This window comes from Sinohyriopsis cumingii, chromosome 14, assembly GCF_028554795.1.
Source record: "Sinohyriopsis cumingii isolate HCF-2022 chromosome 14, ASM2855479v2, whole genome shotgun sequence".
Taxonomy (NCBI): Eukaryota; Metazoa; Mollusca; class Bivalvia; order Unionida; family Unionidae; genus Sinohyriopsis; species Sinohyriopsis cumingii.
In genome coordinates this window covers 44755492-44827580 of record NC_142974.1, presented here as the reverse complement: position 1 = coordinate 44827580, position 72089 = coordinate 44755492, and the positions used below count along the sequence as shown (strand labels likewise).

At 35.0% G+C, this 72089-nt stretch overlaps 1 pseudogene; it reads left to right on the top strand.

Annotated features, from left to right (window-relative positions):
• The first annotated feature begins 41580 nt into the window (after positions 1 to 41580).
• On the top strand, positions 41581 to 70173 carry LOC149783679 (uncharacterized; annotated as a pseudogene).
• The last annotated feature ends 1916 nt before the right edge of the window (positions 70174 to 72089 follow it).

Sequence of the window (72089 nt, the reverse complement as noted above, 5' to 3'; positions counted from 1 at the left end):
ATGTGTTAACTAACTTTTGTTAACAACCCTAATGCTCTTCTCACGGCCACCAAGACCTCTAGAAAAGAGAGCTACTAATCTTATTTGCCAAACAATTGACCGTTTTATGCATGTTTTATGTATGAATGTGTTTGTATATGTGTACATTGCTGTTAATAAAACTCAAAAATCCTTTTTACCACTTCTCATATGATTATGTGTGTGTGTGTTTGCATGTAAGGGTATTAAATTGTGTCTATAAACACTTCCTTAGGATCCCTCGTGTGTGTGTATGTGTGTGTGTGTGTGTGTGTGTGTAATATTTTTGTATATTTGTGTCGTTGTTTTCTATTTCCTCCACCTTTATGTAATACTACCCCATCTTATATGCTGGTATTTGTGACTGTATGTATGTGAAATCTTTGTATTAACGCTTCCTACACGTTTCATTGATTTGTAAGGGGACTGTTCGGATCGTAATGTAAAGGAGGTTTATGAGTTTGTATATGTGGTGTGTGTCGATAGTATATGTGATGTTTTGTCGTGTTTCCTTGTCTCTATAAGCTGTCGACCCCTTTTCACTTCACCATTTTATCATTACATTCCCATTTTCCCAATAAACACTTTTGTCCAGATAAACACTTTCGTTTCTATAATACCCATTCCAAAGTTTAGCCTATGGGACAATTTAACATAGCATTTCCTCTTGTACCTCGTGTCACCATCGCGTGGTAATCTGCGGGCGCCATAAATAATTATGACATGGGCACCCAAAGTGTCCCATACAACTATTTGTAATAGAGTCGTTCATTTTATACACTTTATTCTTCATAAATTTTAACAGCAAATTTCAAGAATTTGGCTGGAGAACATTGTACCTGCAAAGCTGAGTTTTGTCCTTTACATGATGCTCCTCAAAAAGCATGATAGCCTAACATTTTGAAGACTTTTCTTCAAGAATTGACATATAAAGAGGAATTATATTTTTGTTTCAATAGGCTGAAGACAACGTTGACTCCGTGCCGCTCTCAGTCACACCAAAGTATGTTTCATATCCTAATCCTACCATGTCTGGATCTGCATTACGGCAATGGACGACAGCAGAAGTGGAAAAATGGCTTCTTAAGCACAACCTACCTAAGTAAGGAAACACGGTTTTATCGAAAGCAATTCATCAGATCACTATTTGTATATTAATGTTTCGAGTGTCTGTTAAAAATCAAATTACACACACGCACACGTAGACAAACACAAACACACACAATTATCTAGATTTTCATATCAAATGTGTGTTTGAAATTGGAGAAGAACTAATCGGAGGATCGGTTTCTTACACCTCACAAAGGAAGTTTAATTACATTGTGCAAATATCTTGACATTTTCCATTATTTTCCAAGGCTCATCTCTGTTTCTAGTTCAAGACAAACTTCCAGACGTCTCAAGCATACTCTATAGAAAATTTGATATACACGCTTGAGGCCGCTAGTCTGCTCTCAAAAAAAGTACAAAACGTAACATTCATATGAACTTGCTGTTAATCATATCATAAGGTATTATTATACCTTCTAAAACATATTACTCTATAATATGTCATAAGAAAGACCTACCAGTCCAGCCTAGATTTCATCAAAGATCTTTGTGTTTTCTCACAGGGAAGATTACATCCGGTACACCAGTGTGAGACAGGTCATAATTAAACAAACTTTAACAAAACTAATTCGTCCTCTTTTAATGTGGCTGGAGAAAGTTGCTTTTAGCTTCAACATTATTTTTCTCAAATTTATATAATCGGATAGTTATTTTGCAACATATTTGCATGCTGTATTCCTATAATTAAATATACTAGTTTTCAAATGTCTGCTGTCTCGTATTAATGAATTCTGGTCATACTATATTGTCTTGAAGCAGGTACTATGGACATCCAAAACCGGGTACGGGGCTTAGACCAAGATGTCCCTATTACAATGGTGTTTATCTCATTTCTTCTATACAGTTTCTTTTTGTATTGTATATATTTTCTTCATTTTGGTAAGACATTGAATATGTTACCCACACACACACACACACACACACACACACACAAGAAAATGATTTTCATGTTTATTATTTTTTTTATAGAAACTACCATTGTATACAAAAGCAAATCAACCATACTCAATCAAGGAAATTAATTTTATTGAGCTCCACCCAGTGTCGTCTGCTGTCCTCTCTGTCAACACTGCTGTTTTCAGTCTCTCCCTCTGGCAAAAATCAAATACTGAGCAACTCTGTGGAAAAAAGAAAATAATTGCATCAGATAAGTAGCAAGATGATCAAGCAACATTTAATATACTAAACTGTGAGTTAATTGAAGAGTTTGATAGAGATATGGCTGAAACATTCGAGATGAAAATGATCATTCTGTGTTCCAGTGTGAGATTATTGTTGAAGACAGTGTTGTACAACATGAGTCTTGAATAGCAAAAACTAATGGTGATGGAAACACCTGAAGCCATTGTTAACACATTGTGGTTAAACAACTCTGTGCATTTCGGTTTGAGGGGAGTGACTGAACATTACACTCTGAAATATGTGGGGGGGGATGTTACACTATAGAAAGATGTGAATGACCTCGAGTATCTTGAACTCAATGAAAGGCAGACAAAAATAAGAACAGGAGACAATGTCAAGAACATCAGGTATAATAATCCTAGGATAAAAGCAACAAAGAGAGAGATCCACTTGCTATCTACAAAATGTATGTTAAGCTAAGACCAGAAGACTTTTGTCAACGTGAAGATCCTTTCCATATTGCGCCCAACACTATGCCAGTCTCAGCGACAAACCCAAAATGGTCTAGGAAACAAGTCGTTGGAATTAACAAACTTGGATGTATCATGAACAAAATTAAAAAAAAACAAATATTACAGAAAAAAAAGAAATTAACAAACACTAGTAGCCGAAAGTAACTAATTCAGAAGTTAAGATACAAAAACATTCCCCCAACTGATATCATGCAAATTTCAGGCCACAAAAATGTACAGTCCATAAACAGTTACTCAAACATTAGTGACAAACAACAACAGACGTACTCCAATCACCTGAACAACACCGGCCACCCAAGTAATGATGATGTTAACCCCTCCCCCACCCCCAACAAAGAAATTTCAAACTGCCCAGCAACAGACTATAGTATATCTAGTTCCCAAACGTGTGATATTCAACATAATCCTATTATCAGCAAATCATTCCACGGATCTAACATCACCGTACAAAATATGTTTTTGTTATGAACCTCCCGCAAAACGTGAACGAGGTCCCTAAATTCAAAATCTTTCAACAGGTGACTTCTCAAACAGGGCCCACATAGCTGAAACATAGGATAATTATTGAAAGTGACACTGACAGTCAGTGGGAATAGTGAAATATGGACAGAAATGATATCAATGAAATGTAATTAGGATTAAATTGTTGAATAACCTCTTGTTCAGTTTTCGTGATACTACTTAGCCCCTTCCCAGCATACATAGCTGGTTAGAGCTTAGAAGTGACACCCTGTTTTTCTAAACACGAGTCTCTCGCAAATGTTTTCCTGTCCACCCAAAAGTGTATAGTTCGTCTAGGTGTATAATACAAAAAATAGATATTGTGAATTTTGCAGGGTTGCTCCTTTTTTCGCTCATCAAATGATTTACTTTTTTTTAATCCCATAAGCTTTTGGGAAAGAAACATACTCCCTTCCCTTTGCCTAGGGTGGCCTTGGGCCTGGTTTCTGTATCTCCCTTGGCTTAGAGCTTTCGGTCTGTATTCCCTCCTAGTTTAACTATTTAGCCCAAGAGTCAGTTTCCAGCCCATATTCCCTTGTTTACTGTTGCGCGAAGTGACTTTGCCAAAGTCAGTTTGTCCTGTGTTTATAAATTGTGTGTATGAAAGTTGTTGGTTTTGAGTTTGATTTATGTTAGTACTGGCGCTATCTTGATCAAATCATGTGTTGGTTTGGAATATCTAACTACTCCTATTTCAATTTTGAATATAGAGAATTATGCCAGAAAAACAAAATAAATAAAGTGACTAAATGTTTTGGTCTGTTTTGTGCGTGCTTGTATGCTTAGTGGGATATTGATTTGAGTTTATCTTATATTTAGGACAAGGTTTTCCTTGTTTTATTATTTTGTCTTTTAAAATGAAAATGTTATATAAAACAAATTTTAGGTAGTTAAATTTAAAAGGAATTATTTTATAGAATATGTTGTGATGAATACAGTTGTGGGAGGCTCACATTGCATTTCTCGTGAGATAGCTCATCTAATGACGGCTTTTTACATTTGAGCCCCCCACCACCACCACCATTACGTTTACTCATTTTATACTGTATTAATAGTTATGAATGATTAAAGGTAAATAAACAAGAAGAACATTGTGGTGCGTGTTTAGTGTATAGCAATACTGTTCAGTGAGCCTAGGAGGATATATGCTATACATTGTTGGGATTTGTTATGCCTTCCTATTCAGCTTAATGCAGGACTGATTGCCCCTTAAGTGGCTTAGATGGGCCCGAGGCAAATTCCTCAGCGATATGTACTGAAAACCAGTCTTGAGAAAATACTATACAATTTAACTCATTTAACATATTAAGATCTAGCACAAGTATATAAGATCTACAAACATAAACAAATTGACTCAACCAAAATAGGAATCTAATGAATATGTAATACTCTAAAAAGTATACATTATGATTAGAAGTACAAGAGTACTACGGTACATCAATCAAAACTTAATACAGCTCAACTCCCTGTTTGACAAACGGGGAAGAGAGAATTACCCTGAATTAAGATACATGCACTAAAATGTACCAAAAAATTGAACTATAAGAAAAACCACCACCCTTTAAAGAATCTAATAAAATACAGTATGCTATGACATACTATAAACCCCCCTACACAACACACCAACATACAAACATATATATACACTTATTATTCTGATATACTTACTTAAGAGAAAGACTGGAACCATTTGACATAGATAAGCCAATACAAAAAAAAACATACGTGGAAAAAGAAAAAAAGAAAAGAAAAAAAAAAAAAAATATATATATATATATATATATATATATATATATATATATATATATATATATATATATATATATATATATATATATATTATTTAAAATAATTTATTATAATATATAATAATATGTAAGTTATACATCTCGTGGTTAATAATATTTTTATGCAGTAAAAATATATATATATATATATATATATATATATATATATATATATATATATATATATATATATATGGGGCTAAATGACTCTGGCAAAGTCAACTGAATAAAAACATAATAAAAGGAAAAGAAGGGGGAGGAAATTGCCCCATAACATTAACATGTCACTGGGGCAATAGTACGACCCTAAATCGGAAGTCCAAACTTATGGAACTCGGACCTCTAAAAGTCCTATGGAGGTCGGAAAGTACATAAGCTTTTGGCTTCATGGGATTTAAAAAAAAAACTTACAAATATGATGATAAAAAAGAAATTAACCCTGCAAAATTCATTATCAACATTATTGTTTTTATACAATGAACATATACAGATGTATTAAGGGAGGACAGGGTCAACCCACACCAAGTACACTTTTAGATATAATCAGTGTGTCACTTCTAAGTTCTAACCAGTTCTATGTGCTGGGAAGGAGCTAAGATGTGTCAACAATAAGTGGCTTCGTTTAGTTAAATCAAATGTATCGTGTCGAGAAGTGCGAAGGGGTATATTATCAGGTGCACGGTACTGTGGTGTCTTAGTATAAAGTAATTAGCGGGGTTTGTTTCTGCATTCTTATACAGGAAACTATTAGCATAGTTTTATGCAGTACTGATCGCCGTTTAAGTGCCTGTACTAATTTGATCTGATTTAGTGTATAATGAGGGAGATACAAGGCGGGGGGGCTATATTATCAGTTAAACTGTGCGTCCGTGGTGTGTGGTGGAGAGGTAATCAGCTTCCCGTTGCTTGTGTGTGTCATTTAATCCGATAGGCAGGCGTGGGAGATACTTTTGACTGTAGGCTTTCGCCTGTAAGCTGACTGGAGTGTATTATGTGTATGTGTGTGTGGGGGGGAGGTGGAGTGAAGGATAGAGAGACAGTTAATATCCTTTAAGTTATTGTTGTTTCTGCAAACCATATATTCCGTCTTCTCATATCCATAGTGTTGTATATATATTCAAATATTTCTTTGTTTAGTTTTGGTTCATTAATGTTGTTGGTGTGTCATAGGTGCATCTTATTGTAGTACCCTATTGGGTTTAGATTTTATTTATAATTTCTTTCCCGTGTATTTTTTTTAAATATTTTTTTTTATTTTTTTATTTGCATTGTACAATGAGGTGGGTTTTTTTTTAAATCTTGTCCGTTTTTGCATATTGGGCAGGGGGATGCTCTTTAGAACTTTTCTTTTAAAGGCATTCTCCCCTGTCCACCACTCATCGTGTAAATAAAGTAGGAGTTTTGTTTGACTTTTATCTTTTATTTGTGTCCATTTTTGTTTTTATATTATATCCCATCTAATGCACAGGGGCTCGTATCGTTGCTTACAATTAACCTGTCATACGTGTATTATACAAGGGATGATACTTGTCTGTTTTCATTTTATTTAATATTGCTAAAGGAAACATAAAGCAATTAATATGAATGAAGTGTACACGAAATTATGAATCGCTACAGAACTTCTTGTTTGAGCGTACATATCTGCGAGGGGTTGTGAAGAGTTCACTCCCCTAAGTGCACTGTTGATGTCCGTCAGTTTTATCTCCCATATAAAATGAAAACTTGTATGTGGTATAAATAATATATATATATATATATATATATATATATATATATATATATATATATATATATATATATAGATATATAGTATGTAGGATGTTCAATCATATACCACTCGTAAAAAATTTCATTCAAAGAAAACGCAGCAAACTCGTTTCCTTTCAATGAAAAAGTTATACATCTCGTGGTATATCGTTGATACACCGTACATAATATGTATACGACGCAGTATTCTCTCCTTTCTAGAAGACAGCTGAGCCACTTGACGGGGAAAGACTTGTCAGCTCTGCTCAAGGAGGTAAGCTGTTACTTTTGAATGCATCTTCCACTTCAAAGAAATTCATTGTTCGTACATAATACAATATTGTCTACGCGAGAATTGTTAGCGTTGACAAAGCTGCTCTTCTTGTATTTAGAATATGTTCGTACATGGTGCCAGGAAACTAAAACAAAATCATAATTAAATATTACTAGACCAACAGTACTAAGCAGCAGGAGTTGGCAATAATAGTTTAACATCACTAGACCACTAACTGTTTTGTGCATTACGATTTCGTATCCCTGTTAGAGAACTTGAAAAACTAAAATGTGAACACAACTTTGATATTTATTTTACTAAACGTAAATAAGCTACGTTGCATTGCATCTCAAACATTTGGAACCATAACTGAGTTAACGAGCCATTCGCAGTTTCACCATGTGAAAGTATATACTTGGACATGCATGGCTTAATCTTTGAGACAAGCATATGACTACTGGCAGGATCAACCAGGTAGCTCACCTGACCTTACCGGTGCGAGGTGAGCAAACGTAAACTAAGTTTACGTTTAGCATAAAAACAACAATGTGGGTATCTAGAGATAATTCCTCTTTATTTACAGGTTAGGATTGACTAAAAGTGGTCAAAGCTATTTATTTTCAAGACTCATATTCAAGATAATAATAATAATAATAATAATAATAGCTGCTGGTTCTGATGGATATTTAAGTTGTTTTTGTATAAGGTAGGAAATACATTTCTTTCATATGTCTTGTGACCACATGATTGTCCTTTGGGTCCTCCATTCTTGGAATCTTCTTTACTTAATTCCCATTAAAAACTTGAAATAGCCTCGTTTCTATGGAAACTGAAAGTACCAATATGAATTAAATGTGCATAATGGAAAATATAAACAGATAATGGGTGACAATTTGATTAACATGTCTCAAACATGAATGCAAAAGAAATTAAGAAATCTAGTTTAATCTTATCCAGTGCTAGAGCTGCTACGATGCCAATTCTTTGTCATATGTCGAAATTTATAACAGTGATGGCTAACAAATTTCTTTCAATCGATGCCTTAGATCAATTACAAAAGGAATTTTACGATAATTATTTAACATCAGTGGAGGGGACAGAAACAGCAAACAGCGAAATATGTGTCTAGTACAACGGCGGAGCTATGCCAGGCTGGCTAACGTTATCACTACGGGACTTCTGCACAATAAAAGCCTATGCAAAGCAGAACGGTGAAGCCCGTGCATATGCAACACTGATAAATATACCTGAAGGTGACTTATGGGGGTTTCTTTCTAAACATATTTTTAATTTTCTATACATTAAAATTGAATATTACCCGTTATTATCAGTTTCTGTTGAGTCGTTTACGAGTAATTGCGTTTAAAAGTAAGACCCGCTCACAAAACGTCGCGGGTGTTACCTACCCCTGAAAAGTTTAGAACAATACACTTGATAACATATATATCACGGTGTAGGGAGTTTGCGATAGGTTACGGACTAGTAATCTCGAGGACTCTAACGAGTAATGCTACACCTGTGGATTATACACTTATCAATAGATCAAGAGAAAGAAAACGGAAACCAAATGTTAACAATTACTGGAAAGAATTACGAAATTGTTATGCATGCAAACGCAGAAAGTTTAGCAGAAATGGTTACAGATTTTGTTGTCTTTTGGGTTTCACTGAGTAGGGTTTGTTGCAAGAGTTATCAAGGAAGAGTGCATCTGTAACAAATTTTCAACATAATACTTTATAATGACTTCACCAATTAGTAAGTCAGACAGCATCATATTAAAACAAATGAATAAGAGATAAGTAAATGAACTATAGGGAGATCACATTACTTATCAACGAGTACACCTGCAGAAGATAAAAGTATGCAATTAAAAGAAAGAAAAGGTAAGAAACAGTAAATGTAATTTAGGATGGGGGGAGGCATTAAATAAAGGTTGTCGTATATCATACCAATTTCGAAGTAACATTTATTAAATAAACGATTGTACAAGGAAATTGGTGTGATGAGGCAGTTGGAAATGTGAAAACTTAACACTTGCACATTTGCCTGCGCCTACTAGTAAACAAATTTGTTGTTGTTGTAGGGTTTAACGCCATTTTTCAGCACACGATAGGCTATACATGGCGGCCAGTATTAATGGTGGAGGAAGAACCCGGGAAATCCCCAGAAAGAACCACCGACCCTCGAGAAGCTACTGGCAAGCTTTCTCACATACCCACATTAGCCGAATCCGAGACTCGAACCCACGCAGACAGAGGTGAGATGGCAGTGATCCGTAACGGAGAGCGCTTTAGACCACTCGGCCACTCGGGGCCCCAAACAAATTTGTAAAAATAATTATAACTGAATTGCTTGACAAGCTTGAACACAAGAAAAGGACTGCTAAAGATTAAACTGAAAGTACTAGAGTAGTATGGTGGGACGGTCTAGGGACTAGGGGAGTTCCATGTTAAAAAGGCAATATCCACTCTGGGGACTACGTAAATTTAACATGGGAAGCAATATCCACTCTGGGGACTATATAAATTTAACATGGGAAAAAAAAGGCATCCACTCTGGGGACAAAGGAATTTAACATGGGAGAAAGGAAATATCCATTCTAGGGACAAAGGCAATTGAAACATGGGAGAAAAAAATATCCATTCTAGGGACAAAGGGAATTCAACATGGTGGGATTGTCTAGGGACAATGACGGTAGAGGGTCAAACACAACAGAGACAGAGACATACATACACTAGTACAAGTGTGAGATTTATATATAAAGCATTAGCAAGACCTGAAATCTTGCTGGGGTGTTCAAAAATTTGCATAATTGTAATGATGCTATAAATAGCTATAATCAAGGAAATGCTCAACGACAAAATGGATGTGACTAAAAGTAACGCTAAAATGACGAAATTGTCCCAGAATTTAAAGGAAAATAAACATGTCCCCAAAAATTAAGTTACAATGGTTTAGACTAAAATGGATAAAACTAGTACCTACTTACAATATCAACTTCTGTGACGATCGTGAATAAATACCTATGTATCTATAATCAGCTGAAATTCCTATGAAATCCCACTATCTATTTATAGCTCCAACTTGTGGGTTTTTCCTTTGGAAAATCCCACTATCTTTTTATAGCCTCAGCTTGAGTCACGTTCCTGTTTATGAAATCTAGTATATATGTATAGCTACAACCTATGGAAATCCCCAAGTCCATATTTATAGTCTCGAAATTTCCAGCGTCAGTGACGTCACTGTACTGAACACTAGGGGATAAATGTCAACAGTGTTGCAAGTGGCTGACCTGAATACACGCTACTGCAGGTAGGTAGGTAGAGTGTACCTGATAGGGATAAAGTGAGTTTTATAGGGACAAACAGAGACCAATACACACACACCCACACACACACAACGTACGCGCGCAGACATACGCACACACACACACCTACACACACACACACAGAGGGAAGAGGAAAAAACAAACCCCAAATATACTATCAACACAGAAGGGAGATAATACAAACCCCAAACAAACTATCCACACAAACGTACGCGAACACATACAAACCCCAAATATACTATCCACACAACGTCGCTAACGCATACAAACCCAAAATATACTATCCACACTCGGGAGGAAGAAAAAAAACAACCAAATATACGATCTACACAACGTACGGGAACACACACACATGCACACACACACACACACAGAGGGAAGAGGAAAAAACAAAAGCCAAATATACTATCAACACAGAAGGGAGATAATACAAACCCCAAATAAACTATCCACACAAACGTACGCGAACGCATACAAACCCCAAATATACAATCAACACAGAAGGGAGATAATACAAACCCCAAATAAACTATCCACACAAACGTACGCGAACACATACAAACCCCAAATACACTATCCACACAACGTCGCTAACGCATACAAACCCTAAATATACTATCCACACTCGGGAGGAAGAAGAAAAAAACAACCAAATATACGATCTACATAACGTACGCGAAAACACACACATACACACCCACACACAGAGGGATGAGGAAAAAACAAACCCCAAATATACTTTCAACACAGAAGTGAGATAATACAAACCCCAAATAAACTATCCACACAAACGTACACGAACGCATACAAACCCCAAATATACTATCCACACAAACGTCGCTAACGCATACAAACCCCAAATATACTATCCACGCTCGGGAGGAAGAAGAAATAAACAACCAAATATAAGATCTACACAACGTACGCGAACACACACACATACACATACACACACACACACACACACACACACACACACACAGAGGGAAGAGGAAAAAAACAAACCCCAAATATACTATCAACACAGAAGGGAGATAATACAAACCCCAAATGAACTATCCACACAAACGTACGCGAACGCATACAAACCCCAAATATACTATCCACACAAACGTCGCTAACGCATACAAACCCCAAATATACTATCCACACTCGGGAGGAAGAAGAAAAAAACAACCAAATATAAGATCTACACAACGTACGCGAACACACACACACACACACAGAGAGGGAAGAGGAAAAAACAAACCCCAAATATACCATCAACACAGAAGGGAGATAATACAAACCACAAATAAACTATCCACACAAACGTACGCGAACGCATACAAACCCCAAATATATTATCAACATAGAAGGGAGATAATACAAACCCCAAATATACTATCCACAAAAACTTACGCGAACACATACAAACCCCAAATATACTATCCACACAACGTCGCTAACGCATACAAACCCCAAATATACTATCCACACTCGGGAGGAAGAAAAAAAAAACAACCAAATATACGATCTACACAACGTACGCGAACACACACACACATACACACACACACACACACACACACACACACACACACACACACACATACACACAGAGAGAGAGGGAAGAGGAAAAAACAAACCCCAAATATGCAATCAACACAGAAGGGAGATAATACAAACCCCAAATAAACTATCCACACAAACGTACGCGAACGCATACAAACCCCAAATATCCTATCCACACAAACGTCGCTAACGCATACAAACCCCAAATATACTATCCACACTCGGGAGGAAGAAGAAAAAAACAACCAAATATACGATCTACACAGCGTACGCGAACACACACACACACACACACACACACACACACACACACACACACACACACACACACACACAAACACACATACACACACACACACAGGGAAGAGGAAAAAACAAACTACAAATATACTATCAACACAGAAGGGAGATAATACAAACCCCAAATAAACTATCCACACAAACGTACGCGAACGCATACAAACCCCAAATATAATATCCACACTCGGGAGGAAGAAGAAAAAAACAACCAAATATACGATCTACATAACGTACGCGAACACATACACACATACACACACACACACACACACACACACACACACACAGAGGGAAGAGGAAAAAACAAACCCCAAATATATAATATCAACACGGAAGGGAGATAATACAAACCCCAAATAAACTATCCACACAAACGTACGCGAACGCATACAAACCCCAAATATACTATCAACACAGAAGGGAGATAATACAAACCGCAAGTAAACTATCCACACAAACGTACGCGAACGCGTACAAACCCCAAATATACTATCCATACAACGTCGCTAACGCATACAAACCCCAAATATACTATCCACACTCGGGAGGAAGAAGAAAAAACAACCAAATATACGATCTACACAACGTACGCGAACACACACACACACACACACACACACGCACCACAGAGGGAAGAAGAAGAAAACCATTATACACTATCCACACGCAGTGAAGAAATAACCCTTTATATATACTATCAACAAAATAGCCCAATATATTCCATCAACACAGAGTGAAGAAGAAAAAGTTTTTTGAAAGCACCTAAGCCCTCACCTGCAATGACCAACTCTACCAAACACCTACACCCCAGCCCCCACTCCCAACACTGCAAAACGCATTTAACCCGTTATTTTATGGCATCAGTGTGTGATTTAGGAAACATCAAGACACAAAATGATGGATGAATAGACTGACTATTGTTTACCGACTTGCATGCCTAAAGAGCGTGCGTGAAGGAAAACATCCTTCCATTTCAATTCTAACTAAAACATGATCCAGAGGGATAGAGAGAGGTGAAAGAGCACAATTTCATAAAGTGTGAGTAAAAAACAAAACACGCCATCCTTATTATACAATGTCAAGACCAAGAGACACTTACGTTTTCTTTCTGGTCTATTCTCTTTTAGAAGGTAGTATGAAATTTCACATCAGGGCCAACGCATCGGCTCACATTGTCAATTTTTCCATTTCCATGTCTTTACTGGCACAAGTTCTTCATCGTCTTCAATTTCTTCTTCTTCTGAATCCCTCTTCTCTGTTTTGTCTTGTTTTTTTGTTTCTTCTCTTTTCTCGTAGGGCACTCTGAATTCCAGTGTCTTTTCTCCTGACAAAGATATTCGGTATCTTGACTTTTGTTTCTCTTTCTTAGACGATGAAGGTATTCTGGAGACAAATACCCATTTACCTTTGCAGATATAGCAAACTTCATTAGCACTTACACACTTTCGTATGACTCTTATCAAATCAACGACCAAAAGAGTAAGTTTTGTTGCCACTTTCGTATGTGAATTATGCTTTCGTATGACTTTTAGCAAATATTTGACCAGCAGGTCGATCTGTGCTGACTCTTCCATTTTCTTGATCGTTTGAGAGCGGAATGAATACTCTGACGCTAAGACACTCTCCTTCTATACAGGGACCTGCTGCGTATGAAACCTAGTCAAATGTAATTTTGCAATAAGATGAAACGATTTCATTGAGGAAGTAAAAGGCAATGATGTACCGTATTGCCTCACACAAAACCTGAAGTGTTAGTTCAAATCCGTGTCAGCAATTTCGAAGACGACATAACTGAGCTTTAATCAATGCTCTCCAATTATGCCACAAAACCACGAGTCCTGATTCACGCCAAAAGAAATTTCGTTCGGTCCATAAAAAATAGTATCACATGTGAGAAACGCAAAAACGAACTTCCAGAAAACTGAGAACGACGGCTTACACCTACAACGTAAATGTATGAGTTCAATTAGTGCGTAAAACTTAGTCAAATTAAATTTTTATAGTCAAGACGAAACGATCTCTTTTCGAACAAGAAAGCAGACACCAAGCGACAATGGCGATCCGTGTCACACAACACTTTTAAAAATGTATAATATCAGAGGTTTGTTCTAGCGATCTGCACGGTTAAATTAAATGTTGATGTATTTTGCAATAAGACGGACACAATTTCCATGGGATCGCCCATGGTACGATTGTTCGTGCATTAGTTTGATTTTTAAAAATATTTTTTTATATAAATCGCCTATAGGATAGACCCAGTAAAGCATGACCATTCTAGTCACTGTCTGAATAGCTACTCAAGTCAATTCGAAGCGAACGCGGTAAGAAAATAAGTATAGCCATTGAAATGGCTTACAACGGGTGATGCATTGTTTTGTTCTAGGACTGTGTGGCATAATAATCCCTATGTTCTTGCGTTGTTACCATTACAGTACAGACAGACTGAAATGTGAACTTACAAGCCCTCTTTGTCTGTGTTGTACCATTTCTTCTTACCACATCAAAATACTGAGCGTCACAGTATTGGTTCGCGTTTTCAAGCTGACCATTTTTTTTATATCTCACTTAAACATTTTAACATAAACACTCACACTCACATCGGTAGAGTCAGAACAGACGTGTTACAGTATTGAGGGGCATGTTATCTTTTTTTTTCAAGCTAATAAATTTGGGGTTTGTATGAAGCGAAGAACCGAAAGTACAGTGAAACTCAAGGATGATGACCCAATCTGTCTGTCTATTGATGCGTGTATTTACTTAAGAAGAAATATGACCTCTAAAACACAAAGAGATACGGCAAGCATGATTTGATTAAACACAACGATGTTTTCCTTCACGCCCGTGTAATTTAGAGTTTCAATCGTCTTTGAAGACAAACTTGGTCTCTTTTTGTAGGGCTTGAAATAATAAAAAAACTGAAAAATCTTAAGCACTTTGTTATAGATAATTTCATCAACAGACTAAACAACATAAATACCGTTACAACAATAGAAAGCCTTAAATCTTCTATCAAAAAGAAATGCATGAAAAAAATTAAAGATTAACGATAACTAACCAATGAAACCGAATTTAACAAAGACAATGACATGTGAAGAAATGCCTCTCACTTTGGAAAGGTAGGCGAATGTACTCTGTCATGCACCATCAACTTGAAAAAAATTATAAACAGAGAGAAACCTGAATTCAAAATTCAGTTGTTTTTTTTCTTCAAAATTATTTCGTTTCTTTGTTTCTTTTTTTTGGAACAAATCTAAGCACTAATATAGAGTGGAAACGGGAAAATGCACATACAAGCTTTGATATTTATGAAAAAATGAGATGATATTCCTAACGTTCATAACCACCTATATATGCTTGGACTTGTCTGTGACTTATCCACAAAACAAGATGTACATATTTCTGGTCAAGTTGCAAGTGTGTGCGTGTTTTTGAAAATGGTAAAAATTATAAAGTGAAGAGTCAGTGCAAGTGTCAAAAGCCAAAGTCATATAAGTTTTGTATTTTGTACGGCTTGTAAAGATTTCCACATTAGAAAATGTGAAGTATCACAAGTTATTATCACAAACAGAAGTGGAACATAGGGGCTTGCAAGAAAGAAAATAACCCAGACAGTTGGTGTCATCAAGAGTGCTAGAGACGGTACCCGAACTTGCTTGCTTGCTTACTTGAATTAAAGTGATTTTCGCTCTAATGGAGCATGTATCACTGGTTTAATAACGCACCGCGTGATTTTTAATTACTCCTGGGGAAGGAAAGAGAGCCTCATCCCCCAGGCTTTTATGTACTCACAGACTATTTTTAAATTTAGCCACTCAGGTGTAGGACTAACTAGTCCTTAACAACCTGACTGAAAGGCTTTAAACATGAGTGGGAATTGTCTCACCACACACTCATTTTTCTGTCCGAGCGTGGTAAAGGAGGAAAAAGGTGCTCAGCAAGACAGTCATGGATGTTAAGTACTCACCAAAACGCTAGCCCGTACTTATTTCAAATCAAGTCGTGTCACCAAAAAAGACGACGTGTACGACATCAAAGGCATTGTCAAACGCAGAAACCGTAAAGTGGGCAAACGACGCGTCAAAGAAGTCAAAGTACGTTGGAAAGGATATCCGACCAGTTATCATTCTTGGATCGACGCACCTTTCGAAATTGTTGACACGGATTTGAACTAACACTTCAGGTTTTGTGTGAGGCGATACGGTACATCATTGCCTTTTACTTCCTCAATGAAATCGTTTCATCTTATTGCAAAATTACATTTGACTAGGTTTCATACGCAGCAGGTCCCTGTATATAAGGAGAGTGTCTTAGCGTCAGAGTATTCATTCCGCTCTCAAACGATCAAGAAGATGGAAGAGTCAGCACAGATCGACCTGCTGGTCAAATATTTGCTAAAAGTCATACGAAAGCATAATTCACATACGAAAGTGGCAACAAAACTTACTCTTTTGTTCGTTGATTTGATGAGACTCATACGAAAGTGTGTAAGTGCTAATGAAGTTTGCTATATCTACAAAGGTAAATGGGTATTTGTCTCCAGAATACCTGCTTCGTCTAAGAAAGAGAGACAAAAGTCAAGATACCTAATATCGTTGTCAGGAGAAAGGACACTGGAATTCAGAGTGCCCTACGAGAAAAGAGAAGAAACAAAAAACAAGACGAAACAGAGAAGAGGGATTCAGAAGAAGAAGAAATTGAAGACGATGAAGAACTTGTGCCAGTAAAAACATGGAAATGGAAAAATTGACAATGTGAGCCGATGCGTTGGCCCTGATGTGAAATTTCATACTACCTTCTAAAAGAGAATAGACCAGAAAGAAAACGTAAGTGTCTCTTGGTCTTGACATTGTATAATAAGGATGGCGTGTTTTGTTTTTTACTCACGCTTTATGAAATTGTGCTCTTTCACCTCTCTCTATCCCTCTGGATCATGTTTTAGTTAGAATTGAAATGGAAGGATGTTTTCCTTCACGCACGCTCTTTAGGCATGCAAGTCCGTAAACAATAGTCAGTCTATTCATCCATCATTTTGTGTCTTGATTTTTCCTAAATCACACACTGATGCCATAAAATAACGGGTTAAATGCGTTTTGCAGTGTTGGGAGTGGGGGCTGGGGTGTAGGTGTTTGGTAGAGTTGGTCATTGCAGGTGAGGGCTTAGGTGCTTTCAAAAAACGTTTTCTTCTTCACTCTGTGTTGATGGAATATAATGGGTTATTTTCTTCACTCTCTGTTGATAGTATATATAAAGGGTTATTTCTTCACTGCGTGTGGATAGTGTATACTGGTTTTCTTCTTCTTCCCTCTGTGGTGTGCGTGTGTGTGTGTGTGTGTGTGTGTGTGTGTGTGTGTGTGTGTGTTCGCGTACGTTGTGTAGATCGTATATTTGGTTTTTTTTCTTCTTCCTCCCGAGTGTGGATAGTATATTTGGGGTTTGTATGCGTTAGCGACGTTGTGTGGATAGTATATTTGGGGTTTGTATGCGTTCACGTACGTTTGTGTGGATAGTTTATTTGGGGTTTGTATTATCTCCCTTCTGTGTTGATAGTATATTTGGGGTTTGTTTTTTCCTCTTCCCTCTGTGTGTGTGTGTATGTGTGTGTGTGTGTGTATGTGTGTGTGTTCGCGTACGTTGTGTAGATCGTATATTTGGTTGTTTTTTCTTCTTCCTCCCGAGTGTGAATAGTATATTTGGGGTTTGTATGCGTTAGCGACGTTGTGTGGATAGGATATTTGGGGTTTGTATGCGTTCACGTACGTTTGTGTGGATAGTTTGTTTGGGGTTTGTATTATCTCCCTTCTGTGTTGATAGTATATTTGGGGTTTGTTTTTTCCTTTTCCCTCTGTGTGTGTGTGTATGTGTGTGTGTGTGTGTGCGTATGTCTGCGCGCGTACGTTGTGTGTGTGTGGGTGTGTGTGTATTGGTCTCTGTTTGCCCCTATAAAACTCACTTTATCCCTATCAGATACACTCTACCTATTTACCTGCAGTAGCGTGTATTCAGGTCAGCCACTTGCAACACTGTTGACATTTATCCCCTAGTGTTCAGTACAGTGACGTCACTGACGCTGGAAATTTCGAGACTATAAATATGGACTTGGGGATTTCCATAGGTTGTAGCTATACATATATACTAGATTTCATAAACAGGAACGTCACTCAAGCTGAGGCTATAAAAAGATAGTGGGATTTTCCAAAGGAATAACCCACAAGTTGTAGTATAAATAGATAGTGAGATTTCATAGGAATTTTAGCTGATTATAGCTATAAATAGATACATGGGTGTTTATCCACGATCGTCACACAAGTTGATATTGTAAGTAGTTACTAATTTTATCCATTTTAGTCTAAACCATTGTAACTTAATTTTCGGGGATATGTTTATTTTCCTTTAAATTCTGGGACAATTTCGCATTTTAGCGTTACTTTTAGTCACATCCATTTTGTCGTTGAGCATTTCCTTGATTATAGCTATTTATAGCATCATTACAATTATGCAAATTTTTGAACACCCCAGCAAGATTTCAGGTCTTGGTAATGTTTATATATAAATCTCACGCTTGTACTAGTGTATGTATGTCTCTGTCTCTGTTGTGTTTGACCCTCTGCCACCATTGTCCCATGACAATCCCACCATGTTGAATTCCCTTCGTCCCTAGAATGGATATTTCCTTTCTCCCATGTTAAATTCCCTTGTCCCCAGAGTGGATGCCTTTTTTCTCCCATGTTAAATTTATATAGTCCCCAGAGTGGATATTGCTTCCCATGTTAAATTTACGTAGTCCCCAGAGTGGATATTGCCTTTTTAACATGGGACTCCCCTATTCCCTAGACCGTCCCACCATACTACTTACTAGTAAAGTTTGCATTGTGTCACTAACAAACGTAAAATTTGACACGGTTTGATTACCGAACTTTCTCCATATGCGGTCATTGTTTTAATCAGATGACTTATGGCATCGGCGTTGACCTGACTTTGATAGCAGAGTGCAACTCAGGGAACATGAGAAACAAGGAAGCGGACTACACAGAATCTGTTACCACTAATTCCCTGTCAGAGCTGTAAACATAAATCGATTTAACAGATATAATCTAAAAGAGAGAGACTGATAGAGAGAGGACGATAACAGTAATATAAATGTGTTTGAAAGGATAATAAAGGCCATCAATACAACTTCCGCTTTGCATATTGTAGATTTCATGCATAAGATCAAAACGGAAAGTGATGTTAGAGTTAACTTTTGTTTCCTCATTCTTATACATTCTTTTCTAGTTCTGAGACAAATTTAAGGTAGATGCAAAATTCGTTTTCACGCTTTTGGGGTTATGTAAATGTCAGGCAGCTAAATATTCATCTTTGATATTTTGAACTCAAAATATTCCAAATTAATTTTGCAAATATTTCAAGTTAAATGAATTTTATATAGTAGGACGATTTTCCAATTGTATGTTTTATGTTACTATTTTATATGAATAATAATGTCAGTATTTGATTAGCTCAAGCTTATATGATCTTGAATTTCATCTCACATTTTTGCATGTAATACTATGTCACTATTTGTGATGTGTTATGAGCGACTTTGCACATCTCCAAAACACCAGTTAACTTGACGGCGCTCTAAATAAAGATCATGCACATAATGTTGTCCAATCCTTTTTATAAATATTCGTAGTGAGGAACAAATGTATACCGTCATTAAAAAAATCATACTGGTCTAGTAATATTAATTTTGATTTGTAATTTTCTCCTATTCTATGCCAGTGCGTTAGAGTATAAGTAAGTATATTCGCAATGCATTAGTAAATTTTTATTGTGGTTTTAGTAATCTGCCTTATGCGATGGTGATACACAATACGGATTGTGTCGGACCACACATTCATAGCAAAGAAATATCTAGAGTTTTAAAGAATTACTCCTAATTCTAACGAACTTCATGCGCTAGCTACAAGGATGAATCACTCATACCTAATATTTAGCGAAAGAAATGTTATTTCAGAGAGAAAACATCGACCTCTTGTAATTAATCAAGGCAAATGGCATGACTCTTCTTCTAGCCAAACCAAATTTGCACCAACCAAGTTTATGTCTTAGTTACATCCAGATGACTATACTAAATAAATATAAATAATTTTCGTTCTTCAAAGCATTTAACCTCATTCACAAACCGTCGTTGAGACGGAAGAATCACTCTGCCAGCGGTGTCGCCAAAATTAACTTTATGTACTAAACGTTTTGTAATTTAGATAGGGGGGTGGGGTAGGGGCAATATTATTGCACTAAAAGAAACGAGATACCGTGTTCCGAATAATATTTGACTGATTTTGCTTTTGTTCTAAATCCAATACACATAAAGCATTTGTTGGTTTATTATTTTTTTTAAATAAATAGCATAATAGTCTCATTTTTCCATGTCCCTTATATTGTTAAATTAGAGTAACGAAGTGATTTTTTTATGTCAAAATGCCGATGTTGCGACATTATTCTTGTTCATCAAGTATGATACGATAACGTGTTAATAGTTTCGATTTTCTGTACCTCACTTGTTTGCTTTTTTTTCAGGCTTCAGAGTTTTTCTACAATTATATCTTCAGAGAATTGAAAATGAAAGACTTGTCTGCCATTGACACACTTACGGACGCTCTGGATGATTTGAGAGTGTAATTGGATCACATTAACAACAAACAAAACGACGACAACATGAATACCATTAAATAAGATAATAAAGGAAGAAGTGAATATAAACCATATTGTACATAATTTTATTTTCCGGCCACTTGCAACTGGCAAATTAAATCAGATTGTTATTGTTCGCTGCAATGACAACAACCAAATATCTTAGCTGCAGCTGAAACTGGGAGCGTGTCAATTTAGTCTCCAAAGCAGAAGATAGACCAAAGTTTGAAAAGAAAATTAACCCTCAGATGATGAATATTACCATTGTTTTCCCTCGTTCAGGATGTTGCAGTAATATATACAATGACATATCTCCGAAACTCCAGCATTAAGCTGACCTGAAGTCAACCCATAAATTAAGAATTCCAGTTTCTTACGACTTGCTGGAGAGAGTAAGCCAGCCTCTAAAATGGGTCAGCTTCGACGTATAAGGCATATTATGCACTATAAACAATGTTTCATATAAAAACAAAAAGAGAAGTTCGTAAGAAAATATGAACATCTAATACACAAAACAAAATATAAATAAAACATTTGCCCAGCGTATAGGAATATAGTTAAGGATAAGTCTCCCTTATGTCAGCAATGATGTGAACTATTAGTGATAAATGTTGTTTTTGAATGTTTGAACAGAAAAATCAAACTCTACCTTCCTTTATTACGCGTAAGTACAGTTTTATACAGAGAAAGCATTGCCCAGCGTCTACGGATATTGTTGTTCAAAAATACGTTTCGTTTCAAAAACAAGCCACCCTCGAAAGTCATCCAAAGATTACTAATGATTGAAGGAAGCCAATTAATGATACTATTGATTCGTCCTAGCTACTGCTTATTTTCCAATATTTAGGGTATCTATTAAAAAGAATCAATTCAATATCAGATTTATATTCATCGCAGATATGAATCATAATGTTCCTTTTGTATAGATATTAAACTAAAGCTCTTTGTGGTAATAGGTCAAACAATATCTTGATTACATAAAACTATTTTTGTACAAATTATAAACTTTTCAATTTTACAAACATGCCACCGCTCCTCTGGCCTAAGTGGTTAGAGCCTCCACCTCGGATGCGGTAGGAAAAGTGACTAAATTAAATTGCAAATGCAGCTACTAGATGAACGTGTGAAAAATGACACAAAGATGTCTATAAACTTTTTACGTGTCAGACGCAATTTTGCTCCGGCAAAACTTTGGAAGATGAGTCGTTCCATCATTTTGCAGATGTTTATATCAGTTTTACAACCATTGATATATGACTCTGCTGTTTCTCATTATTTCGAGGGTGAAACTCTAGAAAGTATTAATTTAATTAGTAATAAACAAGCGAAGTTCAGTAAAGAACACAGTACTCTAGATAACATGTTTGTCAGGAATATTCATAATCATAGAAATATATTCGAAAAATGCAATGGCCGATATTATCATATCGTTCGTAGTATTCTGAGAAAATGTTGTGTAGAATAAAGATAAATTTCATAAACAAAGGTTAAGTAATAAATTGGCTTAATATATATATATATATATATATATATATATATATATATATATATATATATATATATATATATATATATATATATCCTTATTTTATGTGATCCTGAAAATTTAGTGACCGATGACAAATAACTGTTTAGACATTAAAGGTATGTTAAGACTGTTTGTTTTTCTAGATGATGATAATCTGGTTATAATTGCTCAAACGCCACTTGAGATGCAGTGTATAATTTAATTGTATTGTGATGACTGGAAATTCGAAAGGGGAGAACAAACTTTATACTTTCTGCAAACGTGGTTTTTCGTGTTTGTTTTCTAGAAAGATGGGGGGGGGGCTTAAATCGTCCGATGAGTCTGTTTAATATGCAAGTGCAATGGCCGTAAAGTATGGAATCATGAAATAAAATATCTGCTAATTTAAAATAGTATTGCAAGATTAATAAAACCGAGATAAATACAGTTAATTTCTGAAACTGTTTAAATTCAGTTGATATTGACATACAAACACGTTAGTCAAAAATAATGAATTGCATGGATTAAGAGTTTAAAATTAATAAAGTCAGACTTTAGTCAAGCACTGTATATATAGTTATTATACAAAACCCCGTGTATCAAACTTATTTTGAAACTTTTGAAGAAGTTCTATAAATGTGTATGTGTGTGTGTGTGTGTGTGATTTGGATTTTTAACGTAGCTTTAACAATGTTTCAGTTATATCACTACGATGTAAGCAGTGTGGCAGTTTATAGTGATGTCTAGCACTGGGGCATCATGCCGCTGACATGTAGCATCATGTCCCATCCAGTCACATCCTCCAGACATTGTCGAAAGCGTTAGTAAAATCAATAAACGCACACAACAATTTCATCTCTCAAGTGTTTTAAATTTTAGTAAGCGGGTGTGGACAAAATATACAAATCTCCCATTCATACCAAAAACCATAGAATAAAGGTTGTTTTATCCCCGCTTGTCTTTTTAGCCATGTACAATCTGCATATCACCATTGCCACTGTACTGAAACTACTCTTCTAAAAGTAGTTAATCACATTCTCTCTGCTTTGGATAGCGGAAAGATTACAGTCCTCAACCTCCTTGATTTGTCTGCAACATTTGACACAATAGACCATGATATATTACTTCACCGCCTCCAGCATGTATTTATCATTCATGATACAGCCTTATTGTGGTTCAAGTGCTACTTGGTCAACAGGACACAAATTTTGTCTGCGAATGGAATACACTCCAGCCCAGTTAATCCATGTTGTGTTGTTCCACAGGGGTCTGTCGTTGGACCTGTTCTCTTGATTCTATACACTCAGCCGCTCTCAAGTGTCATAGATCATCATTCAGATCTCACCAATTGTACGCTGATGACACCCAAATATACAAATCTAGCTACCCAACCGAAGTTGATGCTACCATCCAAGGTGTAGATAGGTGCATTTCTAATGTGAAATCATGCATGACATGTAACAAGCTGCAGATGAATGATGATAAAACTGAGGCCATTCTGATCACAACACACAATATTAAATTCACACAGTCCGTACGAAACCTAGGTGTCACTCTGGACATGACTCTCACGTTGCACCAACATGTCATCAACATATGCAAGGCTGCATATCGTGAGCTCAGACGCATCAGCTCTATTTGCAAATATCTTTCAGTTGATGCCACTAAAACACATGTATGTTCATTAGTACTTTCATAATTGTAACTCAGTTATGTCTGGTTCATCTCAATATCTACTTCAGAAACTTCCAAAAGTTAAAAACACAGCTGCTCGGATCATATTTAGAGTACAACCTCCCCGCTGCTCTGTTCCCTTCTCTGGTTATCCATTCGATCCAGGATCAAACGCAAAATTTGTTCTCTGTGCTACGTTTCACTGACTGACTTCAGTCCAACATACCTATCCGACCTCACCCATATGTATACACCAGCAAGATACTTACGTCCTCTACTGACAGTCGAATACTCATTATCTCCACTACGAAAACGAAGTCATATGGACAGCGTTCTTTTGTATACCAGGGCCCAGCAACGTGCAATGAATTGCCCACTGAACGTAGACACAAAGACAAAGTGTTCCAATTCAACAGTGCTCTTAAAACTCACTTATTTCGACTCCAAGAACAAACTTAAAGTCCCAATAATGTTCCCTATCTTAAATATTTTCAGCATGTTTTTTAATATTTTTTAATTTCATTGTATTTGTTGTTTGTTGAAATAATATCATTATATATGTTTTTTATGTTATAGGTGTTGCCTAATGTTGTAAAGCGCTTAGAACTTCTAAAGATTAGGCGCTATACAAAGTCGTCATTATTGTTATTAATATTATTATTATTATTATATGATCTGTAGTTGAAGCATACTGTATTTCAGTCATAATCATTTTTCTCAAGTGCCCCTTTAGCGAATACGCACGCATCACCATTTAATTAGGTTCTGACTAGACAACTTGTCTCTTCCAAACAAATAAACATTTATCCTGGAAGAAGTGAAAGGTCTTTACAGTTTATGGCGTGCTTTCTACGCATCTGTTACTAAGAATAGTTTTCTGTTTTCAATGACAGACACCTTTCTGTAGTTTGGTTCTTTTCCCCTTTTGGCCATGAAAAAGTTCCTCACGCTATATAAAGGAACATAATTCAAGATCTAATCATGCAGTGAAATAGTTATATTCTGGTTACTTCCCTTGATTAAGTTCGACTGCTATTGTGTAGGACTTGAAACAATACCGGATCACTTTAATAGACACAAATGTCCACACATGAGTAACTACTTAAAATATTTCTGTTTATAATTTTGTCAAATAGTTTTCAAGAAAAGAAAAGACATGAAACATTTATTTAAGATTACATGTATGGACAAACTAGTCAGAAATGGCAACCCATTGGACAACGCCAAACCGGAGTTTTACACAAGTGACTTCGTTGTGCAGGTTCACCTTTAAAACTTGGATTTGAACAAATACCATGTACTCACTACCATTATCATTATCATTGTCATTATTATTATTATTATTATTATTATTATTATTATTATTATTATTATTCCTTAAACATATTTAATTTAGTGCACTATTCAATAAAATCATAAGGTAAGTGCTCATACCTGAAACACATCTTGATTATCCAAATGCTCAATTCCCCAAGATCAAAAGACAGTGAGCTTACATATGATGGACCTACGATGAATAAGGAATGAAAAGAAGCTCAATGTGACTGTTATTAATATACGTCAACTGAAACTTCAGTTGCCTAGTTTGTATACATTGTAAATTTGAATAAGATCATGTGGGAAGTAAATCCATAAACTTCCTTCCAAATAGATCTTGAATTATATAATTAAATGTAATTTTTAACAAAAAGTAAACCGTAGCATGATGAGTGATTATCATTCATGGGGTCCCTTCATGCATTTGTGCCTTTCCATAGGGACTTTTTGTAAGATCTTTGTTATGGTCTTTTCGACACTACACGAGGTTTTCATTTTTGCTGATATTCTTTCTGAATGTGTTTGTGTGAGGTGCACTTCAGTGAGGGTGAGAGCTCTCATCGCGCTACGTTTTATTTTTGACGGTCTCCAAAGAGCATAGACCCACACCCCGCAACGACTCCCTTAACGAAACGAAATTTTAGAGATTCATAGGGTTGTCTAGACTTTTCAGTTTCATCTACACCCCCACCCCCAATATCACACCCCGGGGAAAGTGCATAACGCACTCACCACGTTGTTTTTACGTGATGCGGAGGTGTACGTGAAATTCATTCAGGGTTCTGGAGCCCCACTTATTTAAATATCGCAAAATATCGCCACCGTCGACAGTTTGCCAGTCACGGGATTGGAATGCCAACCCTCGAGATTGAGAATTAGCCACGCTACCACTGCGCTATGTTCCAATCTTACTGATATATGTTTCAGAAATTATTATGAAGTTACCTGTACTGAATTTCCTATAAATAGGTACAGCGTGGATTTATTTTCCATTTTCCAGTACACATTGTATAAAAATAATCATTTATTGTATATATTTCTGCCTTTGACTGAGTCAGGTTTAAAATACACGTATTTCTGTATAACAGAGAGATCTAAAAGTAACCGAACTCCACTGAGTATAAGCTTGCGTGTGACCACTCTTTTCTGTCTTGATTTTATCAATACCTTTGAAAGCATTTATATATCCTTCGACTAATTTGAATTTTTTTAAAATTATGTTACTCCACTGATATTTGTTATCACAAAGATGGTTAATAGTTAGTTACGATGACGAAAAAATTAATCTCTACCGGAGAAAGATATGCTACAAAGTTATCACCCTTCTTGATGTCAATTGCGTAGAAACAAGCAAGGTAACTATTGAATTACTCTGTTGGAGAGAGTTTTTGCTTGATGGAGTTATCTTCCTTCAACAATAATGAAAAATTAACTTTTGCTTATATTTCTTAGAGAAAGCAGATCTGGTAATATTAGTTGCGACCCCATGAACAGAGGGCATGCAAATATCAAAATATTATCCAGCTACATTCATTGATTAAAATATTATTTCTTCACCAGTTTATACATCTGTAGATACAACTGCTCTGGCGATCTTATTACTACGGCCAGTATTTCCAAATTTAAAATTTTGACTGTGTAATGGCTTGTAAATTCTCTAAAGAGTTATTACCTTTGTTGCCATTAGTATGATCGATCACAAGACCGTATTCGATTACCCTCAAAAAAGCATTCGTAAATAAATTTATGAGAGTAATATTTTTTATTCTCATTAATACCAAAAATTAGATAACCAGTATTAGTGACAAAACCGATTGGTTATTTTAGTTGCCAGTTCAGAATTATTGAAGATAGGATGTTTCAAAAATTTTCTTTGCTCCATTTACATAAATAATAATTGTTTAAATGATTATTTGCCTGAACGATTATTTTAAAAATCTGGCTAGATATTCTTCTGAGCTTTCTATGACTGTCATTATTATCAGTGTTGTTTTTTACCATAATATCAGTTCAGTTCTCTCTATTTATTGCCTTCACATTACACATCAACTGCGTGTTTCCTCTAATCCCAACACCACAGTTCAAACACGGTTCAGGTCCAAAACTCGCTCTCCGTATACTTTTTAAGTGAAGTCCACAGAATTCGTTTACGCAAGCTTCGTTACAAGGAGTTAAAGAGCCTATCATAAGCCATTTGCATTTATTCTTTTTTTGAATCATTATATATATCAGATATTATCAGCGATTAAGATTTAACCTTCTGAATATAGATTCGATCTTGATAGAAGAACCCCTGTCCCATGAAGACGATCTATGATTTATCCAACGGAAACACTGATTGAAAGTATTAGTAAAGCTAGAAAAGAATTTCGCGTAGATGGACCAACGCATGTGTGGTCAACGTTCAAAATTATAGGCAATAACACCGAAGTCATCGATGCTAGAATGAACGACAAACGAGCGGCAACGATTAGTAATTATGTCGACAATGAAAGATATTTTTTCAGAGTAAAATGTATAAAGGAAGTAGACTATACTGGAATTATTAGTGACAAACGTGACCCTGTCCTTCATAATTAAAAAATCGCCTTATTTAAGTAAAAATTCCAAAACCAGAAATGTTGACTGGTATTGACAAACCGTATTATGAAAGAGAGTATACTGTGACTGCAGTTATTTATGCATTATATCCGTTGAATGATAAACCTAGCGTTTATAATCTGAAACCGATTAAATGTTCGAAAATAAATTGTGTAGCCGAACAAATAACCGAACACTTTACAATTTCGCCTCGTGGAAATGGTTTAACAGATACAGACGTAACATAATAAATGATTGGTCAGAAATAGTTAAATACACCGGAGCATCTATCAAAGACGTAGCTAGGCTAGGAAATAAAAACGAAAACACGAAATATTTTGTACGAATGGAAGTATAACTCGAAAGGAACATTGATTTAAATTATTGATCATAATACTCATACGTGGACTAATGCAGTAACAATATTTCAACGAAATCGAATTGTTAAAGTTTTACAAACGAAATAAGTAAAAATGATCCTGTATCAGTGTGGCTGTTTCAAAGTTCAGATAATCGAAAATATTATCAGTTTGTACTATCTAATTGAGATATATATCGCTCAGAATCTCTCCACGAAGAAATGAAAGATATTGCATCAAAATACACCTATGACACAAGTAATTTCATTATTTAATGCAGTTATCCCACTTGGTAATCTTGCAACCCATTCGCGAGATCTCATGTCTTTCTGAATTATTTCCTTTGCATATTGATATCCAAATAACCGCTCAGCAAGTGTTCGATTAAATCGTTCAACAATTGTCTGATCACGATGAATTGCAGTATGTCCTCGTCTGATTTTGAGGTTATTTTTTTATCAGAGATGATACTACACCAATACATTCCTTCCCAGGGTCAACTTGTAGTAACCGTGGCCATCGCTAGGGTCCTCGATGGTAAATTCGTTCAAAAGCAGATATACTTGACCTGCTGTTATAGTTGAGAACGGCTCTGCTTCTTTAAATCTACTTGCAACGTCAACGTATCAACGCGCATTTGATAGACGTGTACCAATTTTAATAGTATCGTGTGGTTAAAAAAAACAACATATCTACTTCATGAACTTCATTAGGAGTGCTGACATTAAAATGTGCATGCTGATTTTTTTTAGGTGGTGGTAGATAAAATTTGCAATATTGCCTGTCGTGCTGACCGATTTGCAGCAATAAAAAACGTGTAACATTTGCTGCAACAGAGAGTTTACTAATCGATGATCTACCCCTCCAATATCCCCTTGAACTATAATAAATCGAATCCATTAATTTAATACTACGCTGATAACCGGCTCCTGATACTAGTTTACCTTCATCGCAGATTTTACCAACCAATTAGCTAATGATTCTCTGAAAGATTTACTTTTTTATGGACTTAACGAATGAATCAACTTCACATCTGCAATAAGTCGTTGTTGTAGATCTGGATTTGAAACCTGACATGCTTGATCAATTGCATTTATTGGATACTTCCCAGGTCATGCTTGATCTCGCTTGTCAAGTCGGATATCAAGTTGGGTTCCAGGACCACAATAATTATATCCTGGAAGATGTTTCTCTCCTGGGTATTTAGCACATGGAGTTCCAGGTAATTTTTCTAATGAAGTAACTATATGACCACCTGTCTTCGAGACGAAATAAATTTATATTTATTCTACCTCATTTCACACATTTGCCTGTAAGTACACGCTTTTTATTTTTTGTTATTATTGTTAATAATCCACTTATGGGGGTGGATGCAATGCATCGAACACAATATAAATCCATATTACTTGTTATATTTGTATAACATGGATGTCATTGATTTCTCAGCTACACGAAAGCAAGAACCAATAAAACATCATAAAGATCTTAATGAAAACGCAAGATTGATGGACGATGATGGTAATGATATTATTGATTTTATCACTGATATTGATGAATCCCCATCTGTACATGACCTATATGGATTTAGTAATAACCTCGTTGTATACGATTATGTAATGTTGGACAAACAATGAAATTCAGCTCGGATATTTTCTCGATGCATACATAAAAACACGGATGTGATTTATGTTACTCAGCGATATACACAACTACCAAAAGTGATTAGAGATAACAGCAATATTTTAGTTGTTTAATGGAGTCGATACACAAACTCTACGAAATATTCATCAGACTTGGTGTTCAGGGGTTATAGACATTATTAAGTTCAAAAACCTTTTTTCAAATGCACAATCTACCGTACTCGGATTTGTAACAAATTTACATGATCCTTGATCACGATATCGGATAGGTCATGACAAAATATTTGGTTAAGAGGTTGATATAATAATGATTTAATTACTCACACAATACAGCAGCAGATAGGGTGCGACCACAAATAAGTGTCACGGTGGGTAATCAAAATTTTGAAAAACATAAACGACAAATATACAGAAACAAAATAAACTAACCCTATTAGAGAAATTCTCGGTAAATTAGAGGCTTTGGGTGACGTTATTGACCTTTTATTTTCATTTGTCGTAAGAAGCATTATTTTTCAAAAAATGGACCTTCCAGCAAGTGGTCTGTTCAACATCTCTGTTGCTAAACTAGAGTGCCTATACTGACTCTCAGTCTTAATTCCCTAGGCTCTCATGCATGTTCCAAAAAGCTATATCCTCAACACTTGCCTATATACCCCCTTCGCTCCTCTGACACTGATCCAGTGGTCATAAAGTTCGCCAAACATGTGAAGCGCCCTACCTCTATAATTGCACACACACACACACATATATATATATATATATATATATATATATATATATATATATATATATATATATATATATATATATATATATATATATATATATATATATAAACCTCTACAGACAGTGTGAGGTGATCCACATAGCATTATCTCGAGTAACATCTTCAAATTGACGGTATTTATTTACTCGCGACTAATTTTTGCTTTACATGTCAAAATGATGAAAGAAACAGAATTAAGAAATTAAGAATGAAATGAAAAATAAAAAAATAGACGGTAAAATGTATCACAATATCATACTGCATGTATGTACTATTTTCTTTTTTTCTAACAAAATCTATCCTTTCGAGTAATAAAACTGTAATTCGACCTAACAGAATGATTCATATTCACTTATAGTCTTCATTATTTGAAGTTTTACCTTTCAAACAGAAGTGAAGTTATGAAGGACCTTATCTCCATGACAATGGCAAATATCCACAGCCATCAGGCATTGTTCCGGTCCGATCCGTTTTAGCTTACAAGAATCACCGTTATGGCGGCACGTAATACTTACGAACTACAGAGGACCCCACGTGGGACCTATGCCTGTGCATCTCTGTTATAGTGTGCACTTGTTTATATTGTTTATCCTGTTTGCCACAAATCCAGGTGTATATAAACCAACTTTCTATTAACAAAGTAACAAGTACTCAAATCACGTCTTGGGAGGTGGCTCACTTAAATAGTCCCTTAATATATAAACAAAAGTCAGCATAGGGCTCACGCGATTGATCCCTTGGTATACAGGCACACGTCAGCATGAGGTTTACATAATTGGTCCCTTAATATATATGCGCAGGTCAGTGGCATCAATAGCAATGCAGCCTTTGAAGGAGCTATCTATCAAAAGCCTATCGAGCTCCAAAAGTTCAACATGTCCATGATTGCAGTCACAAAAGGATGGAACCTATGGGAATAGGCGCAGATGATGTTTTCTGTTCAGAAATAACAGCAAAAGTCATAGAGAACATGTGAAGAAGAACAAAATACAGTCAGAATTTCAACATGGTCAGAGCAAGAGCAACACTAGGCTCCTGTTTTGTTTGTCACTTGACTAAAAGAATTACATAACTAACTGAAGAACATTGTTACATTGGTCAAATCTATCATCCATATCACAAACAACACGAAAATGTTTGATGATAATAAGGTTAGAAGACAAGCTGAAAGTGTATCTAAACGACCCATAGACCCACATCTCAGAAGAGAAGAATTTGAAGAGTGGTAAAATGTCTTCTCTGGAATTGCAATGCATCAAAATCTCTTGAAACTGAGCATTTACACTATCAATTCATACACTTGTTTGTTTTCAATAAAAATGTCGAGGGCGAACTCATGACTGATCGTTACCTGTGAAGATATTGAATGCCTGGTAATTTCATCATCTCCTTATTCACGGTTATTACACGGCTTCTTTGAATCGTATGTTTTATACACAACATTACCTTTCTCATCGAAAACCTCACGATGTTCAAGCTAATATTATCACTACAGATGACAGTCATCGCCGAAGAACCCTGCGGTGATGGCTCCATGACCATCCCAACAGCGGAGGAGGACACATCAGACTGAATACTGTGTAATGGAAAAGGAACAGCAACGGACAAGGACGCCCCAGAATGAAGACGACCCGGATATATAGCTTTAACAATAACAGCAAGAACAACAGCGGCAATAACAACAACAACCACAATATGTCCAAACAATCAAAACTATCTTTCTCATCGCCACCCAGTTCTCTAGAAAGAGAGTTACCACTCAGACCATTGCATCTATATGTGCTTGTTTATGTTGATGTCTATGTTTATATTCGCAACCAGCTAAACCTTAAAACCGAGAAACCTCCTTTATTATAGTGGGTATTGTGTATATAAAAACTCCTCTCCGCGGTTGTGTGTGATAGTAGATTTGTGTAATTTCATTCACTTTCTTTCATATCCAACCTCCTATGTGTGATGTTAGGTTTGTGTTTCTTTATGATAGTAAGTGTTGGGGTTCTTAGTCAGTACACAATGCGTGTTGCTATAATATGGTGTGTTTGTTGGATAGTAATCAAACATATTGTGCTGCATAGTCTTCAAAACTTGTACAATATAGCAAGCAAATTGTGTGTCCTGTGTTGTTCTGAAAAGGTGGATGTTGGACAGTAGACACCCATGACCTTTCCCATTTTAAATTCTCTTAGACACCCATTCACGTTCGACCCTTTTCACTATGTATGAGACTCTAAAATGTCAACCCGTTGAGACTATAAACTTATGACCTTTGGAGTCTAAACTCTCGACTACAATTTTCCTCATGTTAAAATCCCGTTCGAGGCTATAAACATTATAAACTCTACCACGTGGAAGTCCCGTTTGAGGGCATGTGATTCTTATTCTTATGTCTGTGTTCATGCAGATTTAAGGTATCAATGAATAAAGACGTGATATTAGGTTATAGATTAAAACAATTGTTGTTGTTCTTTTGTGTTATGTAAGAAATGCACTATAATTTGCCTTCCAAATATATGGTAATTAAAAAAAACATAAAATAGAATATGCGATTGCCTCCTTTTGCCAACTAAACTATTCTTGGAATCGGCTTGGGAGAGATTGTGCTGTTGAACACAGAATTAAACTTTCTATCATCTAAATCGCATTTAAAACAAAACATATATTCGTCAATGAAGCTATTCCAACACACGGGTATATGTTCATTTAAAAAAGAAACAACAAATAATGCACGAGAAAGTGTGATGACTTGCAAAGTTAGACTATTTACGGTGATGTTTTTAAAAACGTTTCCTAAATCAGCTTCTCTATAACGCAGTTTCCTATTTAGACTATTCATATATTTTGACAACATTAATAATATTCTTTTAATTCCAACATCCAGGGAGCTTGTTAATATTAATGATATTATCTGGTTTACTGACCAATCCTATATTTTGTAACACTAATGATAATCTCTTCAGGGTAAACTTGCTGAGGATACCGGTCACATAATTTGGTAATGCTAATCATATTTTCTGTAACACGGTTTACTGTTCTGAAAAGTCACATATTTTGGTAACGCTAATTGTATTTTCTGTAACTCTGTTTTTTCTTTAGTGACCAATCACATATTTTTGGTAACCCGGATGATATTCCAAGTATTGATACCTCTTTATCTGACAATGTATATATATATATTCCAAATTTAGGCCGCACTCAAATTGTGTGCTTTTGTGGGAGATGATAAAATATGCCGTTTAGATACGTTGAAAATGTACTAATGTATACAAGTGCCTGGTATTTCCTTCGAAGTATCTGGTGTATATTCACAAACAAAATTCTCCATTGAAAGACACACGTTATTGTAGATTATAGAGATTTTGCAAAATCAGTTTCGCAGAAGACGATATCCGAAACGGCAACTTTTGATGATAATACGGGAGACAGATGTCAAGGCTGATAATTGCAAGGGATATGAAAGGTTCCATTGCTAAGAACGCTTCCGAACGATTAACGGGGGAACCTGCACTATGATGTAATCGTCGAGGAAATTCAGACATGGAATGCGACTGTCCAACTGTTAAAAGAATCTCAAACACTCAATGAACGTAATGAAGCCGCCTCAATGTATCTGTCTATTCGTCACTCGTTTTCCGCCTATGTATTTTTATATGGCCGAGTGGTCTAAAGCGCTCGCCTTTTCCGATCATTGCCATCTCACCTCTTCCCGGGTGGGATAGTCTTGGGTCAGCTAATGTAGTTATGTGCAAAAGTCAACCAGTTGTTTCCCGTTGGACGGTAGTGGTTATCGGTGTTTTCCCGGGTTCTTCCTCTAGGCAAGAATGGCGCTAACCCCTAAAAGCAAAATAAAACAAACAACCAACATATCTGGTTATATGCATGGGGTCTCACTATCGAGCCAATAATTGTACCTGAGTGAGTCAGACTTGATGGCCACTGTCTCCCCTATTTCCTAGGACAAAGATTGATTTTAATCGAAAATAAATTGTCATGAGTTTGCATGTACCCATACATCATCACCTAACTGTGTGTATGGGAAATTATCGTAAAAATTATTTATATCACGATCTTTACATATGGCCCCTACTTAGACACAACGCCAACACATGCACACACACACCAACACATATGCTAACAACTATTGTATACAAAGAAACACTCATTTACAAACCTCAAGGTGTTTTACAATGCATGTTTGTTTGTTTGATGTGGAAGTAAAAAAATTAAGGAACCAAACCAAACGTTCGAAGTAGTCCACTTTTCTTAAACTCATCACTTCTAATATTCACTTGGGCGACATATTTTGTATGACAAAACAAAATTTTATAACTTGCAAGATTTTGAACATTTAATGCACAACGTGCTCTGCATATAACATAATGTGCTCTCAAAATTAGAAAGTTAATAAGATCATCAAAGTTGGTAATTTTAAAATTTGAATTGAAAGCTTGGATCCATTCCATAAATAATTTCCAAAAGTGTTCAGTAGCTCAATAGTAACATAATAAGTGCTTACTTTGTTCTATTCCCTCCATACAGACAGTGCATTTATCATTATCACCTAAATTACATTTTTTCAAAAACTGGCTTGTGGCAATATTTCTATGTAGAAGCTTACAATTTAAGCTCACATCGCTGCCTGGACTAAGTTTCATATTGCCATTTGTGTATTGTAATTTGGATTTTATCAGAACTTTATAAATAAATGTATTCTTTGTTCTTACTCAAAGAAATAAAGATAAATCTACAGCCGGTAAGTTAAGATCAATTTCGTGATATATTTTTATTAGGATTTTTCTATTTCCAATTCGAAAAGCTTTCTATTACAACATCTTGCAGTGCAGACCTGATACCGAGGCAAAGTCGTTTAAAATCTGTATAAATGACTTCAAGGACAAAGGAGAACCGTCTAATAATAAAAAGCGTCGTTAGCATACTGCTCTAATTTGAACTCATTTTCATAGAGAATGCCTGATATATATAAATATATATATATATATATATATATATATATATATATATATATATATATATATATATATATATATATATATATATATATATATATATATATGTGTGTGTGTGTGTGTGTGTGTGTGTGTGTGTGTGTGTCCTTAGAAAATAGCAGGTCGTGTCGGAAAGAAATGGGAATCCTGCAATTCCAATTAAGCAACGCGCCATTATAGCGAGCTTTTTTTAAAATGATTTTTGCATTGATGTGTATACTGTGCAAAGGTTAGACATACATAATCATTATTTTATTAGAGCACCAACATATACTATTTTTATTTCAGCATCTAAGCAAATGAATATTGCCATCTATTGAATTTCCATCAACTCATGACATAATCAAAAGTATTATTTCAGCCATCAGCAATTTAGTAGGCGTCGTGCAGTGAGCTTCCGCTTTATTAACACGATTAACACTAAACTGTAAGATTCTGAATTGGTTTTTATTTATAGCTTACCATGTCATGCACCCTTCCTGCCATTGTTGATTTCATATTTAGAATGATTATTATTATCATTTCCGTTTATCTCTCTCGACTCTTCCGGATACTCGCATTAGTTTTTATTTGCATTGACTAATACTCAATTGCTTGAAAATGACTTATAAACTACATAATACAATATATGAAAACAAAGGAAATTTAATCAATTGTAATACAAAGGAATAGGTTTACAAACCTATAATCTCATAGATTTATTCATCACGCACTAAATGAGATGACAATTTATCTTGATTGATTTTAATCTACAAGTATTTATAGTTTTGCCAACCTGACCACGTCAAATTATCTGTGTCTTTCTCTGATGACAGTGTTGGTGAAACAGTTGGTACAATTTTATAATTACAGACTGCAAGAGAAATACAAATAACTAGTGTCCTAAAAAAAAACTCTGAAAAGCTAGCATTTGCATGGAACCACACACACAATAGAGTTTCGCCCTAAACAAGCGATACAATCATCTAAACGCGCTTTGTGGCAGCCATCACAATCGAAACACTGTAACGTGCCAATAACATAAACTATTACGAAATGGGACACTACTATAACAAGAAGGAACAAATAATTGCACAAATAATAGAGTGACTTGTTCGCGTAAAACTGCAGGCAGTAAGTTTGAAGAAATTGTTCGACGATGACAAACACTGATGTGCCGCTTACAGTATAAATTGTAAGATCAGTTTGGAGGTTCATATGTAAATGCGAAAATCTGATTATACATGCATGCATCAATACCTTAAAATGTTAAACTGTATGTTGAGTACAATACATTGATCCAAGTCACCAGGTAAAACATTTAAGATTTCAATACAAGACGAAAGGACGTGCAAATTAGAAACCGTGCATTTGTTTCAAAGACAAAACGACCTCAATGACGTAAGTAAGCTGAAGAACAACCGTTACTCATGTTGGACTTGATGTGAACGTCTGAGACAAAACTTTTGATATGTCGAAATTATATGAGAGTAAATCACCATTGTGTCCGTGTAATTTAACCTCGTATTCCAACATATAGTAGTAGACAGATAGCGTATAAGTAGAGAAACAGCGTATAAATATTACTTGGAGGTAGCCTATATTCTTGACGATTTTAGCAAATAAGTAAAGACTACAATCCAATGTTTGAATTTTACGCCACTAGGAAGTAACATTGAGATGAAACACTAATAACGATAGTAAATCAGTACAGATTACGAGCATCCAGCGAAAACTGGGAAAGATTAATAAATGAATGCCGCAAATATTGTCATGCAACCCATTGCAGAGTTGAAACGCATTGCCTCTACACAAGCTAATTAAAAATGACATTACAATTCCTTTCTTTGTATGCCTTAAACAATAACAGAGAGAAATATAATGGCGGCAGGGGGTATCTAGCAAACTTTTAAAGTTCACTTTACTTGGTGAAAATAAACAACATGTAAAATAAGAATTTAAATCAGCTAAACTTTCAGCCCAGAAGAAGTTAACTATCGAATACGGTAGAAAGCCCTTTAACCTAAATTCCCCAATGTAAATCAATTTACACTTTTAAAAACAAACAGTCCTAACCTAAACAAAACGAGTAAAAACTGCAACCATAGCATCAATAGCTGAGGAAAAGATTGTCGAAATGTATAGGCCATGAGAAAGAGTAACAGATAATCAAGCAACGTTTGTAGACTGCTCATTTCGTTACGGATTAGAGTTGCATCAAAGCGCAAGATTCTGGAATATAATTCAATCTCATCATTGTAGCATATTTTTTAAAACCTCATGTATTTTTTTTTAATAATAGCTAACAGTTTGATGACTTGGCTATTGTAGAAAAAATATGTTTCTGAAAACATAAACATTGACCTTTTACAACAACAATTCGTTTTGCATGGAGCTTAAAGGATTAATTTTAATATGGCAGCATTAAATAACACTTGTATGAGGTTTTAGTAAAACAAACATATGAGAATATGTACCAGATACATTTACAATACAAAAACATAATATTATCATTTTATATAGAAATTCGTAACAGGCTATTTGGCAGCTAGTAAAAATATTTAAGTTAAGAAAGAGAATAAGGTTCTGCAGTTTCGAAGTTGTCTCTTCATTATATTAACATTGTTTATGATTATTCTCCTAGAATGGGCAATGTAGCATTTAAAAGGATATTATCTGCAATAACATTTCAAAGGATGTAATTTGCAATAGAATTAAAAAGGGTACTATTTTCAATAGCATTTAAAAGTTTGATATTTGTAATAGCATTTAAAAGGGTACTATTTGTAATTACATTTAAAAGGATACTATATGTAATTGCATTTTAAAGGATACTATTTGCAATAGCATTTAAAAGTTTGATATTTGTAATAGCGTTTAAAAGGATAATATTTTAATAGCATTTAAAAGGTACAATTTGTAATACCATTTAAAATGGGACTATTCGCATTGACATTAGAAGACGTACTATTTGCAATGGCATTTAACAAGATATTATTTGCAATATCTTTTAAAAGGGTATTATTTGCAATATCATTTTAAAGGGTGTTATTTGCAATATCGTTTAAAAGGGTATTATTTGCAATATCGTTTAAAAAGGTATTAATTGCAATGTGGTTTAAAAGGGTAATTTTGCAATATCTTTTAAAATGGCATGTTTTGCAATAATTTTTAAAGGGCATGATTTAAAATATCATTTAATAGGATACGATTTGCAATAGTGCTGACGGCTTAACGAAACGTGTCAAGGGTTAAGTTAAAGCGTCATTATTGCAAACAATAACTGAAACCAACGAAGACTACAATATGAAAAGTGACTGGTGAAAGAGTGAAGATGGCGAATAGGGTTGGATGGATGGGTGTGTGTGGAAGGATCGTAACATTATTTGCCACAGCAGCAAACCAAACCTTGAATTTTGAATGTAGAAAAGGTCTTCTAGGGCTGGCTGGCATTTAAGAAGAGAAATGGAACTGTATATTCTGCATGGTGAGAAATGAGTAAAGCTTACAATCCATCTTATGAATATTTATGTGGACAGTATTGTTAAAGCAACTGTGAAATATAACATGGCTACGCTATAATGACCATGGTCGCCAAACACATAGGTGAAAAAAATATTTCAATCAGAAAAAGGTCGTTTTTATTTTAGAACACATATGAAGAATTGTAATCTAAAATATCATTTAAGGCTCTATTGCCGGCTATACATATGTATGAGGGGAAACATACAAGGTTTATCTTTTTGTCAGCAGTAAGTAAGGTTTTCTTCACCTTGTATAGCTGATACAGTTGCCGTTCCGCTTGCTTGCATAATTGGTATATGTCAGAGCAAATGCATATATATGTTATTGTCGAGACCTCAATGTTAGGCGATTGTGATTTGTTTTATAGGCATAGGCGGTAGCAGATATGACCCATATTCGTTATTCTTCCTCCTCCGCGGTTTCCTATCTGGTTTCTTTTACTTAGATGTTAACACCAACATTAGGCCACTAGGTATTTAAACCACAATTTGCAGAGACATCTGTGAGCCCGATAAGATATCTAAACATCCGCAGCAGAAATCATTCACATCTGAAGAGTTCTGCAGTTGAGTAAAGCTTTTGTGAAAAGGAGACCATCATTGAAGTCTATTTGTTTCCATTTGTTTAACGTAAGTATGTTGCATTACTGTATTTTGAATATCTGTATATAGGAGAGATGTGAGAGCATGTGGTGACAAATTTTATTTTGGGGTATCATAAAGGGCCTTGCGAGTCTGATTAATCCTCGTGTGTGCTTATATACTTTTTCCACACAAAGGAAAGCGTCATGATTAACACCTGATTATGAAACCCAACATGATTCATCAGTTAATCGATCCTAAAATGTTGTATGAATTTTTCTACCTTTTTGTATGCCGTTACTTGTGTTATGTCCTATAAATTGAAACGGTGAATAATTAATATCATTATAACTCGGTGCATCTGGATTTTATGTCCCCAATATATCGGAATATTTCATGTTATTAGTAGCATCGAATCAGCTCTTAATTCTTACACTTATGTTTGTTTATCGTTAATCGATCGACCTGTAGTTTTTGTCCACAATATAGAATTAACTTTCATTTGTCTGGGTAGCGTTGCATCAGCGTCTTAATTCGTACACGTACGAATAACGACGCTGATGCAACGCTACCCAGACAAATGTAGTCCTAGATTTGACCTAGTAAAGTATATATAATCTAGTATTTAGTCCTAGATTTGACCTAGTAAAAAGTACAGAATCTAGAATTTAGTCCTAGATTTTACCTAATAAAGAGTATCGAATATACTATTCGGTCGCAAGATTTGTCCTATGAATAACTACATAGAATCTAGAATTCAATACTAATAAATTGTATACAATATACTCGTCATTCAACGTTTATTCCACCGATTATGAACTGTTTAGAATATATTGTATTTTAAATCGATTGGAGTACAGATATTTTCCAAATTAAAGGAGATGAGGACAACCTTAAATGTTTATTTTATAGCCTACGTGGAAAGGCAAACATTTATAATATTTGTAATTTTGTTGGAGATAAAGTGCAAATAAAAGTCTACAGTAATACCATTTTAACCTTGGCACGTTTTAGGATAACTCGTAAATAATAAGTTATCGACGTTACTCATTTTGTTCTAAATTTTTTTATCTACTCATTTATTTATTTAGTAGTAGCAATGGTACAAGTAGTAGTAGTAGTATGGCTTGAACCTACATTTATTTTGCTGTTCAAAAATTGAATTCCATACCGCTGATTGAGGGATAAAGGCAAGTGCTAAATGTCTTAAAGTTTTCTCTATCTAAATACCTCAGAGTTTAAATGAATATTGCAGCCTTGGAGTGAAGCTGAAAACCCGAAAAATGCTAAATTTAGGCAATCAAGCTAAAATGTACAAGGTATGCTTCTATTGATGCTTTATGCATCATGTTGCTGTTACATAATGTTTTTCTTTGAATGTAGCACATTTTAATTGATTCAATCGTAGCCCATCTACTCTAAAAACCGAACGACATTTTATGTCACGGCTGATTTTATTTAACTGAGAGGAAACCTCCAAATCCGAAATGTAATCTGCTCATGTGGCCTTTCAATGGTCTTTCAAGAATGGAGTAGCTTTAAACACCCTAAAGGAATGCAGAGTACAATAAAATTAAATACAGAAATACATACGGTTAAAATGGAATTCTAGATGTCAGTTTAGTTGGGTTTTGAAAATTTCAGGATTGGAAGGTGTCACATTATAATCTAAATTTTACAGCGAATTAAGACCTGATACCATGACAAGTTTTGATGGGCAGGTGGAGATAAGCCTTCACGAAATTTACCATGTCAACAATCAATTACGAGAAGAGAATAGAACACTAAAGGCTTGGTTAGAAAAAGGACGGCAGTGTGATACTTCAAATGAAACAGACGACAAAAAGGTATTCTCTCTCATAAACTGTGTAAATCTCTTGAACAATAAACGTAACTAACAATTTATATGAATATTTATCACTAAGCTTTCACAAATATTCTTTGTCTTGTTTTTCTTGAATTTCTGTTAAATTTCGTGTGCAACTATTTATTTTTTGTAAATATAACCTTTCATGTTAAGACCATGGAGTATTAAATAGTTTTTTATATTTCCTGTCAAACTGTAATTTGAACAAATGGAAACAGCGTAATCGAGGTTTTCATTATACGTTTATTGGACTATACACTTTTAGTCAACTATTATTATTATTGTTATTATTATTATTGGCACTAATACTACTACTTTTATGTTCTTTGCTATAATTATTTACATTGTTTTCTTAACTGATATCTTTCATGATTATTGTACATACATACATTGATACATACATACATACATACATACATACCTGACAATTCAGTGCTCAAAATCCTCATAGTCCGAAGCTTAGTGAGGTGTCAGTCGGGCTTGTAAAAAGAAATAATCAAATTTGCCAGATTCAACTTTGATCGCGTTGCTGAAAGACAGAAATGTATTTTCAAGATGTTGACAAACCTGTCTTAACAAGGCGAAAATCTGATTAAAATCACATCACCATTGTCCTACGTGAGTGGAGTTCTCATATTAAGCATTTTGTGGCAAGGTGTGTCACGCCAAAAACATGATTTTCAACTCCGATACCCCTTGAGAAAACATAATTTTCTGCAATTATAGAAAATAAAAAACACCACTTTCAGTATATGACCGCAAAATGTAGCATGTATAAACTGTAAACAGTCACGATTGGATCTAAAGCAAAACTATCCTTTGGGCAGTTTAAATAGCGGCAATAAAAAGGCAATAAGGTCAGGTATAATCCACCATTTCAAATATTACTTAATTGGCTGACAATAACTTGAAGACTGCAGTGGGAGAGGCCATTGTTCTAATTTGCATAGCTGCAATCATTACGTCAAACAACACAACATTGATAAATCAAAGAGATGCTATATGTGTTTAGGCTTACAAAGGTTACTACATATCATTGCTTTGAATGAAAATGTTTAAGCCCCACCAACATATAAAAGCCTTTAAACATTACGGCAATATGGGGGGGGGGGACACATCAATGGTTACCAGCAAACATCGATGGGAACTTGCGAGGAGAACACAAAATATAATGTATTATAGATTTTCGACAAGTTTATGAACAGAGGCAACGTTTCTTTGAAGTCGACCTTTATTGCATATATAAAACGCAAAGCATGATCATTTTAATTGTCAGAATAGTGTTTAGGTGTGATTCATTTTTGAAGCTGATTTAGGCAACAATTAGCTATAAGCAAAGCCCGACAAAAATAAGCTCTGGACTTCTAGTTAACGAGTTTTACCAGCAAAAATAAATAAAGAGGGTGGGGAAAATTAATTATTTGCACATGCTACAACAAAACAAAATACGTCAACTTGGTTCTGACCAGGATTCACTCTGACTAACACTAATAAAGCTTGCGTTACCTTCAAATACCCTGTTGAACTGTAATGAACATATAATTGAATTGTATGAATTACAAAATTATGTGACAATATGGAAAGAGGAAATTGGGGTATATTGAATTTGGAGTCCCTGCCTTCGGAATTTTAGTCAGGGCTTGTGATTTTTTTAAAGTCACAAGCCATTTGTCTGTGTCTAAAAACATTCACTTTGAGCACTACATGCAAACACAATCGAATCAACATGCAACGGGAAAGGTTGACTAAAAATCATCCCTAACATGTCGTAAATGAATATTCATATTCTACATTACTCTGTGCAGATTGTCGATACATGCGCCAATTAAGAAGATAATATATTAATATTTACTTTCATGTGTAACTTTTGTTTCTTCCCATAGTCACTTAAATGGAAAAGTCGCTTGATGAATACTCTCCTCGTCTCGATATTTCTAGTGGTCATATTTGTCGCCATTGCCTTCGTAGTTGTTATCTTCCATTTGAAAGACGCCGATGGGTATGTATTGAAACGATGTTCATTAAATAAAACGATATTTTATCGGAAAATGATTCAATTGTCACACATTTAGCTTTACATGCATTGTTATATTGCTTTCAAATATGATCTCATTACATTCTTGCTGTACAAAGTACTTCAGGAACTCGTAATGGGTGTTCGGAGTGTGTTTGATTATTTATTTTTGTCGTTTGCTTTTGTTTGGGATTTTTTATATCCATCTATGTCCCCCATTTAACCTTTAATGAAACGTTTTGTGTAAGTGTCAGTATTAAATAACTACGTTAAATTGATTGAAATGACAGCTTGACGAGTGATTTGAAACACCTTTATGGCAAATGAGTAAACATAAAATTACTGGCGTCATACATTTTGTAAAAACATCTTCACATACGGAATTGCACTGCTAATTTTATTATAATAGATATAATTTGGAAATCTATTCAAATGCATTCATTTTTTTACAGGGAAGTTACGGATTTCCAAACATATCCCAAACATGCAAGCTTTGAAACTGCATTCGACAATTTGCAACAGAGAAAACGTCTTGCAATATTTAAGCATATCCTTTAAAAAAAATGGGACTTTGACAAACATACCGTTCGTTGTAAATAGCACACCTCAATCCGCACGTTACTGCAATCCGATGAAACATCATAGTAGGTTATCTACATAAGAATTCAAGTAAACTATATATTTATGAAATGAAGTATCGTAGAAGTTTGACATCACGACAAACAAGAGTTAGTTATGCATAAGGACCCATTATTAAAAATACTGTTGTAACCGTGATCTTATCGGTTGACCTTCGACTTACTGACCCAATATAGGCAAGCATGTACATATAGCCAAAATAGATAAACATGCTACATGGTGTTTCAAAAATAGTTTCGAATGATAATCTGTGTAATATTTTGTTTATTTATGTTGTTCATATAAGCATTGACTTTGACCTTAATGTCTCTTACAAAATATAATCAGCTTTAACTGATGCCAAAAGGGAAGTGGATGATAAATCGTACATTTATTTTCAATGTCAATAATCCTAAAATCAATAGATTTTGGATGGAAGAGTAGGGCTAGAAGCTCAGCAGAGTCTGAACTGTATTAAAAAGAGTTTATATAGCATTCGAATGAACTGCGAAAGCACGGTAATTTTTGCAATATGAAATCTGTTTAAAAGTATTGTGTGGAAAACAAACAGACGTCTACCTGCCTGATCGCCCTGCTGCAATCTCGTTTGACGGGTAACAACAAAACCAATGATACATATATAAATTCTAGAAAAACAAAAGCAAAGAAATAAAACGACTTAGACGGCCATTATTAGCTGCAGCTGCATGTTCATCGTCGTTATCGCTATTATTAATAGTAGTGGTATTATTGCTTCATGAGATACTTTCCATGTTGTTATAATAGCATTATATGTAGTATTAATAGCAAAGATAAGGAAAAGAAGAAAAAGAAATCAATCGACAAAAATGATGACATTGAACGTCATCATCTGTAGTAACATCAACATATTTGTCGAAACTGTTATTATTATTATTATTATTGCCACCAAGTAATGATGTCTGATAAGGCTGTAACTGAAATTTTATTTCCCGAATTTTTTTAGAAATTACCAAAGAGTTTACGGATATCAGTTCCATTCGATCAAGGTAACAGCTGACGGTATAGTTATCTTAAGATTGTATAGACCAAACGCTACTTATGAAATCATCGCAATTAATTCGTCTTCATACCAAAGCAAACATTGTTTAAAAATTAATTTGAATATATATATATATATATATATATATATATATATATATATATATATATATATATATATATATATATATATATATATATATCTATATATATATATATATCTATATATATATATATATATATATATATATATATATATATATATATATATATATATATATATATATATAATTGCTGTGAGAAAATGGTTCGACATATTTGTGAGAAAGTTTTGCTGAGAAGTTTGTTTTAAAATTTTCAGAAATATTTTTCGTTAACATGTTGCTTTAAAGATTGTGATGTTAGAAAACGCCCTCAATATAAAAATTACAACACACACACACACACACACACACACACACACACACACACACACATGAGAAGACGCTGGCGCTGACATAATGACATAGTTTTTTCCATTTCTAAAATGTACAATTTTTCTGCTTCATATTCTTATAAATCTGTGTATGATATGTGGAAATCAAAATTTAAATTTAAACCATATACAGATTAAAGCGATGTATGGTTTTAAAAGATCTTTAGAGATCGACTGGAATTTATGCACATGATATGAACAGGATTTTTATATGGATCCGTTGCTCGGTATAAAGCGTCGTAATTACCGATCACTGCAATATTGCCATCTCACCTCTGCCAGCGTGGGTTCGAGTCTAGGCCTCTGACAATGTGGGTATCCGAGAAAGCTTGCCAGTAGCTTCCCCTGGATCAATGGTTCTTACCGAGGTTCTCCACTAGATATACTGGCCGCCCTGAATAGTCTATCATGCGTTGATAAATGGCTGTAAGCCATCCCCAACCAACCCTTATTAGTTGCTACCGTTCTACATCATCTATTTGAAACGATATATATGTTCTAGTCATTATTGAAACGTTTGATAAATTCACTTTATTTTCGCATCCTTCAATGCTATTATATAAAATTTATTTCCAGCCTATTGATCTCCAGTTGTGATTTATTTTATTTTCCATCTTGTCATTACAACACGTATATTCTTTCACATATAATTTATTTATTTTTATACAATTAAACTTTCTTTTATTTACTTTCTTCCACGTATATTATTCTGACGTAGCATGCATGGATATGGTATATGTACAAGCCTATGCGTGATAGATACATTGTTAATCATAAAATGAAAACTGAAAGGTTGTGTCGAATAATGAGGTTGAATGGGGTAGAGGATCGTTCGGTAATCCTAAAGTCCACTCCTCAAAGCACGATGAATACCTAGACGAAAGGTAGTAATATCATTCATTCTTCCATTTCTAAGGCCAGAAAAATGTATCAGTCAGAAGATTTTTCATAGTTTGTTTTCGAATCGTCCTTGCGTCCATCTTTGTACATATAGATTAGATGTCAAGCATCCTATTTTCACAGAAAAGGCTTTCCAGACGCTGAAAGCTACGTACATATTCAAGATACATGTTGTTCCATGGTCCGTTCCACGGTATACAGGTCGGATTTGTGAGATCCCAACCGCTGGAAGGTCTTCAGAATGTTGTCGCCCAGTCCATTATACCATCGATGCAAAAGGCAATAACATATTGCTGGTACCACGCCGAGTGAAGGGAGCCATCCGAACAGATTCGGCAGTCAGAACCTATGTTGGCCTGTAGTAAACTAGAAAAGCACCTCTTCAAGTCAAGAGTGAATGTGTAGATAAAGAATCTCTCTCTGTAGAAATATGGGTACAAGAATACGTCACTGAATTCACGAAGAACGAGATAACATTATGTTGGCGCACAGTATTTGTTGGGTCAGAAACGCAACAAAACGGCAGATGAGTGTTGTTCAAACATTCATACACCAAATCCTGGAAAATCATATCATCAGTGTTCAGGTTTAAATCACTTGATGGCAGTCTCTGCTTTTTTTTGTCCTGCCCTTTTCGGTTTATTCTTAGGTACGTATTTAACCATGAATCCTTTTTTATTATTAGTAAAAGAAAATAACTGCACTGAACCATCTTCAAACCATTTATGCGCTTGTTTTTCATCTGTCCTTGAATATGGAGAATAGTTATTTATCCTAGTATATCGAACAACTGTTATTCTGCACTGTCTGTTGTTGTCTATCTGTCTTTTGGCTATATAACATGATTTCTTCTGAACATGAATATGGAGTATTCATAATCAACGCACAAGGAATGTTATAGGAGTATAAATAAAGATTACAAAGAACCGTTTTATTACCACCTACATCGTGCCAAACATTTGATACTAATGTATCCAAAACTCCGCCATGGATAAGAATTATCTCTACGTGCCAGCCGGATTGTCAGGAAGCATTAGATCCTTTGGTCTTCATTCTATTTTGAAAGTCCTCTGCATTTCTTATTTTTGTTAAACGTGGTTCATTTTCCGTTAAATTTTCATTTAATATAGCCGCACTTTTCTGCACTTATACGTTTGAATCTGAACTGACTTGTTCGGGTATCCAGTTTCCAAGTTAAAGTTGTCTTTATCCTTAAGAATTTTATTTGAAAGTATTGCTACATAAATAAATTGCCTTGTATCCAGAATATTTTCTGGTAGATAGCTTTCTTGCACAATGGTTCCCCATGACTTCATTCTCCGCAATATAGCTAAGGTCGTATTGTCATCCCTTTGTACAAACGATAGTTTATTCATAGGAAGGAGAAATTTTAACAGCAACAAATTAAATGCCAACATCTCCATGGTTTATTACGAATAATATGAATTTCCAAATATATTTTTATTTTTTTTTTTGTCTCTGCACTCCTTTTCAGATGATAAACCTAATTTAACGCAATACCATTCCTGAAATACAATAATAATAAAATAATAATAATAATAATACACCCGTAGCTCTAGCAGACTAAGTTAATAAAAATAAACCTCGCAATTGTCTATTTTGCTCTCTTTATTAAATCTTTTGTCATCTCCACCCCACCCCACCCCACCCCACCGCATCTTTTTTATCAATGTTCATCATTTTCCTTTCAATTTTAATTAAATATGACGGCAGCCGTTCTCAGATGATACCGGTGAATTTGAACCCAATTGTCAAGCTGGATTCATCTCCATCCAACAGGTTTCCAGTTTTAATTTTGATCACCATAGTAAATGTTTGCGTTCATGGCTGCACCGATTGTAAATACGTAAGATGCACGTCTTAATCCATCTCTTTGTTGAATTTATCCTATACAGTACAGATTCATTTGGGTCAACTTTAATTACATACACAGACTGATTCATAAGAAAGAAAACTGTTAGGAGAAATACATTATATGTCAACATTTTGATGGTTTATTACAAAGAATAAACTTGTAGCAAGATATTAATTTCTCTACCTGCCAATTCACGACCTGGGGTATGTCCTTTTGTGTGCCGAGATACTTATATTTTCATAACATTATTCCTGAAATTTAAACGGCTAATGTATAAAGTATGTTCTATACACACACAATCCGTCTGCCAAGTGCAAATGTCTTCATTATTTTACACTATGAGTCCTCGCATGAAAAATGTATATCTACTAGAAAAACAAATGAAGATTTGAAGTGTATTATGTAACTGAGAGTGCACACGCGGATTTCTTTCACTCTGTACCAATTCACGTGACACTATAGACTAATAAGTTGTATTGCTGCAATGATTAAAAAGAAGTCTTGAAAATTTTATATGTTAGAATAGTAAGTTTTGTATCCATTTATTTTCTATATATAATGCTTCTATTTGTGACTTATCTTATTAATGATTATTTTTATACAATGAAACAATTGTTTATTTTAGGCAACACATTTCTTGTGCGAATTTATATAGTATTAGGGTTCGGGTAGTATGGTGGTTGGTTCAGTCGACCTACGGAGTGTTAGATCTTTAACCAAACGACTTTAATAATTGTGTATTGACATTAGATTTTTCCTTAATTTTTGGGGTATGTTTCTGCATTTAAACGCGAAGTTTGTGGCCTTAAATAAAATTCGTCTAGTTGAGGAACAGATTCTGTACCCAAATTTAGATGGTATCTAACTTTGAGTTTAAAACTGACACACCCATTACCGATTTCTCCTTCGGTTTCAGGTAATGATTCGTGATTGACTTATAATAGACTTACTTATAAAATACTCATCGCATTTTAAACTCGACGCCTGGAAGATAATGTATTTAACTGATCGAGGCATAATGATTACATAAAAAGATCGAGTGATTCAGAATCCAGGGGAAAACATTTCATAACTAAATGCAGAGAGAGTGGGGCTCATAAAGTTTAATTATTACGATTTTACTAAAACTACAAAGTCGTGTTATAATTTTCTAATCATTCGGATGCAGGTAGTATCAGGTAAAATTATTGTCTGACAGATAGCGGGAAAGGGTCATTATTTGTATATCTTTAGTTGCGTGTAGTGGTGTACCTTATCCGAAGAAATAACTTTGGAAGCAGACCTCTATATGTTGACAATATTTGCCCGCCAACTTCTTGACGTGAAAGCTATTTCAAAACCAGAGCACTCAGATTTCGAACAAGCGAGTTCCTAAGACAAAGTTACCAATTTTCGTAGTATATGAAACAGAACAAAATGTATTCATAAGAATTGAAATTGCACGACATTTCCATGCAAGCTATACTTATGGAATATATAGAGACTTTTTGTGTTCTAGCGAACTCCAGTAATTTAAAACAAAAATCTGTATCTTCTTATGTTTGCGTGTGTGTGTGTGTGTGTGTAGCAAAAGGCTGTAGTATACGACGATGTCTTCCACTATTTTGTGAAAACTATATACCTGATTTCTGTAGCTATGATTTAAAGCAAACCTGGGTCCAGCATATTACATTCAGTTCGTACATTTCGTGCAGACATTGAATAGAGATCGTTTGAGATTTTAGAATTGTACAGAACATTAATACATAATCTCTATTTCAAAACACCTTAACACCTAAATAGGAAAATGCGTAGTTCAAATACATCTATGTAAATCGTTTCACATTACATTTTCAAATTCGAGAAAAAGAATATTAACGAGTTATAACGAATGATAATATTCCAGATACGAAAGATTCCGAGAAACGAGAATGCGTTTCACGCAAGAAACTGGGCCATTCTAGCTTCAGTTCATTAAAATTTTAAGAGCACCTATAATTATTTCATTTTACTCAAGTCGATTTAAAGATTTAATTAATCCGCGCTTCGGGCGAATACAATAATCAATAAATTTCGACCATGTTTTGCGAATTATCGCCCATAATTGTGATTAATTAGCCCTTTAAACGTCATGTTAACAAATAGATATTTTAATGTTATTTTCAACCAGTTAGACAGGGTCACCTTTACAGCATCATCAGTCAGTGACAAATTATAATTGTTATCGAGAGTTTTGATTCCAAATTATCTTGCAGCCTAAACTCTTTCAGACGCCACAGTTTTTAAACTCCTGGTTTTAAATATCAGCAATTTATCTGTCGAACTCTTTCTTAAAATGCTTGAAAATAAGTGTCATTGTTCGAGTGCTGTTTCAGGTAATGATTCATGATTGACTTATAATAGACTTACTTATAAAATACTCATGAAGATCTATTCTTAACATTAACATAGTGAATTGACGATGAAGATTCATTCTATTAGATGTCAGGTCATCATTTTTGATCATTTTATATAAAGATATTACTCATCATCGACCTAAAATGCCTCAATCGCTTCCAAATATGTAAGCAAATATGTTTTTATGATTCCAGACAAATTTACCGTGAATTTACAATTTAACGTGACTTTGGATAAGTTGCTACATTAAGCATATTCTGCATGTTACTGCAAAGTCACTGCGCATGACCGACTTAGCACTCTTAAGTGATGCAAGCAGCTGTAGAATTGCTGCTGTCAATTTCGTATCGAACATTCAAGCAATCTCGTAAATTCCGGGCAAAGTGTAAAATATCCACACATCTTGGGAGCACGTATTTCGAGAATATGATTTTCTTTTACTTATTTGATTTTATTATGACATTGTATCATGGTATATAAGAATCTTGCTTTGCATTATTTTCTCTTTATCTTAACCGCATTTGAGTTCCTCGAACGAGCACCTCTGACATAATCAAAATTCGTTTATTTTCCTCTTATTTTACGTCATAAGCTTCTCTTCCCTGCCCTCCAACAAACTCGTATTCACATATGAATTTAGAAATAAATATTTTAGGAGACACCTATTTTCCAATTACCCATCACATTCTGAGACCTACAGCTAATCATATCGAATCAAACAATGGGGTGTCAATTTTGTTTACTGTTTGAATATATTGTATTCAGTTATTACGTTGGTGTTGTGAATCTGACAAATTACGGTAACTCGAGAGCAAGAAAACATGTAAACCGGATAATGACAACAGAGATAATGAGGCAGGATGTTACCTCATAGAACATGAAACTTTTCCACACGTTCCTATTCTTAACTTCTGTTTGTGGAAAAATACATATGACAACGAAGCTTAGTTACCATCCTCGTGAGTAAATAATTATGTTTTGAAAAGAAAACAAATACAGAAAAGCAAGTCTTTAAATTAAATTACTAAGCCCTAACCTTCTTTATCAGTCTAACAGGAAGACACTAAACTTCTTTATCAGCCGAACAGAAAAACCAATGCGGACAATCATAAATTTATTTTCTTCAAACTTTTAGGGATTTTGTATTTGCTTTTTCTACTTATAATAGAATATCAATGAAAAATGTTTTGGAGGAAGTCATATGTAAACGTGCTTGCTCGAATCACTGTATTTTCCGATCAGTTGCATGAATCAGTATTTTCTTGCTCTATTTGTTTCTTCAGATAGCTATAACTCCTATGGTGTAAATGGAGAGAGAGAGAGAGAAAGAGAGAGAGAGAGAGAGAACTGACATGTTGTCACCCACGTACCTAAATAGTAAATCAAGGTGTAGGGTAGCATTAAAACATTAGAATGAGCCACTATAAGGTCAATGGAAATTTAATATAATGCCTCCATTTTGGCCATGCAAAATTAGCTCGTAGGTGTAAACCTTATGTGCCGTTTTTTGGGTCATGGAAAGATGCAATGTTAACTCATTAACCCCTGGAGATTCGTGTCAATTTCGGCTGAAATGGGAGTTGGAAAAGCATTTTGAATACATCCAATTACTTCTGCTTACAAGAGATTTTTTTTTAGCCTGATGCCTAGTTGTGTTAGAAACGTAGTTTGCTATTGGCTAAATCGCTCTCGCATGTGCAAAAGGGTAAAAATTAGATTATGTAACATCGCCCTCTTAGTAAGAGGGGTGGTTAATTGGGTTTGGCTGGCGTTATCCAGAGGATGACCTCCCTCGATATTATAGCCCGGCGGGAGTGAAAGAAAAATGGAATTTCAACAGAGAACTGAGCGAGAATACGGGAAAGAAATAAACAATACGATACCCCTTTTGACAGGAAAATAACAAATTTAATCAGAACAAATTAGGATCGGCCATTCCCAATTCAAGTTAGATTATACAAGTAGAATTTAACAGGTGTGTCCAATTTGGATTCATTACATCATCATAACGAGAGGTGAAAAGAGCGCAATGTCCACGATCGATTGCATCACCTTCATTCACTTTGACCGTATATCAACGTATCCTAGTTCATCCTTCCCATGCTCTATGTTCTGACCCTTCATGGACCTCCTGGTCCTTTATTCTGACCTCGTCCTTCTTTCTTTCTTTTTCCAGTACTCCTGTCTTCGGACTGTCTCGTCTTCCTCTCAGAAAGCTGTTCCTTAAAGGATAAATTTACCCCATAATTCCGTATGCCCACTATTTACAATTCCCTTAACGTTATTCAGATCATGTTGATATCCACACACCGCGTAAATTCTGACTTAGTACGGTAGGACATTGACCTTGCTTTCCAGCGGCAAGTCTTAAATTACCACGTGAACGTCTACTAAATATTACCATATTATTTAACATATGCTACTACATGTTCGACTACTATTCCATGAAATTTAAAAGAAATGTAACTCACGGCATTCCTTAACTACAAGATAATCCAAGCATTGCAAAATCAGATATAATTAGATGATTATCGTCAACTCACGATGATCTGGATCGTCCTACCAACAACGCATGAAATCAATTCTACCAATGAACTAATAACTGTATAATTAAAAAGGTAAATTGTATAACAATTATATCATCAACACTTTCCATGAAATTGAATAAGATAAACTGCATAACAACTCTAGCATCAACAAATTCCCATGAATTGAATAAACGATACATAATATGGAAACCTAGTCATAGCAAACACGTTTACATAAAACAAACAATTAAATAATAGAATATTACGTGAAACTAAGAATGCGTACCTTGTCGCTGTTTCTTTCACAACGTATGCATCCTAGCTGTAAACATGCCTTTCTTGTTACACAACGACCAACTGGACCCTTTCTTGTTTCACGAGGAAAGCACTAATATTTTTTTATGATTCCACCGTAGTAGACTAAATTTCCTCTTCTAGGGATTTTTCAGACTAAAGAATTTCGACTAGGGTCGTCACTTCAAAGTCCGATTGCTCTAAAGTGTACGCCCTAATTTATTCTACCCAATCGTAGGCGGTGCTCCCTAATCTTTCCCAAAGAAATAATTCCTTTCATCAGGTGTAGACAGCTCAGAATTTGAGTACGACAGTGCGTGACAATTTCCCTTTGAAAATATGATAAGTGGACATAGGTTCCTACCAGGCGGTTAAGGTTGGTAGCTCAAATGTTTACTTTCTAAGGACCGTGTTAAGATAGCCCGGTCAATTTCACTGGGTCGGAATGCTATCCCTTTAAAGTTTACACTGACATGGGGGAGATGAAGGAAGAAAGGTCGAAGTGACGCACAAAGACTTTTCTGGCTTAACTGCGTTTAGACTTTAATTGCTCAACGCATTCAACTTTAAAAAAATTCTGTAATTCAAAATTCGACACTTCACAGATTATTTATTTATGCATTTATGTCTTGCTTATTGTAACCATCATTTTTGTGACCTGGCCACTTTTTACTCCAAGTCTCCAACTTATCCTACTGTATGTGTGCAATGTAGACAAGTCAGAATGCTCACACACATAGCTACTAACCACTTCTCGGTTTGACTGACTAGCACCAACACATCTACTGACTAAACATCTACATCTACTAACAAGGACAAGGGTAAGGGTACGTACACGGACATAACAATGTTATCAGCCCTGAAAAGTGTCAGTGTAAACACTTACAAACATACTCTCACCCCTAAAACGAGTAGGGGTGTTCACACGCACGCACACACACACACACACACACACACACAAACAAACAAACATTCGCACTCATTATCCATTCATTCTTTTCTGGCTTTGTTCTTGACCAGGAAGACATCTATTGATGTGAGGGAGGGTGGAGGTTCCAAGGGTCAATGATCATAACCAATAGGACTCTAAGAAGGAAAACGACTTCCACATAATAACCCAATTCCTATGCCGCCAATCATGAAAAAACTTTGTGGATGGGTTGCATTGGAGACATGAAAGAAACCTTTAACTTTTAGTTAAATCATAAACCTCAAGCCCACACATCATCGTATCGAAAAAGCAGATCCTCCTGCAAATGACATGACACCTTTAAGTCTGGCACATGCTATGACATAACAGTCGCAACGCTCACTGGTTTCATCGACAAAATCAACAGTTTACTTCATCTAATTCCTACTGTTATCCCAGCCTGGGACAGTTAACGAACTTTAAGCAGTGCACGACAGTTTGCTCGAGTTGCATCAACACTAAATAACTTACTTGTTTTGCTTTGAATAATTGGAATTAAGAGAAAATTACCAAAGAAAAAATGGAAAATCATACCTTAGAGGGGGTAAAAGGAAGTCATTGGTAATGGTTTAAAACTCAAGTACTGTTAACAAATTCTTTGGACTGAAATGATGCTTTATGAATTTCTTTTGTGACTTTTTATGACCATTTGATCCATAAATATTTTGACTTCTGCTTGGCATGTCTCTATTTCATCTAGTGCAATGTAAGTAAACATGCTTAAACTAGATTTCCTCGCATATAAAATACGTATTCCCCCATATTGATCAAATGTCTTAACCACACCACAACATTCAATTCCGACCACACCTCGTTTGAACTAGTCCAAACTACACTCACACTGGAACAAAGGTCAGTCCATTTGTTCTGCCTATACCGCCCTCCTTCTAGTATAAAAAACAAACTGGCTGAATCTCTCTTTTTGGAGCAGTTTCCGAATCTCCTGAAGTATGGAAATTCGATAGGTGACAACCTGATTATTCTTGGAGATTTCAACTTTCACTTTGACTATCCCGGAAACCCAAACACGTCAAAACTCATAGATTCCATTAATGTTTTCAACTTCAAACAGTCAGTAAACCAACCCACCCATAAACATGGTCACATTTTAGACTGGATTCTTCATAGACCTGATGATAACATTCTACGGTCCTCCCTGGTATCCATGACCTTGCATCAGATCCCCTCTGCATTATATGCCATCTTGACGTGTCAGTCCCTAACCCTCCACCTTCATCTGCTACTAAGAGAAACCTCCGTATGATAAATAGAACCAAACTAATGCACGACATCCAAGCAAACCTAACAACTTGCTTACCTACTACAGCAGAACAACTCGATAACTACCTGCGTTCATTGCTCGACAAACATGCACCAGCTACCAAATGCAGAGTATCAATTCAAAAGTGTTCTCCGTGGTATAGCAGTGTTAGGGACCAGCTTCGCACTGCTAAAAGAGATCACCGTAAAGCTGAGAGGCTATGGCTTTCCAGACTCACTTTTCATAAGCAAATCTATGAAGCCGCTAAGAAGAATGTCACAAATATAGTCCATGCAGCGAAATCAGCCCACTACACTACTAAGATCATAGAAAGTTTCAGCTGCAACGATCTCTTCGAGATTACTAACAAGCTAATGTCAAGGAACAAATCTACACCACTTCCAACTACCTTCTCTCCAGTCGACCTTCTGGGCATGTTTGCAAATTTCTTCCGTGACAAAGTACAAACCATTAGAGATAAGCTTAACACCACAATTTCAATTGACTCGTCTTCACCATACAGATGGGATACAGAATTTGAGCGGCAATGATTAGCAGCATTGGAACCTGTGGATTTCGTACGTACAATCCTGATGAAGAATGCACCAAAGTCATGTGAACTTGATCCAATTCCAACACCACTGCTGCTTGAGTGCTTAGATCTAGTATTGCCTTCACTAACTGCTGTTATTAATACCTCTCTCTCATCCCGGGAATTCCCATCATTTTTCAAAACTGCCGTTGTAAAGCCTCTGCTGAAGAAACCAACACTAGACCATAACGATTTAAAGAACTACCGCCCAGTTTCTAATCTCCCATTCATTTCAAAAATCTTAGAAAAGGTTGTTCTATCCCAGATTGTATCTCATCTGAATTCAAACAGTATTTTTAGCAATGTACAATCTGCATATCGCCCTTGCCACAGTACTGAAACTACTCTTCTAAAAGTAGTTAATGACATTCTCTCTGCGTTGGATAGCGGAAAGATTACAGACCACACCCACCTTGATTTGTCTGCAGCATTTGACACAATAGACCATGATATATTACTTCACCGTCTCCAGCATGTATTTGGCATTCATGATACAGCCTTACTGTGGTTCAAGTCCTACTTGGTCAACAGGACACAAATTGTATCTGCAAATGGAATACACTCCAGCCCAGTTGATCTATACTGTGGTGTTCCACAAAGGTCTGTTCTTGGACCTGTTCTCTTCATTCTGTACACTCAGTCGCTCTCAAGTGTCATAGATCATCATCCAGTGTCTCACCACTTGTACGCTAATGACACCCAAATATACAAATCTAGCCACCCAACTGAAGTTGATGCTACCTTCCAAGGTGTAATGAGGTGCATTTCTGATGTGAAACCATGGATGACATGAAACAAGCTGCAGATGAATGATGATAAAACTGAGGCCATTCTGATCACAACACAAAGACTTTCTCATTCACATCCTTTACCTCAAACTATAAATATTAGCAACACCAACATTAAATTCACACAATCAGTACGAAACCTAGGTGTTACTCTGGACAGTACTCTCACATTGCACCAACATGTCATGAACATATGCAAGGCTGCATATCTTGAGCTGAGACGCATCAGCTCAATTCGCAAATATCTTTCAGTTGATGCCACTAAAACACTTGTGTGTTCATTAGTACTTTCAAGACTAGACTATTGTAACTCAATTCCGTCTGGTTCATCTCAATATCTGCTCCAAAAACTTCAAAAAGTTCAAACCACGGCTGCTCAGATCATACTTAGAGTATCACGATCAGAGCACACCTCCCCGCTGCTCTGTACCCTACACTAGCTATCCATTCGATCCAGAATCAAACACAAAATTTGTTCTCTGTGCTACGTTTCACTGACGGACTGTAGTCCAGCATACCTATCCAACCTCACCCTTGTGTACACACCAGCAAGATACGTACGCTTCTCTTCTGACAATCGTATACTTATAATTACCACTATGAAAACAAAGTCATATGGACAGCGTTCTTTTGTATACCAGGGCCGAGCAACGTGGAATGAATTACCCACTGAACTTAGACACAACGACACAGTGATCCCATTCAAGGATGCTCTCCAAACTCACTTATCTCGACTGCAAGAACAAACTTATAGACCTAATAATGATTCCTACCTTAAATATTCTCAGCATGTTTTTAGTTTTGTTGTTGTTGTTTTCTAACTTCATGGTGTTTGTTTTTGTAATCATATCATTATACGTTTTTATCTTATATGTGTTGTCTAATGTTGTAAAGCGCTTAGAGCTTCTAAAAATTAGGCGCTATACAAAGTCCTCATTATTATTATTATTATTATTATTATAATTGACCTCTAAACCTCCTGAGTACTCTCCTGACAGTGAGGACATTCCTAGAAATAAATTTAAGTTTCGTAGGTGTATTGCTCTTCACACACCTATTACGTATGTACATGGTTGTGGTAGTGACGATGGAGAGCCCAAATGTTTAGAAGCTATAAACCATGGCTACTGCCCTAGGGTTGCGTTGGTGAGGTTGCACCATGGGGCAAATATCAGTTGCATTAATAAAATATCCAGATATTTTGTAACAATCGTTTAGCGTGTAAATTATAGTGGTTTTCATTAAAATTCAATATAATTTATTAGGTATGCCCATACATTTTAGAGAAAGAGCAGATATATCCCACTCGTTTGTGATCTGTGTGTCCATCAGTCTGTATCTCCATTGATAATGTAGTTTATCTCCTGTATAATTTTTATGGAACAAAACTGACAATGCAATAGATATCGGTAGGTATGTTCTGTTGATGTGCACAATGGGTTTGGAATCATCATCCAGCTTTTATGAGCTGGGACAGTTTTAAAGACAGAACACCAGAAAGTAAAACTAGACAAAAGGTCCAAATTTGTGTACATCTGAAATAGCTATTTCATGTTCAGTCTGTGTGCATTTAGATATCGAGTATATATTAACATTCTTTCCAAGTGATGATGCAAAGGCTGTGTCATTTGCATGCATACGTTTCTATTTTGGACTCAACCTAGGTCAGAATTTAAGAAGTCACCTCTCTCTCTCTCTCTCTCTCTCTCGCCCAAACGCTCTCTCTCTCTCTCTCTCTCTCTCTCTCTCTCGCCCAAACGGTAGAAGTTTGACTCACACTAGTGAAATAAGGTTTGGACAGAGAATGAATTAAATATTTGAACGTATATGTAAATGTACAATGTCAATGTCTCATGCTTTATTATTTTATTACCCATTATGTCACTGTTTTATTTTTGTCACTCAGAATGTTGAGCAAATGTATTAATAAATTGTGTAGAATCCATGATCCAGACGTAACAATTGTTTCAATAAATTGTTTAGAATTCATAATTCAGTCAAAACAGTTGTGCTAATAACTTGAACAGAATCTAGCATTCAGTCCTAGACTTGACCTAATACATTGTGTAGGATGTAGTCTTAGATTTGACATAATAAAGTGTATAGAATCCAGTATTTAGTCCTAGATTTGACCTAATACAGTATAAAGAATCTAGTATTTAGTCCTAGACTTGACCTAACAAAAGGCATAGAATCTAATATTTAGTTGCAATAAAGAACTTACATTTTTTATTGTTCAAGAATTGAATTCGATACCGCTGATTAAGGGATATTTCCAAGTGCTATATGTTTTAAAGTTTTCTTTATCTACATATCTCAGAGTTTAAACGAATATTGTAACCTTGGAGTGAAGCTGAAAAATCAGAAAATGCTAAATTCAGGCAATCAAGCTAAAATGTACAAGGTAAGCTTCTATTGATGATTTATGTATCATGTTGCTGTTTTTTCTTTGATTGTATCACATTTTAATTCATTCAATCGTAGCCATCTACTCTAAAATCTGAACGACATTTTATGTCACGGATGTTTTTAATTAACTGAGAGGAAACCTCCAAACCTAAAATGTAATCTGCTCATGTGGTCTTTCAATGATATTTCAAGAATGGAGTAGATTTAAACACCCTAAAGGAATGCAGAGTGCAATAAAATTCAATAGAGAAATACATACGGTTGACATTGAATTCTAGATGTCACATTTAGTTTGGTTTTGAGAATTTCAGGATCGGAAGGTTTCGCATTATAATCTAAGTTTTATAGCGAATTAAGACGTGATACCATGGTACGTTTTAATGGGCAGGTGGAGATAAGCCTTCATGAAATTTACCACGTCAACAATCAATTACGAGAAAAGAATAGAACACTAAAGTCTAGGTTAAAAAAGGACGGCAATGTGATACTTCAAATGAAACAGACGACAAAAATATGTTCTCTCTCTCTCTCTCATATACTGTGTAAATCTCTAGAATAATAAACGTAACTAACAATTTATATGAATATTTATCACTAAGCTTTTGCAAATATTCTTTGTCTTGCTTTTATTTAATTTTTATTCTAACTTTCATGCGCAACTATTTATGTTTTGTAAATATTTCCTTTAATTTTAGGAACATGGAGTATTTAATAGATTTTATATTTCCTGTCAAAGTGTCCTTTGAACAATTGGAAATAGTATAATCGAGGGTTTCATTATATGTTTATTGGACTAGACGCTTTAAGTCAACTATTATTATAATTATTATTATTATTATTATTATTGGCACTAATACTACTACTTTTATGTTCTTTGCTATAATTATTTACATTGTTTTCTTAACTTACACCCTTCAGGATTATTGTACATACATACATACATACATACATACATACATACATACATACATACCTGACAATTCAGTGTGCATAAACCTCATAGCCCGACGCACATGGCCTCTTTAATTTCGATGGAGCCCGTCCTATGTTCTTAGTATGGTGTCAGTCGAGCTTGTCGAAACAAATAATCAAATTTGCCAGATCCAACTTTGATCGCGTTGATGAAATTTGGAAATGTATTTTCAATATGTTGACATCGCTGTCTCAGCACGGCGAAAATCCGATTAAAATCATATCACCATTTTCCTACGTGACTGGAGTTCTTATATGAAACAAATTGTAACACGGTGTGTGACGCCAAAAACATGATTTTGTACTCCAATACCCCTGAGAAAACATAATTTTCGGTAATTTTCGAAAATAAAAAAGCACCACTTTCAGTATATGACCGTAAAATGTAGCATGTATAGACTGTAAACAGTCACGATTGGATCGAAAGCAAAACTAACCTTTGTGCAGTTTAAATAGCGGCAATCAAAAGGCAAAACGGTACATACAGATTTTTAGAAAACATATCTGGTTACATGCATGAGGTTTCACTATCGAGCCAATAATTGTACCTGAGTGAGTCAGACTTGATGGCCACTGTCTCCCCTATTTACTAGGACAAAGATAGATCTTTATTGAAAATAAATTGTCATGATTTTGCATGTACCCATACATCATCACCTAACCGTGTGTATGGGAAATTATCGTAAAAATTATTTTATATCCTGATCTTTACTTATGGCCCCTTGCTTAGACACAACGCGCACACATTCATACTCACGCCAACACATACACTCACAACTTTAATACATAAAGAACCACTCCTTTACAAACCGCAAGGTGTTTTATAATGCCTGTTTGTTTGTTTGATCTGAAAGTAAAGAAAATTAAGAAACCAAAACAAACGTTCGAAGTAGTTCACTTTTTCTTAAACTCATTACTTCTAATATTCACTTTGGCGACATGTTTTGTATGATAAAACACAATTTTAAACACAATTGTAAAAGAGGTGAGATTTTGAATATTTTATGCACAACGTGTTCTGCATATAACATAATGTGCTCTCAAAATTAGGTCGTAAATAAGATCATCAAAGTTGATATTTCCCAGAAAGACATATTTTCGTGTAATTATAAAATGTGGATTGAAAACTTGGATCCATTCCACAAATAATTTCCAAAAGTGTTCAGTAGCACAATAGTAACAGAATAAGTGCTTGATTTTTTTCTATTCCCTATTTATCATTATCACCTAAAAATCTTTTTTCTTCAAAAACTAGCTTGTGGCAATATTTCTATGTAGAAGCTTACAATTAAAGCTCACATAGCTGCCTGGACTAAGTTTCATATTACCATTTGTGTATTTTATTTTGGTTTTTATCAGATCTTTACAAATAAATTTGTTTTTTGTTCTTACTCAAAAAAACAAAGAGAAATCTACAGCCAGTAATTTAAAATTGGACACTGACCAGTTAATATCAATTTCGTGATATATTTTTATTAGAATATTTTTTTTTTAAATGCGAATAGCTTTCTATTACAGCACATTTCAGCGCAGACCTGATACCGAGCAAAGTCGTTTAAAATCTGCATAAATGACTTCAAGGGTAAAGGAGAACCGTCTAATAATAAAAAAGCGTCCTCAGCATACTGCCCTAATTTGAACTCGCTATAATGGCGCGTTGCTTAATTGGAATTTCAGGAATCCCATTTCCCATCTATATATATATATATTTATATATATATATATATATATATATATATATATATATATATATATATATATATATATATATATATATATATATATATATATATATATATATATATATATATATATATATGTATGTATGTGTGTGTGTGTCCTTAGGAAATGGCAGGTCGTGTCGATAAGAAACGGGAATCCTGAAATTCCAATTAATCATGGAGCCATTATAGCGAGTATTTTTTCAAAACGATTTTTGCGTTGATGTGTATACTGTACAATGGTTAGACATACATAATCATTATTTTAATTAGAGCACGAACATATGCTATTTTTATTTCAGCATCTACGCAAATGAATATGGCCATCTATTGAATTTTCCATTAATTCATGACATAATCGAAAGTATTATTTCAGCCACCAGCAGTTTATTTCAGCCACCAGCAGTTTAGTAGGCGTCGTACAGTAAGCTTCTGCTTTATTAACACTATTAACACTAAACTGTAAGATTCTGAATTGTGTTTCATTTATAGCAAACCATGTCATGCACCCTTCCTGCCATTGTTGATTTCATATTTAGAATGAGTTATATTGTCATTTCCGTTTATCTCTCTCGACTCTTCCGGATATTCGCATTAGTTTTTATTAATATTGACTAATAATACTCAATTGCTTGAAAATGACTTATACACCACATAATAAAATATATGAAAACAAAGGAAATTTAATCACTTGTAATACAAAGGAATACGTTTACAAACCTATAATCTCATAGATTTATTCATCACTCACTAATTGACATGACATTTTATCTTGATTGCATGTTAATTTACAAGTATCATAGTTTGGCCAACCTGATCACGTCAAATTCTCTGTCTCTTTCTTTGATCTAAGTATTGGTAAAACCGTTGGTAGAAGTTTATAACTACAGACTGCACAAAAAATACGAATAGTTAGTGTCCTAAAATAAACTCTGAAAAGCTAGCATTTGCATGGAACCACACACACAACAGAGTTTTGCCCTAAACAAGCTACACAATCATCTAAACGCGCTTTCCGGCAGCATGCATAATTGAAACACTGTAACGTGCCAATATCAGAAACTATTACCAAAACGGACACTGCTACAACAAGAAGAAACAAATAATTGCAAGAAATAGAGTGACTTGTTCGCGTAAAGCTGCAGGCAGTAAGTTTGAAAGAAATTGTTCGACGATCACAAGCACTGATGTGCCGCTTAGAGTATAAATTGTAAGATCAGTTCGGAGGTTCATATGTAAATGCGAACATCTGATTATACGTGCATGCATCAATACCTTAAAATGTTCAACAGTATGTTGTGTAAAATACATTGATCCAAGTCACCAGGTAAAACATTTAAGATTTCAATACAAGAAGAAAGGACGTGCAAATTAGAAACCGTGCATTTGTTTCAAAGACAAAACGACCTTCATAACTTCAAGTAAGTCGAAGAACAACAATTACTCATGTCGGACGTGATTGGAACGTCTGAGACAAAACTTTTGATGTGTCGAAATTATATGAAAGTAAATCATAATTGTGTCCATGCAATTTCTCTTCGTATTCCATCATGGAAGGCAGGAACAGTTATCCGCTTTATAGTAGCAGACAGGTAGCGTATAGGTAGGGAAACAGCGTATAAATATTACTTGTTTGTAGCCTGTATTCTTGACTATTCTTGACTATTTTAGCAAATAAGTAAAGACTACAATCCAATGTTTGAATTTTACGCCACTAGGAAGTAACATTGAGATGAAACACTAATAATAATAGTAAATCAGTACAGATTACGAGCATCCAGCGAAAACTGGGAAAGTATTAACAAATAAATGACGCAAATATTGTCATGCAACCCATCGCAGAGCTGAAACGCATTGCCTCTACACAAGCTAATTACAAATGACGTTAAAATTCCTTTCTCTGTACGCCTTAAACAAGAACAGAGAGAAATAAAGATGTGGCAGGGCATATCTAGCAAACTTTTAAAGTTTACTTTACATGGTGAAAATAAACATGTAAAATAAGAATTTAAATCAGCTAAACTTTCAGCCTAGAAGCAGTTACCTATCCAAAACAGAAGAAAGCCCTTTAACCTAAATTCCCTATGTAAATCAATTTATGCTTTTAAAGACAAATAGTCTAAACCTAAACACAATGAGTAAAACCTGCACCATAAAATCAATAGTTGAAGAAGATATTGTCAAAAAATATAGACAATACATGTTGAATCAAATGTCATAAAGCATGCGAAATAGTTACAGATAATCAAGCAATGTTTGTAGACTGCTAATTCCGTTACGGATTAGAGTTGCATCAAAGCGCAACATTCTGGAATATAATTCAATCTCATCGTTCTAGCATATTTTTTAAACCTCATCTATTTTTTATTAAATAATGGCTGACAGTTTGATGACTTGGCTATTGTAAAAATGTGCTTCTAAAACATAAACAAACACTGGCCTTTTACAACCACAATTTGTTTTGTGTGGCGCTTAGAGGATTCATTATGATATGGCTATATTAAATAGCACTTGTATGAGGTATTAGTAAAACGAACATATGAGAACCTGTACTAGATACATTTAAAATACAAAAAGCATAATAGTATCATTTTATATTATAGAAACTCGTAACAGGATGCTAGGCATCTAGTAAAAATATTTAAGTCAAGAAAGATAACAAGGTTCGGCAGTTTTGAAGTTGACTCTTCACTTTTTGTAACAATTTATGATTATTCTTCTGGAATGGGCAAAGTAACATTTAAAAGGACACTATTTGCAATAACATTTTAAAGGATATAATTTGCAATAGAATTAAAAAGGGTACTATTTGCAATAGCATTTCAAATGGTATTATTTACAACGGAATTAAAAGTTTGATATTTTTAATAGCATTTAAAAGGTACTATTTGTAATGCTATTTAAAAGGGGACTATTCGCATTAGCATTTGGATGGGTACTATTTGCAATGACATTTAAAAGGGGATTATTTGCAGTAGTATTTAAAAGGATACTATTTGCAATAGCATTTAAAATGGTTCTTTTCACAATGCCATTTAAAATGATAAAATTTGTAATTGCATTTTCAAGGGTACTAGTCGCAATAGCCATTAACAGGATATTATTTGTAGCATCATATAAAAGGGCACATTTTGCATTAGCATTTCAAGGGGTATTATTTGCAATAACATTTAAAAGAGCACAATTTGAAATATCGTTTAAGAGAGTATTTTATTTGCAATATCGTTTAAAAGGGTATTATTTGCAATACTGCTGTCGGCTTAAAGAAACGTATCAGTGGCTCAAACATGTAATTCAAAGTGTCCTTATTGCAAACAATTACTGAAACCAACGAAGACTACAATATGAAAAGGGACTGGTGAAAGAAGGAAGAAGGCTAATAGGATGGGATGGATGGGCGTTTTGGAAAAATCGTAACATTATTTGCAATAGCATCAAACCAAACCTTTAATTTGGAATGTGAAAAGGGTCTTCTAGGGTTGGCTGGCATTTTAAGAAAAGATATTGAACTTTATAGCCTGCATGGTGAGAAATGGGTAAAGCTTACAAACCATCTTAATAATATAGATGTAAGAAACATTTTATGTGGACAGTATTGTTAAAGCAATTGTGAAACATAGCATAGATCCGCTACAATGGCCATGGTCGCCAAACACATAGGTGAAAATAATAGTTCAGTCAGAAAAAGGACCTTTTTATTTTAGAAAACATATGAAGAATTGTAATTTCAAATATCATTTAAGGCTCTATTGCCGTCTGTCCCTGTGTATGAGGGCGAAACATACAAGGTTTAACTTTTGGTCAGCAGTGAGTAAGCTTTTCTTCACTTTGTATAGCTAGTAAAAATGTTGCCGTTCCGCTTGCTTTTACATAATTGGCATATGTCAGAACAAATGGATATATATGTTATTGTCGAGACCTCAATGTTTGGCGATTGTGAATTGTATAACTTTTGTTTCTTCCCATCGGCACTTAAATGGAAATGTCGTTTGATGAATACTCTCCTTGTCTCCATATTTCTATTGGTCATATTTGTCGCCATTGCCCTCGTACTTGTTATCTTCCATTTGAAGGACGCCAATGGGTATGTATTGAAACGATGTTCATTAAAAACAAAACAATATTTTATCGGAAAATGATGTCACACGTTTAGCTTTACATGCATTATTATTTTACTTTCGACTAGGAACTCGTTACATTTCTGCTGTACAAATTACTTCATGAACTCGTAACGGATGTTGAGATGAGTGTGTTTGATTATTTATTTTTATTATTTTCTTTTGCTTGTTGTCTGAGATTTTTTCAATCCATCTATGTCACACTTTTAACCTTTAAGGAAACGTCTTGCGTAAGAGTCAGTATTAAATAACTACGTTGAACTGATTGAAATAACAGCTGGACGAGTGATTTGAAACTTCTTTATAGCATTTGTGTAAACATAAAATTACTGGCTACATACATTTTCTTTCCACAACTATATTAAAGGTAAACACATGTTCACATAAGCAATTGTACTGACAAAACGCAATTAATTTTATAATGGATGTAATTTGGAAATCTATTCAAATGCATTATTTTTTACAGGGAAGTTTCCAGACGTATCCAAAACATGCAAGCTTAGAAGCTGCAATCAACAATTTGCAACACAAGACACGTTTTGCCATATGTAAGCTTATTCTTTTAAAGAAAAAGGAATTTGACAAACATACCATTCGTTGTAAATAGCACACCTCAGTTCTCAAGTTACTGCAATGCAATGAAACATAATAGTAGGTTATCTACATAAGAAATCAAATAAACTACCTATTTATGAAACGAAGTATCGTAGCAAATTGACATCACGACAAACGAGAGTTAGTTGTGCATAAGGACCCGTTATAAAAAAAATGTTGTAACCGTGATCTTACCGGTTGAACTTCAACTTACTGACCCCATATAGGCAAGCATGTACATACAGCCAAAATAGATAAACATGCTACATGGTGTATAAAAAATAATTTCGAAAGATAATCTATGTAATATTTTGTTTAGTTATGTTGTCCTTATAAGCATTGACTTTGACTATTATGTCTCTTACGAAATATAATCAGCTTTAACGGATGCCAGAAAGGGAAGTGGATGATAAATCGTACATTTATTTTCAATGTCAATAATACGAAAATCAATGGATTTTGGGTGGTAGAGTAGGGCTAGAAGCTCAGCAGAGACTGAACCGTATTAAAAAGAGTTTATATTGAATTCGAATGATCGTCAAGACATGAACTGCGAAAGCAAAGTCTTTTTTCGGTTTTAGTGACCTTCCCCTTCAAGCTTCTTATTCGGGCAGCAAGAAACACGCTAAGATTCTCTTTCGCAAATGAAATATGAGGTGACAGTGACCAAGATACTGACTCGAAAATGAATATGGTTATTTGCAATATGAAATCCGTTTAAAAGTGCTGTGTGGAAAACGAACAAACTTCAGCCTGCCTGATCGTCCTTCTGCAATTGCGTTGGACGCGTATCAACAAAACAAATGATACATATGGTTTAGCTTCAAAAAATGATATATGAAAGCATTAAAATTAGTATCCGTCTCGATCGTTATTTTGCACTTCCCGACAACACATTAAAAAGGAACAGAACAATGCAAGGAAGGAAATCTTTGAAACAGCTGATTCAAATATTAATTCTGATAAATAGGTGCCGCACACACACACACACATACACACACACACACACACACACACACACACATATATATATATATATATATATATATATATATATATATATATATATATATATATATATATACATATATATATATACATATATATATATATATATATATATATATATATATATATATATATATATATATATATATATATATATATATATATATATATATATATATATATATATATATATATATATATATATATATATATATATATATATATATATACATATATACATTTACGATCTTGATGTGCAAACATTATTTATTTGCTTCTCTTTTTCAATCCTTTATACGAAAACGTGATTGCATCATATTCTTAAGAAAGGTTCAAGAATCGTTTTTGATGTTTAATTATATTTCCTTTTACAGCATTTCTATAAGATGTCAGTCTCCAGGAATGTCATGGACCCGATTTAAAGCGATCTTTTCCCGATATGGACTATGTGCTCCTGGGCTACAACATCCTTAAGGGTTACCCGGTAGCGATCGGGTATGATCCCGGATTTACATACCCAATATTCCGTGCCGACTATAGTAATAACGATCAGACTGCCGATTGTCAGTACAGTGTCCCCAAAGGTCTAGTTCTTATCCCCGATGTTTCCTGTATTACTTCATTCTCCTCCAAAGTAGTCCAAACCCAGTATGAACTACAGCAATCACTCTCAGCCTCGGCTCACGTAGGAGGCGGTGGCTGGGGTGTCAGCTTCACTACGAGTGCTGAATATAAGGAAGCGTCGTCCACTGTGGCCAGTGGACAATGGATCATGATATACTCAAGTGCAAAATGTAATTATTACTATTGTAAACTTGAGAAGAGTACACCACCGCCTTTCCATCCAGTTTTCTTGAACTGGGTTCACAAATTGAACAGACCAATTTCAAATAGTTATGAAGAAGATCAAGATACATATATGGCATTTTTTGATCATTATGGGACACATTTTGTCAACGAGGCTATATTTGGTGCTTCTTTTACGTATTAACACAAAATGTCGTCATCCAGCTACTCTAAAATGCAAGAAAAAGGAATAAATGTAGCTGTGTCGACCTGTTACTCTGGCTTATTCAGCGTCGGTGGAGGATTTAATTTAGATTCTTCGCAAAGAAAACAAGCATCAATATTTCAGAGCGAGGTACAGACGAGCACTGTAACGATTGGTGCCCCTCCGCCAGCCAACGGCGATACCATGACGTGGGCATCAACGGTGAAGGAAACTCCAGTTCCAACTAAATATTCACTGACTTCCATAGAAGAACTATTCAGCTCTGAGTATATGGAATATTTGGGTGTCCGACATGATAATATCAGAAAGAAAATAGCAAGCTACAAAACAATATGCTGTAGTTTTCTTCCAAAAGAAGGATTGGTCGACACTTGCCTAGATCTGAAGGATTAATATTGAAAGAAACCGCTTTGAGTGGAACAAAAAATGTGGAGGAATTTGACCGTTCCCGTTGCATCAAGGCCTGGTTGAAGCGGAATACTTGTGTGGCATTTAGCTTTTGTAGAGAATGTACAAGAAACGACTGCAACTATAATTCATTTCAGATGTATGGTGAAACGATTTACATCAATGGTAATAAGACACCGGGCATGCAAACAACAGTTATAATACCGAAAATAAATGAACAGTTAAAATTTAGTGACACTGCAATTGTTGGAAGAGAACGTATTGCAAATCAAGCAATGAATGTCCGAACAAAGAATGTCCAGGATTGTCTGAAGAGATGTTTAGATGATGCACATTTGTAGCGTTTACGTTCTGCGAGTGTCCGAAGAAAGCAACCAATTGTAACCAGTACAGCGAGGAAGGGACTAGCCAGCTTGAGACAGATATAGGATCTGACACATATTTTATATCAAACTTCGATACCTGCTTCTGACAATGGTATATCAGGTGATGTGATAAGAGCAAACACACAGAGAAAGTAGACATTTGCTTTTAATTACACTATCAAGATTTATGTACAATAAGCAATAATCACATCGGACAAATTTATATAACTTTCAGAGCTGTGTTTGTGTATTATAGAATTTTGCACAAATAAATCCGCGACCGTAAATACAATCAAATGATATACATATTGAAAGTGCTGTGCTCTAAAACTGCAGTTTTATATGTTTATTTCAAAGTTTATTGACCTGACGAAAGATAAACTGATTGCATGAAATGTTATCTCGGAATATTTCATTTGATTATCCTTCCAATGTTTCAAGTATAACTATAAGTTCTTAATTTTGCAACAGATTCAACGTTCTGTTGAATTTTTTTATATTATTGTAGCCATTAACATTTTGTTATGGCGAATAATTTGCAATATTCTAGCTCACTAGCGCCATCTCTCAAGTAGGGAGAGGCATGACAACATCATGGTAACGATCTTGTTACAGTTCCTAAACACCCGTGACCAGTTGTGGTGCCACTCCCACAATCGTGGAATGCTGATCTTTTCCAACAGAATCGACAAATACCATTGGTTAATTCTTAGTACGAAAAGGGCCGAACGATGTCCTTGTCAAGATTGTTTCTGAGCACAGCTGCGGTAACTCTGTTTCCTCTGTGTAATATACACAAATCCATACAAAGTACAGAATAACCAGTGCCTCTCTCTCTCTCTCTCTCTCTCTCTCTCTCTCTCTCTCTCTCTCTCTCTCTCTCTCTCTCTCTCTCATTAATATGCTATTCTAACTCAGACACGATTTAAATTAGTGCAGAGTGAACCTGAAATTGTATATCTTTTTTTTCTTCATTTCAGCTTGCATATGTACACCCAATTTTTCTGACACTGATACGGTAATTCAGACCATCAAATCTGTATTGATACTGATCGATGATTTGTAGATCTGATGGCACCTATTCATAAAACAGAGGAATCGTTTGCAGATAAACATGCCCGTAACATATCCGTATACAGTTTAGACATTTACCGATATTTCTTTCGAGTCTTGAGGTACCGTCGGTTAAAGACTTCTTTTGGTAGTATGAACATATTATTTCCGGATCAAATCCTATGTTTGACGACTTGTACATATATATTAAATAGCACAATCCTATGCACTGTGGATATTTTGAATTTCCAGCTAGATATGGCTGTTACTCTATAATGGTAAGTGTCTTTACTGTATCCTGGAAAGATTTTCATGCAGCAAACGTGCACATTTTAATGAACAGGTGACATCAAACCCACAAATCCTCCATCATTATCAACCCAGATTAGGTGGTGTCATGTTCATGATAATCTAGCACGAGTCTACGCGTACCTAGACAGAATATAGAAATATGTAACATCTCTCCACTCGTGAAACGATGAATACTTTGTATATAGATCCGAAGTGAACTAAGTACTGTAGATGACAACTGAAATGGTAATTTTTACTACCATGCAATGTCACCGAATTGTTTAATCTAGAAATCGTATGGTTGGTTGACTGAACAAGAAGAAGATGAAGGAGACGGTTTCTCATGGAGGTTGAACAGTGGTCTATCCATGCTTCAAACCATGTTAAGCTTACCCTGTCAAGATTCCATGCTTGAATCATATATTCGGGCTTTGTTTACAATAAATTCATAAGTTGGATGCAAACAAGATGATTTTAGATATCCATAGAATAACTAAGTAAATTAGTTGTACTAAATTAGAAAGTGTTGTCTATAAGAAAAACAAGAATAGAAATATGATGATATCTAAACAAGCTTAAGTATGGAAAGAAACGTAATATAATCTTAAAATTTGATATTTCCTGACTGTGGAAGTGTATCCTTGTGCGTTCTCATGTTTCTGATTTCCGAATGTGATAC